The sequence below is a fragment of the Melanotaenia boesemani genome, chromosome 22 (genome assembly GCF_017639745.1).
Source record: "Melanotaenia boesemani isolate fMelBoe1 chromosome 22, fMelBoe1.pri, whole genome shotgun sequence".
In the NCBI taxonomy this organism is placed as follows: Eukaryota; Metazoa; Chordata; class Actinopteri; order Atheriniformes; family Melanotaeniidae; genus Melanotaenia; species Melanotaenia boesemani.
In genome coordinates, this window is record NC_055703.1 from 12,479,500 (window position 1) to 12,551,195 (window position 71,696).

Below are 71,696 nucleotides of genomic sequence, written 5' to 3' on the forward strand. Positions count from 1 at the left end.
TCAACTAGATATCAAAAGATGATGTAGCAGTGAACAATAGAAAACCATGGAGTTTTTGTGGAAACTAATGAGTAACACAGAGCCGGTGCTGCTAATAAGCTAACTCAATCCTGGGGTACAGGGTAGGTTGAAAGCAGCACTACCAAAGAAGAAGAGAATAAACAAAGGAAATAAAAGTAAATTTCAAGCCATGACACAAAAATCAAACATGAATTAAACCAAACATAAAAAACATTAAATTTCAAAATTGAAATGAACACCACTACGACCCAAAACATTGTAATAACCTGCAGACATGGCAAATATTCATTCATTTGGAAATCCATCATTTGGAAATGTTTTTACTGCACTCCTCCAAAGCAGGAGCTCTGTTTTGTTACCTGGGAAACACTAGATGTGAAGTAAGCGCTGCTATCACAGTCTGCTTTTTAGTTACTGTGGAGCAAGCGTGAGTGTTTGGGGTAGTTGCCAGCTTACTGTGAGAATCATACAGCCCAAAAATGAAAAAAGCTGTAAAGTTTGGAGCACACAGTCAAATATATTAAAACATTTTTGAAATACGTCATCTGAATTTCCTCATGCTTTTTTTTACAGTGAACCTGGCATGATCATTTTCACTTATCTAATTCTTAATATTGGGTATCTCTAGATTAGCTTTGCACCCTTCATAACTGAGTTGAAATTATTTCAGAACAAGGGAGAGCTTTTTCATTGGAGAAGTGTCATTTTAAAAACAAAATATTTGGGAAAAAAGTGTCTGCTGACCGCTTACATATGCTAATTTGCTAAAGGTTTTTCTTTTATACATCATCTAGGAAGAACACTTGGTTTTGGTAAATGCAAATTTTGGTGTCTTATGTGAGTAACTCCATTCTTCTGACTGGCCGTAGAAATAACAAATTAATACTTTTGGTCATGCAGTTTACAAATATATCAATACAAAATACAAGTAGTTCCAGTTAGCTGCTTTTATATTGCCTAAATCAACACTCACCGAGAATTGAGAGGCTAGTGTAGGCTATGGCTTCCCTCACCTCACAAGAACCAGTTAGAGTAGTTTAAAACAAATGCTTGTAATAGTCAGGAGTCATACCTTGCAGTGCCAAAAATTCACCTTTTAAACTCTCTTGTGTGTTTGGATGTGTTGTGTGTATTTGTCCTGCACGTTATTAATTTGCTTGTTATTTGTCTATTTGCATGTAATTCCTCAAAATGATTGCCTTGAGCTCTCTAGTCATTATACATGTTCAACAAAAATATCTTTTTATAAGGTAAACAAGAGTTTATAGTGCTGAGAGAAAATTAACCAATGCAGCTTCAAAGGTTAAATTAGAAAAAAGAAGAAAAAAGATTAGTGTAAATATTCAATGTCTTCATCAGCATGTGGCTGGGAAACCAACATCATAACAGGCTTTGCCACTGAGTTTCATTAAGGTGGAGATTGGTGAGATTGAGAAAACAGTACGAGACATAACAATTCCAACAGTGGATGACACATGCGAGGTGGACCAGAGGGAGCGAGATAAAAGGACAGAAAGAAAAACAGCACAGTGATTCTGAACAAGCTGAGATGAATGACAGCAGCAAACTTGCTTAAAGGTTGAGGATGGGGAAAAAAATAGACAAAGGAAAGAGTTTGTTGTGGAAGAGAAAAAGCATGCTCAGCAATATGGATCCATAGCCCTGGGTTAGGCAGAGAACTCTTCATCAGCACTTCAATTGCTGCCAATATCACTGACTCATCATCACCCTGATACACAACTACAGGATTAAAGAAAAAGCCTCTACCACCATCACCTTCACCATCACACATCAGCCTTGTCATTATCACTATACGTGTCCTGTCACCCTGTGAGCACTCTGATAGGAGAGACAACAAAAAAAAAAAAAAAAAAAAAAGAAAAAGGTAGTTTTTAATTCACTTTTTTGATGGAGCAAACTTATTGGTAGATTTCTTCCCTTTAACTATTCTTCCCTAAGACCATAGTGGGAAAAGCCTGGAGCTGTTGGGCATCTGTCCCAGTGCTAGTCTCACACCTGCTCCTGGCAAAAACAGAATAACTATGCAAAACTCTCTTTCATTCTCACAGACTCCTTCTTCTTCCTTGTTCTCTCTCTGGCTTTTTAATTAAACAGAAGCAGAGGGCTGCAAAAACCTGCCACTAATTACACAGTCGCTGCCTCCCCCTCTCTTCTTTTCCCTTTTGCTTCTGTTTGCTCTCCTCTCCTCTCCTCTCCTCTCCTCTCCTCTCCTCTCCTCTCCTCTCCTCTCCTCTTCCTTTTCTATCCTGCGAGCTGAGCTGGAGGTCTGCCAACAGCCTGTGGAATCGCTTACCAGTCACCACGACAGGGGAGAGAAGGTACTGTCAGCATATGTGCACAAAAAGTGCAAAAAATCACACTGTCCACATGCCAGAACAGAAAAAAAAAACATTTCACAACTGAAAATGTGTAAAACAGCAGCTTGCAAACACACACTAGTTGCTGATGTGCTCCTGTTGAGTAGCCTGTTGACCACTACAGCTGTGTATGTGTGTGAGGGGGAGGCGCGAGAATGATCGGCTTCCTAATGAGAGGGAACACTAATCATATTTCACACCGACACAAACACAATCACAACATCTGTAACTACTGTTGCCTGCCCTGTCATACCCTCCACCCCCTTTTTCTCATGCACTTCCGTTGAGCTTCCCTCCCCCTGCCTAAATTCTTCCACTTTCATTTTCTTTTCTACCATCCTTTCTGCTGTCTTTCCTTTTTATTTCTATAGTGATCAAACACAGATCTTGATACTGGCACCCCCTCAACTATTTACTTCTTTCTCATTGTCTTTTTTTTCTCTTTTCTGTCTGTCTGCAAAGCTTTCTACAGCTTTGGGGGGGCTGAAGGGAGGCAGTGACACTGTAATTTAACAGTGGGTTGTCTAATACATCACACGCATAATGTACACACACTGCTATGTCACATCACAATGAGGTAGGTGTGTGTGTGTTTGTGACAGTAGTGTGTTTGAGCAAGAAAGGCCAAATTAAATTAAACAGAGGCAGAGATAGCATAGACACATGTGAAGTCACATCCACACAAGAAACTTGCAATAATGGCTGCAAGCCATGTTGGACAGAGGAGGAGTGATTAAACAGCAGAGATACTGTAGCTTGATGATAAGAGGAAAGGGGAGCTGATAGAGATTCAGCTTTAGCTAAAGTAGCTGGACAGCAGGAGTGGGCGGGACGCAGAAGCCCCCTCTGCTGCAATCAAGCCTCTGTCACCATCTGGACGCCATTTTAAAACCATCAGCTCCGGCTCCCCGTGTAAACAAGGGCGTGACCCCAAACATGCTCCCCTCACTAAATGGGCTTGTTCTGGCATCTGCAGATCCCAAAAATGGCTGACTTTGTGGGGGTGAAAACTGGGCCAGGGAAAGGGTGTTTTGCTGCTCATTACTGCAGTATTTCTGAGGGTGAGCAAAATATGTCAAGTTTTAATTCATCCAAAACTATTAGCAATGCTGTTCTTGGTGCGCCAGCATTCACAGTAATGATATTTTTCTTGGTGGCTTTGAGATGATCTTTACATTTTCATTGGTTCGTAGCGGACTTGATACAAAAACGATATTATGGATCATCAGACATTTTCACCTGTTGGAGCTTTTATGAAGAAGAGTATATCAAAGCATTTAACTATAAGAATAAGTTAGCTCATATTTGTAATTGTAAATGTAAAAACATTGAAAACGTACATCAAAAAGTGTGCTAATATTAAACATAATAATATTTATAAGTCTATAAAGGAACTCTATAAAGATTATTTAAATAAATAAAGAAATAGCAAGTTGGAATTTATATGTTTCAGTTTGGAAAATTAATAGATGCTTTCATGTGTATGGTATAAAAGGGGGAAAAAGAGGGTGGGGGGACTGTCCTACAGAGGAGCTGCTGATAAGATCAATATGAACAGCACACATGACAGTGAATAACATTACAACTGTGGATTTATCTAATTTTCCCTGATCAGTCTCAGATCATGAGTTGATCTTAGTCTTTTTCTGTCCTTAAATTACAAAATAGCCTGAAGAGAAAATAAAGTCCTTATTTGGATACAGTAGGGGATGAAAGTGGACTAAAAGCAGGGATTGGTCAAGTTCAACTCTGGTTAACAGCCTAGTCAGAAAAACATGCCCAGTTGCCTTAAAGCATATTCACTTATTGCTTACTACAAGTCCTGCACCCCATTTAAACAGTGCAAATTGGTGGCAAAGCAAGACAGAAGCTTCCTGCATCCCTTTAGCAGTCATGCCAAATGTAAAAAAAAAAAAAAAAGATTTTACTCATTGAATGAGAAAAAAATGCACATAGACCAATATTTATCACGAGACAGGGCTGGGAAATTTTAGATGTATGCAAAAAGTATAACTTACATTGATTTGAATTTGCCTAGAAGAACTTTGAAAGTGATGTCCTGTCAAAACCTTTCAAAAGAGCAAAGGTCAATGGGGAAAACTCCATCCTTTGTTGGTTTCTTTTTTCACTAAACTAGTAATTACTTTAAAAGTCTTATGAGTGCCAACAGAATGATATTACTAAACTGGTAAATGTCCAGGCATTTAGATTAACACAAACACATACACACAGAAGGATTATGAAGAACATGGTTTTAAGAATTATGATGTGCTTACATGGATAGAGAGATTGAGAGGTAGAGCCTGTGACAGTGAAATACAGAATGAGGCTTTCAGGGAGATGTGTGTATTCCTATGGGAGGTTGTGTTAAAGATCTGATGCAAAGTTCAGACTCATGCACACACACAAACACACTCAGACACACCCACACATCCACACAGAGGTATTAGGCAGCAGAATGATAATGACATGGAAATGATATGGTAATGATATGGTAATCTGGCAACATTATTCTGCCCACCAGAGACTGAGAGGGAGAAGAACCTGCAACAAACTGTACACATTCACACAGGATAGGGAGAAATCCAGGGACCGATGAGGCTAAGAGTTAGAGACTAAGAGTTAGACCAGTGTGGGGAAAGGTTTTTCTGCTGAAAAGAAGTGTTGTAAGTTTACTGCTACTATTATTACTTTAATGTCTTTAGCAATAAACTGTTTGTACCTTACTGTAAAATGCATCCTTTTCTCAGACTTACTATTGACAATCTGTTTTGTGCTGCTTAAGAAAACTTTTTCATATTAGTTTGACCATAAATTAATAAATAAATCTTGACTAAAGTCCCACCTGCCATATTTCACTCAGGCTTTTTATGTTAATTTTTAACTGGAAAAAATAACAAGCAGCTGACAAAGTGCATAAGTTTACTTTTTTTGAGTTTTCAAGACTCAAATGTGAAAGTAAACCATCATGTGTATGTGTAGTCAAAGAATAATGGTTAGGTGCTGTAGGGTAAGCACTGAATTAAAGAGAAGACATAAACAAATGAAGCATTAATTGATTTCTTGTCTACGGAGAATAGAACTTTCCACAATGTAGACAACACTGCCACCCTCTGACAAAACGTCTATACTACAATTCTCACCGTATAAAAAGAAAGAAAGAAAGAAAGAAAGAAAGAAAGAAAGAAAGAAAGAAAGAAAGAAAGAAAGAAAGAAAGAAAGAAAGGATTGTCATTACCAGGACAAACTAAAGAGAGATCCTGCCTAAATTATGTTACTTAAAATCATATCTATTGTAATTATACTTAACTACTCTTATGTAGATGGCTGCTAATTTATTTTACAGGTGTATTTTTCAGGTCCATTTAACTTAATTTTAAAAAAATTGGCTTACTATTATTTAATTATTCCTTTTTCTGCCTAAAAATGTTTTGAATAAAACCTTGCAGTGCATCTTCACCATCTGTGGAAATAGTTTGTAAAAGAATCTTAAATGTGGATATGTTTCATGCTGAAAAAGAAAGAAAAGAATTAAGCCACTACCAGTATTTCTACAATGTTCTTTACCAACACCACTGTTCCTTCTTTTTTATTTCCCTCTCTGTTGTCGCTGTTTCCCGAGCTGCTCTTTTTTAAGTGGCTGTGATTGACAGCTGGGCTATATCCATGCAATATCACCCAGCGCACGTTCCTATTCCCTCCTGGAGCCTTCATCCGCCGGTCAAATTAACCTTCCGTGCCAACGGGAGGGGGCCCTGCGTGGGCCAATCAGCAGGTGATTAGGGCAGGGGCGGGAGGGGTGAGGGGTCACTGCGATGGGGCCATCGCAGGCCTGATTGGTTTCAATCAGCAGCCAGCCGCAAGGACAGCTGGGAGCTGAGCGGTAGTGAGCGCTAATCAACGCGTCCCACAGTGAGGCATGAACAGCCACCACACACACACACAAACAGCAGCAGCAGCAGGCTGATGTTTGTGTATATACACTGACAACCCCTACTTCTCTGTATGTACACACTCACTCAGAAACAAGAAACAGACACACAGAAAGACTTGGGAAGCAGAAATGAACAGCAAACAGCACAACAGATGAACAGAAAATCCCTTAATGGAAAACTAGGGGAAAGAGTGAGAGAGAGAAAGAAATACTCAGAGGAACCCCAAAATCTAACTGCAAATTTACTGGCTAATTGCATTGGATTTATTATTTTGACGACTGTCACATCTGGTAGTGGCCCATGACATTGGTTTTAAACGCTGTGTCCTGCAAACCACGTCAACGCAGCTCATGTGATGTCTGAAATGTGGAACAATCCAGATTTGCTCTGCTATGTCTGATGTTATGCAAATTACTGTTCAGATACCAGCAAAGCACAGCACTGACCAGTCTCTGACCAAATCAAACTCAACAAGTCACAAAGATCTTATTATAGGTCTCCTTTGGTATGTGTTGCTGGGTTGCATGACTGAGAGGAATGTCTGCAGAGCTACAGGAGAAGAATTTACACTAACTGTTCATTTATTTGTCTGAACTCCTAATCTCCTGTTGCTATTATGAAAAAAACAACAGTTTCCTACTTTATTTCCTTCCTGATCTTCACACACACACACATACATTCACAAACACACAAGCACAAAAGCAACAAGACAGGTTAGGTAAGACAGGTGACTCATCATTATATTATACTTTTTAAAAATATGACTACAGTAGCTAACACATAATCGGTCAAACCTTTCCATCAGACCTTTAGATCATCATAAGATAATTACAGTATCTGATGTTTAATGAGCCTGCTAATCATTTTCCACTCTGTATGTGTAGAAAGTTGGCTTGTTCACCCTCAAATACATTCACAAAAAACGAACAGAACTACCACCACAGGTATTGTGCATAAGGATATTATCACAATGTTTCTGATCACAAACAATACATGTGAATGATACAACCCTCAAAACATGTTTTTATCATTACAATTATAATTATTTGTCAGTGATTGGCCATTACGCTCATTTGTACTTCTCATATGACAAACAGCTTCATCAAATCATTTAATTATTTTGTTGTGAGCAGTTTCTCCTTTTTTTACATTTAATACTCTGACATTTCAAGTTAAACCAATAAGTCAATAAAGTGATCAGTCAACAAATGGAAAAATAATCGGCATTCATTCTTATAATGACCATGACAATTTCAAGCAATGTGCTCAGTCACTCAAATGTAACTAACATGTAACTTAGTGACATACGATGAGTCAAGGGATCAGGTGATACTGTGTTTGACGATGACTCTGTGGTACTGAATCCAAGGGAAGCTGAGAGCGGCCGGACTCGCTTGTTGTTTTAAAACTGTTTTCATGACATAACGAGATAAATTATCATGTTACCACAAGAACAGTCTTCGTAACGACATAGGATCCCATGCAAGCTCTAATGTGCATATTTTCCCAAGGAATAATCCCTAAACAGCTAACCTATATATATATATATATATATATATATATATATATATATATATATAGAGAGAGAGAGAGAGAGAGAGAGAGAGAGAGAGAGAGAGAGAGAGAGAGAGAGAGAGAGAGAGAGAGAATGTTGAGATTACATTTGGATTACCTCACAAATATGCAGAAAAAAATAGCAAAATATTATCTGCAGACTTTGAAGAATGCTGTTTTCAATCAGTTTTTATTTGAACTGTTCAATCCCAATTAGATTTCATTGGGGTTGAACAGTCTCTCCGCACTGTGTGTGAATTCATGAAAAATTACAGCTTTTGGATTTTTGATCAGATTTTGACATACAAACATGTTTTTGATATTTTATAGAGTAATTAAAATAATTTGTTGAGAGCAGTCAATAAAACAATCAGTCAATAATGAAAATGTTACAACTGTTGAAAGGCAGTAGATCTTAAATAATTTAAAGCTGAAGTAGTTTGTCAATCTATCAATAAACAGAAAATTAATCAGTAACAATAACAGTAACAGTAACAAAAAATGAGGAAATATCAGGCAGTGCGGTCTTAGTTATTTTGTGCTTCAATTAACATTTTAAACTATCGTGAATAATGTGCTGCTGATTCTGGTAAACTTAAATATCTATGCAATTGTTTCCTCTTGCGATCCAGCCTGAGGTTGGCCTGAGGCATGGTGGGTGAAGGATTTAATACCGGAGAAGAAGGGTATGGTGTCACAGGAGGATTATTGAATGACCTCTGATCAGTCAGTGGATCAGATGGCACTAGGTTTGGAAGTGACTCCATGGATAATACAGGGTTTTGTATCACAATAGAGTTCTCCTCTGTGTCTTTACCCAAGGAATAGTTCCTTATATCTTGACGAAATGCAGTCACTGTGTTTGCTTCCTGCTTGAAAAGAATAATGTAGCATTTTGTGAGGAACTGACAAAACAAGATGCTGTAGGCTGAGAGGAGGATGACGACCATCTCAACTGCTGGAAGGTACTTTCCTGTGACAGTAACATAAACAGGGCCAAAGATGATCCAGGCAATGGAGAATATCAGCATTGCAAAGGTGATGAACTTAGCATCATTATAACTTTGAGGCAGCTTTCTTCCCTTGTATGCCACACCCAAGCAAATGAGAGCTAAAAAGCCAATATAGCCTAGCATGGCACCAAATAAAGATGTTGAATTCTCATGACAGTACATCAAAAGCTGATTGTCTGGTGCTTTGTTATCCCACATAGGCATTGGAGACTTGAGTGCAAGCCAAATGGCACAGATCAGCACTTGACCTGCCATGCATGTGGCAATAATCACATAAGGCTTGTAGAGTGTCTTCAGGAAACTTTTTGTTTTGGGATTAAATTCAAAGACCAAGACGATTTTGAATGACTTGACCAAGATGCAGGAGATGCACATCGTGAAACTCAAACCAAACAGCACTTGTCGTGCCTTGCACTGCCATTCGTTGGGTCTTCCACCAAATAATAGTACACTAACAAATGTGGTAAAAAGAGATGTAAGGAGGAGGATGGAGATGGGGCCCACAGATGAGCGCACCACAGGCGTTTTCCAGCATGAGATGAAGATGATCCCAACAACAAGGGAAAGCAAAGCTCCGAGAGCTGTAAATGCTAGCACTACAATATGATACTTATCATTCCACTTCAGGTAGACAACTTCTTTTTCAGTACAATTTGAGCTACCCTCTTTGGAGTATTGGGTGGAAGTATCACACTGATGACACGCAGGGGAATCTGTAAAAGGAGGGTAAATACACAATAAAATATTTTCAAGTTGGAGTTGACAATAAGCCACCCAAAAAACTGCTTTGTATTATAATTGTTTGACTTTTTTATTGTATTTAACCAGTCTGACTGTTCTCTGTTGTAATACACACCAGTTGTGTTGGAAAAATGGTCCTTTGGACATTTTTCACACTGATAGCAGCAAACTGGTTGGCCTTCAGCTGACATCTTCCTTTCACCTGGTTCACAGCTGACTGAGCACCTGGAAATCACTTCCTGTGAAGAAAAATCATCCTTATCATGCAAGTAAAGTCAGTTACCGTTAAAAGTCACAGTATTAAATAATTAGCTCATTTCCTCAAGTTGGTTCACCTTTTTTACAAGCTGTTACACCTCTGGCTTCAGACCATAAATTTATATAAATAAAAACTAAAACTAGTATGTTCACAGTAATATGCAAAAGAAGGGTCATGAATGTCATGCCATGCCAACAATTTCCAATTAGCACAAAGTACAGCAACACATGATGGAAATTAGTGATGTAATTCGTTTGCAGCAGACATATAAGAGCCGAGTGTCAGTGCAGTTTAGGGGTCAGATTTTTCTTTGCAGTGTTTTGTCTTTTTTGAAGAATTCCCCTTCAAAACAGAGTAGATAAATTGATAAAGAGATTTTTCTCTATATTATTAGATTTATTCATTGACTTTGAACATATCTGAACATAATCTAAACCCGAAAACAACTCAACCAACAAAGTTTGGAGTAGCTCATATAATTTGTGGCTCATAAAATGTACACAGGTTAACTTCAAGATAGGAGGAAAACAATTCAGTAGTAGAGACAAATACTTACAGTGAGATGGTACAAGTCTTGTTTTTTATCTGAGTTGAAGGTCAGGCTTTGGTTTTTGATGTCATAAAAACCTACAATGTTGTTTGTATTCAGAAAAGATGGTGAGGGCTCCTTCCAAAGGATGACATCATAACCTGAGTCTATGTCACCTCTTTCATCGAATGAATAGTTTTTCCCATCCATGAAGAACATTGTGTTCCGTAAGGCAACTCGGAACTGAAATTGCAGAATGTTCAAAGTTGTGATTAAACCTGGAATGACTAAAAATTGCTAGTTTACACATCAATAATAACTCTATATGAGTATCTCTACTTTATAAATCTCAGTCTCAAAAGATAAAGTACTTAATTAATACCCCTAATTGCTCCTGATGTGTCGTGGTAGAGCACCTTGCATGGTAGCTTCCGCCATCAGTGTGTGAGTGTGTGTCTGAATGGGTGAATGTGACGTATGTAAAGCACTTTGGGTAAAAGTGCTATATAAGCACGGACCATTTACCATTTAATTGTACCTGTAGGGCACAAAAGATCATCAGTGGGATGGTAATCTCAAAAGTATTGCTGTTATATTGTGGGGGCTTTGCTTTTTCTTTTCTTTTATATTATTTATTTATTTACTTGCTCTCTACTAACATTATCTGTCTCTTCTGCAACTAAAGGATTCAGTCTGGTTCAGCTGCTTCTCTTTAATTTGGTGTAGCTACACCAGAATTGTCAGCTAGACAATTGGGGACTCGGTTCAGTTGGGGGTTACAACATTCTTCCGGTACTACTCAAACAAACCGGATTTGCACTCCCGTCCTTGTGAGAGGCAGCGTTGCATCAAGAATCACATAACAAAGAATAAAACTGCCTCATCTCTTGGTTAATAAAGGGCCATTTTTTTTCTACCGTTTCAAATTTAGGGGAGTGGTAGTCTAGTGGTTACAAAGGTGGGCTTGGGTCTGGACAATCTGGATTCAAGTGCCTGGGGCTAGCAACTAAAGTAAAACCACTGTGAGCCCCTGAGCAAGGTCCTCACCCCCCAACTGCTCCTCGGTCTGGAAGAGGTGCCCGTGAAGCCTCTGAAGTGAAGCTGTAACCAACCATACGCAGACTATAAATCCAGCTTTAGCCTGTTTGTAGCTTGTGGTGGACAGTATGGCCTTGAGAGTTTTTTGTTTGTTTTTTTTTTTGCTTTTTCTCTCTTCTATCTGTTTTACTATAAGCAGTTGCCTAAATCAAAGCAAACGACACAAAATAAGTCGTAAGATAATACACAGTCTGATTATTAGCCACAGCAAAACCAAATGATGTAACCAGATGCTTAATGTAAAATAATATAAAGCTGTGAATGTTGTGTCAGCTGCTAATTTTCTGTGTTCATGATAACTATTTCTTTAACTTCAATACATAGTATTGGAGTGCATGTGTGTGAGTGTGTGTTTCTGTGTATACTTACTTTCAAGGTTTCCAATGTGGATACATTACACTTTCTGTTGATGCAGAGGTCTGTAACAGCCTGAGCAATTGCTTTAACTGCCAAATCAATACTGAACACGGCATATGGACTTGTCTTGTTAATCAGTTGAGCAATGGCTGTTCCATTGGAACTGTCAGTCTTTTCCCCCTTTAAAAAATCACTCAAAAATGAGTTGTTCTTGGAATGAGCTGGATTTACATCAAGATTGCGGAGAAACTGTATAAACTTGGATGAGTTTCCAGATTTAAAATTGGTCCCAAAGACTGTTCCAACATCTTCCAATTTCCAGGTTGTTGTATTGAGTGCATTAGTTGATTGTGACCAGCTATCACTAGCCACCCAAACTTTCCCTCTGCCTTGGGGATTCTTGAGAAGCTTATCAAAAATGTACATCATATGGTTGGACTTTGCAAAAGACACAATGACTTGAACATTTTTACTTTCAGTAATGCTTTTCACTGCAAAGTCAATGCTGTCATTAAGCATTTTATCTCCAAGAAAATCTGGCAGAACTGAGGTGAAGGCAATGCAGATGTTGTTCTTGTTTGCATGGTGGTTGAGGCGTTCAACTGCATAGCGACCATATTCACCATCAGTTGTTACAACACCAACCCAAGTCCAGTTATGATACTTCAGAATCTCGATGATGGCACGCGCTTGGTGATCGTCTTCTGGTACTGTTCTCATAAAGCTTGGGAAACGGTTTTTATCACTCAGGAGACCAGAAGTTGAACCATAGCTTATCTGTGCAAATAATAGAAAACAACTATCAGACAAGAGATATGTTCAACAGCAAAATGAGAAATTCTTACTACACATAAACTTGTCTTTTGAACAAAAAATAGAAATAATGTTGCTGAGAACTAGCTGAGATAGAACTGTATCATTTTTAATATCTGTACAGTAAATATGAGGATATAGCCTGCAGATGGGTAGGCTGGCTTATCATAAAGGAAATATCTAGTCTTCCTCTATCTGTTTATAATGCTTGTTTATTCATTATTTGTTCAAATTACTTTAAATGCTTTTCGAAAATGCAGAGAATTATTTTAAGCTCTTTCATACCTGAGGAATGTTCTCCAGGTTAAGCTGCCGTGTAACTGCTATGGATATCTCAGAGTAAGAATCACCAATAACAGCTAGCACAGGTGGAGGAGACTGCTGTGTACGATCTGTGTTTGTATTCCAGGAAAAGAAACAAACAAACAAATTAAGAAATACAGTTGCCTTCGTTTAAAGTTCTTTTAAATACAATTTGATGTTTCTACACCGTCTGTCTTGCAGCAACTAACCAATTAACTGAACAAAAAAATTAAATAAATAAAGAAAGAAAGAAAAAAAGAAAAACTAATGTAGAAGCAGTGTGTAAAAAACTAAGCCCACTTTTAATGCTTTTATAATAATAAAGAAGGATCAAAGAATCAAAAAGAGCATTTCAGCACAATATCAACTGTTAAGCACGGCAGTGGGGGGCTGATGATTTGGGGTTGTTTTGTTCAGTCAGCAGACCTTGTAGTCATTGAGTTGACCACAGATTCTTCTGTATACCAAGGTATTCTGGAGTTAACCCTTTAGGCACCAAAGTCGTAAAATTACAACAAGCACCAAGCCAGAGAACTTGAACCTGTAACCATTTCCCACCGCTAGATGGTAAACATGTGATGCGGCTGTCAGCTATTGGCCACCTTTACCGTCGGCAGTAAGCCGGACTCGTTGGCAGTCACCAAATACCTAATTTAATTTTTTTTTAAGTTACTAGTTACTGTTAGGAAGCTTTGAAACTTTGGTAGATTGTAATCACATGGGGAATCCCAGGTGTTGTTCAGTGCAATAAGTTAGATATGACTGAAACCTGTTGGACATGAAATGATGACAATCAGTTATTGTTGTCTCTGTTTTAGTTGATGTCTAATGTTTTTTTGTGGTCACTTTCTTTAAGACAGAATCATACAAGTTATTCTTTATAATTACATCCTCATATGTAGAATATTGCAAGTTAAGTAGGCTTTTTCTTTCCTGTATGCAGTTTGTCTTTTTACCTAAAGTTGATAATCTTTTCTGTGAACTTATTCTTTATCTCTCATTAAGTTTAAAATGTTTATACGTATAAATGTTTAATGTAGTTTGCTGCATTGTAGTGAGTTTACGGTAACTAACGATACATGATCTGGAGTTAACTTACATCTATTTTAATTTACATTCTGCCCATAATTAATTAGGACATTGTTTTTAAAAGGTGGAGAGAGAGAGAGGGTGAAAGCACAATATAAAATGAAATTTAATTCAATTAATAAAAAGCACTTCAATATTCCCAAAAGGAAACTGCAAACATGAAAACCATCTGGTATCTAGTTTCACTGAGATTCTATAAATTTATTGCCACTGAGAACTCAGATGCTCCTACTGTTTGACTTGTTTTGATGAGTTGTAAAGTTTTAATCATACTTTATTATATGAAAAGATTATGGCTAACATGTCTGAAGATGTTCTAAAATGTATTTAGAAATTATTAATGTGGTGCACAGCTGCCACCTTTGTAGCTATTTTACCTCCCATAATGGATGGGTATAGATCCCAAAAACATTTTAAACACAATTACAAATAAATGGCCATCAAGGTAGAGTTCTAAATTCATAATGAGGTCTAGTCGCAACAGTACTCACCATTTCCTCTCATGAAAGACTGGGTGTTTCTTAAAGCAGTGGTAACATCACCGCAAGAGTCCACTATGTGATATCCCAGTTTGAGGTTCCCCAACTCACGCCTTTCATTTATCTCCTCCACCGCATGCACCATCATCAAGGACTGCGCCAGCCGAGCGGTGCTTACCCTGTATGATTCACTCATATGTTATAAATATAACCCTACTTAGATGCTGACATTTATACAACTTATGTTAGGATAAAAATAGAAAATTACCTGCTACAGGTCCACTCTTCTTTGCCACTGGCATAACTAACTTCAGCACTTTCATGTATTGGGAACAGTCCTCCAATAATGATGTCACCTGGGGCTCTGGCTTCTTGTCGACTTTCACCATAGAAAAAGTGGCACGATAAACTTGATAAAAAGATGCAGAAACTTAGTAAATATTTCATTTTCTTCTCCTTCTTTAACTCGTATGCTTAAGTCTTCCTCAAATACAAGCACCTCTAAAATGCTACTTGTGTGAGTCTCTCCGGGGTTTTTTAATAGACAAAGCTGTCAAACTTCCTGAACTTGAAATACGACTTTCCAGTTTTCATCCTCTTCATTATTTCATGGTGTCAGTTTGCGTGGTACATGTGGAATGTGTTAAAAAAAAATACAGACACTTCCTGGTGTTTAAATTTGACTCATCTAATTTCTATAGAACAGCAATAATGGATCAAGAAAACACTTACATCAGCTGTTATGTGTTGTTTTCCATGTCTTATTTTATATGTTGTTTGTACCGCAAAATGACACATGTATCTCAATCCTAACACTTTTTATTTATTTTATTTATTTTTTTTTAATAAAAAATTTATGAGGAAAATTGAGTTTGAAAGACACCCTTCTGAGCGGATGTAACCTACTGAGGTCATTGTCAGTGAAACAGAACAGATTGGGGAGGAACCACGTACAAAACACTTTTTCATTGTTGATGAAGTACTTTCTCTGCTATTTATTCTCATTCAATGTTCAAACAAGATGAATAAATTTGCTCCCATCATAAGCTCAGGTTCATATTAAACATTTTCTTCTTTACTGTATGCTGTTTAACCACTGTCAAGCTACAGCCTTTTGAATACTTGATTTGAAAATTAAACATTTACTTTGAAAAATCAAGCACCTAAGTGGTTAGAATGTGTGATCCCTATTCTTAAATAATAATAATTTAAAAATAATAAAAACAAAAACAAAAAAATGGTAAGTGATTTTTTTCACCTGTTATAACCAGACAAAAACAAACTGTGGTGAGTTTAAAGATGATTTCCCTGTGGGGCTAATGGAAGAAAGAAGCATCTGATTTCTTTTTCAGCTGGTTTATCTTTCATGCATATCTGTAGGCTATTCAAACCAGGTAAATATGACTTGCTAGAAAGATGGCCAGTGAATGTATTTAACTGTATGATGGCTCAAATTTCCATCTTTCTTGTTGTAGCTAAACACAAGTGTTCAATTACAGAATGTTATTGGAATATCTCAAATTACTGTCAAACTGTTAATCTCTTACAGCTCCAACCAAATTAAAAGTTTTAATATCATGAAGTTTGTTAAACAGAGTACTGTGAGGTTTATGTTTGTTAACTCCATTTGTAAAGAATAATATTCTGTTAACTACAAAATGTTGGCAGCTGTAATAAACCTGTTATTTTTAACATGTATAATTCAGTATATTTAGTTTTTAAATATCCTAAAATTATTCTAAAGTATAGATTTGAAGAATTACTAATCCAGTAATATAAGCTAACAATCCTTTTTAGGTAAATAACTGGCCATCTGTTATAACAATTGTTTGCCTTTCAGTCTATTACCTTTATTTACCAATAGATCACTTTACCTCCTACTGTTTTTATACTTTTACTTATATTTTTTTAATATTGAGAAAATGCATTAAGAACATGTCTCCAGCTTTTTGTTACACAGCAGTATTCTTGTAACACATTTATTCAAGTGCTGTATTTTTATTTGGAGGTACTCATATTTTATGTGTTTATTTCCATGCTGTCATATTTACTGCAGCTCCACAGCATTTCTGTGTAAGAGAAGTGTTTACATTAGTCATTCAAAGCCAAGTTAATTACAATACATTAGTTAATGCTTAAAAGTATTAAGTAGAATACTATTTCTCATCCAAACTCACTTTAATGGAGCAACTAAATTGCACAATTTCCTGTTTTGCTGTGATATCTAAGTACCTCCACCCAGCATGTCATAATGAAGACTGATGAGGCATGAATACATGTAAGAGAGAATCTGAAAGCCTTCTTTCAGCAGCATATTGTCATTATCCCACAGTTGTTTTTCTTTCTTTTTTTAAAATCTAATATTAGAAATCACAAGAATTTGCAGTTTTCATCCTAGAAGCATGATAACAATCTGAAGAGCTTAAAGCCACGATCAATATGCACCAAAGGTAGCCTGATAAGAACTTTCTGCCACTCCAACTGAATTACCTTGTTAGGTTGTTGATGTCTTTCAGACAGTTTACTTTTTCTCTGGTAACGGCTGGCCCACAGTAGGCCCATTCATATCAGCCATTAAAAAAAAGTTACTTTCAGTTTTTGTACGAGCAGTCTGGTATGAAGACTGCTTCCTACCTCTGTTTTTTACTGGAATAATTTTTTTCCCGTCTTTGTGTTCAACTGCGGGAATTCAAGCTCGAGGACTGAAGCACGCGACACGTAAATTGCAGCTTCTGCGCATACGCGGAACAGAGAAAGGGAAGGGAAAGAGTTGCGCTCACTTAATATAAAGTCGGGGGAAGTTTTCTTCGCGATTAAAAAAAAGAAGAAAGGAAAAGAAAAAAGGACAGTGGTCTTGTCTTTCATACCACAGCTGCATTCATAACCTGACAGACAGAGTCAGGCTGTTTTTCAGACAAGTAAATCAAGATATAGCCTATCACCGGATGTCAACTTAACTTTGTGACTTGGGGCAGTTTGTGGAGGTAAGCATACTTTTGTTTACCTCATTAGCACAAGCAAAGTTTTTGAACAGCTTCATTGACTGTTCTTTTATAATTAGTTTTTCCGGAGCACAGTATTTCGCGTTATAGTATGAAGGACTTTCTGCTTGTGGGTGTCTACAACAGCCGCTTGTCACGGTGTGTTCTGTCACCTTCTGACTGGGAAGGCGGCCAACAGCTGTTTGTGTTGGTATTTGGCAACAGGATGTTTAATTAATACGAATGACACTGTCCCTCTGCTATGTCGCAACTTTTGTGACTCATAAGGTAGACTACCTGTCTTAACAGACAGCTTATACGTCGTACTATATAACTTTTATCGTATTCCGCGTGACTCAGTGCGTGCTTCTTCTATTTCTGGAAAGGTTGGGACGGTTCGTGACCAAATGGAATTAACATGGATTTTAGAACAAAAACCACAGTCTCCTATCTTCACCGTCGTCAAAAGTGCCTAAGTCCAGACGTGGTAAATAGAAAAAATACTGAAAACCCACAAAGCTAATGATGGTGTTACGCATTATATCTGTCAGAATAAACCACATTAGGCCTCTGAACTAAACATTGGTGGGAGTATAACATAAGTTAGGGTTTTTAGATTCTCTCTGCAAGTACTGGTGGACTTTAATACAAATTAACTGGTAATTTTAAGTGGAAACATCAGAAAGCAGTGCGCATGCTGATTTATCACCTATAAAACTGTTACATGTCATATCCTCTTTTCACAAGTTGACTGTGAGGACTTCATGAAATGTCCATAAGGTTTGAATATCTCAGTGAAACAGTAAAACACATCCTTTTAAAATGATGTAGGTTATAGTTTTTATCACAACTGGTTTTAGGGTATGGATTGAGCACCTTGAGTCAAGTGTCTAGCTTCCAACTATCATACATGCCTAAATGTGGAAATAAATTCTCTTAAAGCCTGTCTATACTAGGCTATATGAGAAAGCATTAAGTTAGGTAAAGCATAAAGTCCAAGATGTACTATTTTGTTTTGTTTGTTTATATACATAGACACATACACATATGTATGTATATATATATATATATATATATATATATATATATATATATAGTTTACGGCATCTGGTCCATTTTTACTCAGCTGATAATACTAGTGTATCTGTGTAGAACTGATAGGTGAAGTGGCAGAAAACTATATCAGCTGTTCACAAGTAATTACTGAAATGGCAGATATTATTATTTATTTAATTATTATTATTTTTTAATTTACAGTTTATACCTATAATAGGCTACTATAGTATCATCTTGGCACTGCACACACACTGAAATCAAATATCAAGTGAGAATGGCCAAAACTGCAGATTGTCTTGTCATGTCCCAAACAGTGATGTTGTTAAGAGAATTAATGAAATGCAGTGGCAAACATTTTTATTTTATGAGAATATATATATATATATTCTCATAAAATAAAAATGTTTGGCATATATATATATAGGATCCCACCCATATATATATATATATATATGGGTGTGTGTTTGTGGGGAATGAAAGAATAAATTTTAAATTGATTTTATTGTTGAGTTTGAACAGTTTGGTGGCCCCCAGATCAAATGAAATGTCTGTGATTTAGCCAGCCAATTATTTTAGTGGAAAGAATCTTATAAGTTGAATATTTGTTGTCTTCAGCCACTGAAGTTTATTGATTTTTCTGTCTCATTTTACCCTTTCAGGCTCAATATTGTAATGTTCTGTGAATATGTTTGGAATATATTAGCTTGTTTAAACATAAAGCTTCTGCCTTTGGATATTTTATCAACTAAGCAATGAACTGAAAACAGGAAAACTCTTTAATTAAAAAAAAAATCACTATTAAGGTAACTTCCTTATTTTTTTGCATACCACTAAGGGGTATTTTTTGAAAATATATCACTGTCATTCTTTGCAGACAAAGTGCTGGTCCCACTCCAGTGATGTCTTCACCGTGGTGGGAGACCCTGCTGATCTCAAATGGCAACTCTACCTTTGGCTTCCTGGATAATAGCAGCTGCTTCAACTCCAACCAGAGCACCGTCCTCGCAGGCCTTAACTTTGGAGGAGTGCCGCTTGTCTTGCTTCTTGACTTCTGTGTCTTTATTGTATGTTTCTTCTGTTTGCCTCATATAATTGAAATCAAGTGAGAGACTGCTGAATATCTTGTGACCTGAGTTATCAGAGGTTCTTCCTGTCTTGTTATGATTGGCAGAATTTATACAGTAAATATTTGCTCTTCAGCAATGAATAAGTTAACATCTCTTTAATGTAATAAGAGCCCAAATTAAGTTTGTTTTGATTTGCAGAAATATGCTATAACAGTACTACATAGTCTCTCCTCTTGCCACTCACAGGTGTTGCTGATCCTCTTCTCAATCATCAGGGAGAAGTTCTGGGATTATGGTCGTCTAGCTCTGGTTGCAGATAGTGAAGGGTGAGTAAACAGTTTATTTCTGGGATGGGGGGTAGAGGTTTGGTAGGATCTTTTGGTTGATCTTTCTGTGTTAATGTAATAAAATCTTTAACAAGGAACTTATTCTTATCAGGTTCAATGAGTCAACACATCGGCGCTATGGACGTATGCCATCCATTATGTGCAATCCAGAGGACCCTGAATATGAATCGGTATGGTAAAGAAAAAATCTCATTGTCAGTTCCACCACCAAATTAAGTGAAACTGAAGTGGATTATTGTGTCACTAATATTAAATAGTACCATTAAAAGGTGTTTTAGTCATTAGGGAAACCACATAGAGCTTTAGTAAATGTTAGTGTAAAATATGATTTCCATTTCTGCTCAGGGGTTCTGCTCTTGGCTTCCTTACATCGTCAGAATGGAGTGAGTGTTATTGTTGCTAGAAACCTTTTGTTTCACCTTTTTTGTTTTATTAAATGCTGTATATGAGTCACAGTGCCTGAGTCTTGCTAATGAGAATGGTATGAATCTGTCTTTCAGTGATGAAAAGATAAAGGAGAGATGTGGCATGGATGCTGTTCACTACCTTTCTTTCCAGCGTCATCTGATTATCCTGTTAGTGGTCATCACTCTCACCTCCCTCGCGATCATACTGCCTGTCAATATGACTGGAGACCTGCTGAGTGGGTTTAACATCAGACTCTACACTCCATTTCTAAAGAGAAAACACAGCAAAAGTTGGCATTTGCTAGTGATTACACTCAACTCACACAAGTTTTTAATAATAATACACATTTTTCCTTAAAAGACCAATTATAGTCCATGAAATACAGAGCACAAGAAAACAAAACAAAGAAAAACACAGGATACCAAAACAGAAAACATATGTCAAACAACACAACAGTGTTTCAGATACAAAACAACACAGAAGTCTAAGAAATGTGTTTCTTTCAGGAAATGATCCTCAGAGTTTTGGAAGGACGACTATTGGGAATCTTAAAACTGAGTAACTACAGAAACAAAAACACATGACACATTAAAAATGTCTGTTTATTAAAGCATAAGTTCATATTGCAGAACTGTTTTTTGGTCATTACAAAATACAATACTTCACTGTGTTTGCCAATTTTCCTGCTAGGAACAATCTGTTATGGCTGCACACAGTGTTTGCGGTTCTCTACCTGATTTTCACAGTTGTCCTGCTGCGACGTCATACTTCACAAATGAAAGGCATGCGCAAAGAAACGGTAAATCTTTATTTGAACCGACTAGAAAATTGGATGTTACATGATGTAAACTAAGGATTATCGAATCTGGTTGTGGAGGTTAGTTCCCTGACTCCAGTCTTCAAGCCCATATGTTGTTTTCCAGTTCCCAAAATGTTCAACCTAAATGGCAGTTTGTTCCAAATGCATCCATTATCAAGCTGTTAGCATTTTTTTTGTGTTAAGATGGGCACAAGAATAAAGTTATTTAATTTATGTAACTACCTGTTGAATATTACTTAGCTGAACTGGTGCCTGAACATGATGTAACATTGTCTTTATTTGTGCAGGCCAGAAACACCTTGTTTGTGTGTTCAGTCCCTAAAACAGCAACAGAGGAAGATGTAACAACCCACTTCACGTGAGTAAATAAAATGCACCAGTCTGATCAGAATTTATCCAAATAGACTTTCTGCAAGGCCCCCTTTTAAAACAACAATAATGTCAAGCCCAAATCCCACTACCTTGCACCCTGATGCTTAAAAGGAATCATAAGAAATGTACCACAAAATAATCTTTATTGGCTGCTACTTCGTTAACTATAGTTAATACCATGTCTGTGCAGAAGGAATTATCCATGTATCTGCTATAATGTAGGGGGTTTTAAATCAGGAAACTGCAAAATACTTCAGGTAATTTGAGCTTTCAATGACACGGATGTCGCTTTAGTAAAACATCTCTGCAATCTATGACAGTCGAGTATTTTTTCTAAAGTGATGAACAGGCATTTTCTTTGTGTTCAGGATGAAAAGTCCCCAAGTAGTGTTCTAACTTGTTTGACTTCATACTGTCTTTTAGATTTTTTTTGGCCCTAGTGGCCTTTATTTAAAAGTACCTGGACTAGAAAGGAGTCAGAGAGAGCAGGAATGACCTGCAGCAAAGAGCACCAGGCCAGGGCTTGAACCTGGACCAGCTGCACCGAGGAGCTGTAGCCTCTGTATATGATGATGCTGTGATCTTTCCTCATTACCCCCATGACCATTATTTGACCATTACCTGGTCAAACCCAGAACAACATATGCCTCATTATATTTTCTTGTCTTTTTTTAGTTAGTTGAAATCTGTTGTTGATTCAGTATCATTTGCTCATTGGTACTTTAACAAATTTGGTCATGTTTTGCTAGCAGTGCAAAAACTATATTTTATTTAGCCTTGCTGCCCCTCCTGTCATAAGGAGCCTGACCCCCACTTTGGGAATCACTGGCTTAAATACAATAGTCACAACCTGCTCCATGCCTCACTAGCAGTTCCTGTTGTCCACAGTGAGGCATATCCTTCCTGCCAAGTGTGTGCTGTGACGTTGTGCTATGATGTGGCCAAACTCATGCACCTTGATAAAGAAAGGTGAGTACTCAGAGGAAACAGTTTGAATGGGTTTACTCTGTGTCAGCAAACACATATTAGCATACGCTACTAAGTGGGGCCACAAGTTATATTAACCAGTCCTTGGCTGCTAAAGCCACCATTTCTGCACACTTTGTTGTTGCCAGTGGCTACTAATAAATGTTCAAGTGTCATGAAAAACAAATGAAAGAAACATACACCAACTAACTAAAGCTACTGTACTGAGATTTTTGCCCTGATTAAGCTTTTTTTCTTAGCTATATGGCCCATGACTTGACTGTGAGCTACATTTTCATTTTTATGCTACAAGATTTATCGTCTTATAGATTTTTTGCACTTAATTTTAAATAATTTGAAATTTCACCACGTGACCCCCATCCCATTGTATCTATTTCTTTATTAAATCATAGGGTGCGAGCTGGAAAAAACCTGTTCTACTATGAGCGCGTACTAGAAAAAAGAGGAAAACGGGAGCTGTTCAACCCTCGTTTTTGTGGCCACATCTGTTGTTGCCCCAGCTGTGAGAAGGTGAGATTGATCAGATGATTTGGCAGTTAGTTTCTAGCTTTAGAGCAATATTTAGAGCTAAAGCTGCAAAGCTATAAATATTGCTCTAAAATTAAAAAATTTAATCAGTGAGTCACTTGTTTCTGTTTATTCTCTGTTGGTTCTTTTGCAGGTTGATGCTATAGAATATTACAGTGCGAAAGAAAAATACCTGCTGGAAGAAGTGAGACAGCAGACAGAAGAAGTGCCACAGCACCCTCTGGGGATTGCTTTTGTCACCTTACAGACAGGGGCCATGGCCAAGTAGTGAGTAGCTTCACAATATCTTTTTTGATCAGTGTTTTTTCTACAATGTGTACAGCCTTAACAAAAAATTAGCCAGGACTGTTTTAAAATTACATTGATCCAGTTAATTTTCCATTAAGTTTTTATTATTGGTGCACCAATTTGCCATACTGTATGAGTGTGTTTTCTACAAGCAAAAGTGTAATGTGGAGAGACTATCTATGTCCTCTGGCCTGATCAGGACATGTATTTCTCTCATTTTTTTGTCATAACATGACTTTTTATAGAGAAAAGGCCTTTGTCTGACTGTTTGTGTCCACCCTTTGTTAATGTATATCACTATCTACTGCTGTTCACTCGCTGCAGCATTCTGAAAGACTTCAATGCACTCAAGTGTGGTGGGACAAGCTGTGGTTGTGGGAGGGAGCCCCAACCCTCATCCAAGAGTAAAATTCTGAAAGTGAATAAGTGGCGGGTCAGCTTTGCACCGCATCCCAAAAGTGTTTATTGGTAAGGTCTAATAAAGGCAAACTTTTATGTAGTCAATTTGTTCCTTGCACATCATATGATTTTCAATAATTCCAGGATGGGCAATAATTTAATATTATTATTAAGTTATTTTTAGTGGAATCATATGGCCTTGCTGTTTGATAGAATATTTTTGTAAAAGTAAATGATTCCAATTAAAGTGCATTTAAAGAAAATGACCTCAACGTAATATGTAACATTGGGACATACCTAATTGTGCAGAATATAATAGACTGTGATGTTTCATAAGTTTCATAAGTTTTCCTTTCAGTAGCTATATTAGTATAATAAAATAATTCTGGATATTGCTATCACCCTTTTCAGTCAAAGAACTTGACACAGAAACATTGTGTGACCCCCTTTCTTGTGATTAGATTAATTACAGAAGTTTCTACAAGCAAATACTTTAAAAAAGAGTATGACAAAACACTGCCTTTGCAACATGTCTTTGTGTGACTTCCCTCTTTTCCTTATCCAATAGGGAAAACCTGTCCGTGCGAGGTTTTTACTGGGTTTTTCGCTATGTGATGATAAACTTCCTCCTTTTCTTTCTGCTCACCTTCCTGACTACTCCAACCATCATTATTAACACCATAGACAAGTTCAACGTGACTAAGCCTATCTACTATCTTAATGTGAGTCTGATACATAAATAAGGTTTGTTGTAAAATGTTTGTAATCTTAAAGTTGTTTAATTTCTTTTTCTTTCTTATCCCTAGAGCCCCATCATCAGTCAGTTCTTCCCAACTCTCCTGCTGTGGTCCTTCTCTGCCTTGCTGCCTACAATAGTGTACTACTCTACATTGGGAGAAGCACACTGGAGCAGGTATGATGCACACATCATTAGTCCACTGAATGGTTTCTGTCGTTGGAGTTGCTGGTAAATATTTTTTTATTCTACTGCCATCCATGTGTCAGGTCCAGTGAGCAGCTGAGCATGATGCACAAGTTGTACTTCTTCCTTCTCTTCATGGTACTCATTCTTCCCTCGCTCGGACTCACCAGGTAATTTCCTTGACTTTCACTTTGAAGTAGCAACAGCTTACCCAGCCTGAAGCAGGAATTAATTAACTTTACATGAACGCTTTAATAAGTATGTAAGTTGTTTGTCACATGAAGTTTTCAATAGAAATCATTTTCAACTTGGTGACAAACTACCTAGTTCTCTTCACCTCAAGTCAAGTATGCCTTTTTTCTGTCTTTTAGTATCCAGTTATTCACCACAGAATACTAAATGTGTCATTCAAATGAGAAGTTATTCTCCTAAGAGATGAACTTGATATTTCTATATTCAACAGAAACCTTTAGTAACTTTTTAACTTTTTTTTGTTTTTTTTTTTCCGCTTCAGCCTTGCATTGTTTTTTCGTTGGCTGTTCGATAAGGAGTTTCTCAGTGATGGGAAACTAAGATTTGAGTAAGTAATTTCTGTTCTGTTTTTTTTTTTTTTTTTTTTTTTTTTTTTTATGCATGCATTCAATACATGGCCTTTTAATTAGTAAGAAAACCAAATTACAAATTTATTTGAATAAATGAAGATTCTTAATTCAGATATTGTACATTATTAAAACATTTCCAGGCCTATTTAATTTGTTATTGTCTAACTTTGCAGGTTTTACACAAAACCTTTGTTTTATTTTATTTTATTTTATTTTATTTTATTTTATTTTATTTTATTTTATTTATTTATTTATTTATTTGGTTGTTCGGTTGGTTATGTTCTGGTGTCTAATGTTTAACCCAAGTTCTTTTAGAATATAGAACTGTCCTTGTCTTCTGAGGTGTTATTTAATTTACAGCAGTTTTATTAAAATAAAAAGTGGTCCTTTACATGTAGTAGTTACATCAGACGTTTTTTTCTTTCCTTGTATTAGGTGTGTGTTTTTGCCTGATCAAGGGGCATTTTTTGTCAACTATGTGATCGCAGCTGGCCTGGTGGGCTCTGGGATGGAGTTGTTGCGGTTGCCAGGGTTACTTCTTTACACCATACGTTTGTTGCTTGCTCGCTCCGCTGCTGAAAGAAAATATGTCAAACAGGTTAGTAATGGCATTGTCTGTTTTACTCACTCCTGATTGTAGTAAATAATTCAAATGTTAGTTTTTGGGTTTTTTTGTTTTGTTTTTTTTTTTTATCAGAAATGGCCTTTTTAAAAGTCTCCATGAATAGATTCAGAGATTTGATGCTTAAGATTAAAGGTTAAGTCAGAGAAGATGTGTAAACACTTGTTTTAAACAGTGTTTGTTAAAAATATATGTGAAATGCCCCAAACAAAACTGATTTATACTCTGTCACTTCCTTTAAACATATATTAAGAGAAGCCGAAAAATACTTTAGTTGTATTTTGTTTCATTAGCCTCACCTTTACATGACAACCCAGCTAAGTTGATTTCTGTCCACAGAACCAAGCATATGAGTGTGAATATGGAGCGATGTATGGCTGGACTCTCTGTGTGTTTACTGTCATTATGGCATACAGCATCATTTGCCCTATAATTGTGCCTTTTGGTGAGTAGTTATGTGCACATTCAACAACTTAACTTGTTTTGTTGTATCCTTGCCCCATTTTCTGATACTTATGTCTGTGGTACAATCAATCACTTCCACAGCAATATTAGTAACTGCTTTGTGTTTTTTTTCTCCATCAGGTCTCCTTTATATGTTGCTCAAGCACCTGGTAGACAGACACAATCTCTACTTTGCTTACCTGCCTACTCGCCTTGACCACAAGGTCCACCAGGGAGCTGTCAATCAAGCTCTGGCTGCACCAATCATCTGCTTGATATGGCTTTACTTCTTCTCTGTTCTCAGAGCAGGTTAGAAATAGATGTATTGCAGCTGGAAAAAGTGAAGTTTATGTTGGTACATTTTGAGTTGTTGTTTTTTTTTTTAACATGAACATGGCTTTAAAATGGCTGGGTATAACTTAATGGGAATCTGTGAATATACTTATCAGACCTCAACCACATCTCTACCCAAAATTAAATGAAAAACAAGCTATGTGTGGAAGTTAGAGGAGTTCTAGCCACTCCTCCTTCAACTGAGACAGGAGGTGATAGAGGCTAGCATCTGCTTGCTCAGCCCAAGGCCATGTCCCAACGGCTTGCTACCTCTTTTTCTACTCCACTTGGCCCAGTCCCAGCAGACAGTGGCTAGTGGGCACTTGCTCTAAGCCCAGTAGCAACAGCCAATGCCTGCTCACTCAGCCTGGGGAGGGAGGGAGTGAGTATGTATGTATGTGTGTATGTATGTGTGTGTATATGTGTGTGTGTATGTGCATGTGTATGTGTGTGTGTGTGTACACTATGCTGGCTACTTGGTTATAGCGTTTTGTGTATTCTTAGTCCGCCGGTATCCTGCACCCTCCTGTGAAGTGCTAAATTGTTTCAGGGGCCTCTTGGCACAGCCTGCACCTGGGGTCCTGCCTGGTGTGGTAGATCTGGGCCTCGAATGCCTGGTACTCAAGGTTTGCTCCCATGATTAGTAGCGCTGCAACGATTAGTCGACGTTGTCGGCAATAAAATTAGTCGACAACGAATTTAGCCGTCAACTATTGTCGGCAAAAAAAAGTACAGAGTGAGTATAGTGAGAATAGTCATTAGTTGCAGCCCTAAAGATTAGTGCCTCTGTTCTGTCCTTCAATCCAGCCCTCTCTAGCCATTGGTAGGACTTGTTCATATCTGCAACTTCAGCTATGTGTTGAAGGTACATCCCATGCAGTGGCTTATCCTCCCATGATGGTTTCTTCATTTCATTCTCCTCTAGGTTCCATTGCCTAATGCACTCCCTCAGTGCTTCATCCCTTGGGGTCATCTTCCTGATGTATTCATAGAGCTTCTGTGTTTCATCTTGGATAGTGGCCATGATGCTCACTAGTCTTTGGCCTCCCTCTTTGCACTAAGTGTATAGCCTCTGGACACTGCATTTGGGATGGAACCCTTCATGCATGACCAACAGCTTCCGTGTTTCAACATCTGTGGTCTGAACTTCCTCCTTTGGCCAGCTTATTATCTCAGCAGGGTATCTGGTCACTGGCAGGGCATAACTGCTAACTGCCCGGATCTTGTTTTTGCCACTGAGCTGACTTCTCAGAACTTGCCTTACTCGTTGCAGATATTTGGCTGTGGTAACTTTCCTTGTGGCTTCGTTGTGGTTGCTGTTTGCTTGTGGTATTCCAAGGTACTCGTAGCTCTCCTCAACATCTGCTACTCGGCCCTTTGGGAGTGCATTGTCCTCCGTATGATGTACCTTCCCTGTCTTTGTTACCATTCAGCCATATTTCTCTAGTCCAAGTGACATTCCGATTTTCCTGCTGTAGATCCTGGTGGTGTGGATCAGTGAGTCGATGTGTTGCTTACTCTTAGCATACACCTTGATGTCATCCATGTAGAGGAGGTGTCTGATGGTGGTTCCATCCCTGAGTCAGTACCCATAGCCAGGGGTTCAGGCCTATACAGAACAGTAACAGGGACAGGGCATCTCCTTTGTATATCCAACATTTGATGGAGACTTGGCTCAAAGTTGACTTCAAGGGTGGTTTCCCACTGCCTCAGTGAGTTTGCAGTGAAGGCTCTTAGAGTGTTGTTGATCTTGTTCAGCTTCAGGCACTCCAGGATCCATGTATGTGACATTGAGTCATTGGCTTTCTAGCAATGAATCCAGCCAGTGCACAGGTTGGTCTGTAGGGTTTTGCAGTCTCGGGTGACAGTTCTGTCAACCGACAGTTGGTGTTTGGCCCCTCTGGTACCTTTACCAATGCCTTTCTGTGTCTCTGTCATGTATTGATCCATGTGCCCACTTATCTTAGCTGCTATGATGCCCGACAGGAGCTTCTATGTTGTGGAGAGACAAGTTAATGGCTGATAGTTGGATGGGACTGTACCCTTCTGGGGATCTTTTAGTATCAGGACTGTCCTTCCCTTGGCCAGCCCTTCAGGGTGGGTCCCATCCCTCAGCAGTTGGTTCATTTGTGCTGCTAGGCACTCATGGAGTGAAGTTAGTGTCTTTGACCAGTATGCAGGGATCATGTGTGAGACAGGTGCTGACCATTTCTTCATATCTGAGATTCTTTGCTGGATATCTGCCACTGTGATGGTAACTGGGTCTTGTTCAGGGAGAGAGCTATGGTCCACACTTAGTTCTTTTCACCACTGGGCTTCACTGTTATGTGATGCCTCCTTCTCCCATATGTTTTTCCAGTATTGTTCAGTCTTCAGCCTTGTTGGGTTAGTGTGTGTGGTATTACCCTGCCACTGGGAGTACACTTTAGCTGGGTTAGTGTACTTTTTATTTTCCTGGCCTCTATTTCTCATGTGTATCTCCTCAGTCGTGCAGCCAATGGTCTGGTGTTATGACAGTTGACTAACTTCCCTCCAAGTTGCCTTGATTTTGGCTTCCAACCTCCTCCTCAATGGTGCCTCCTTCCAGCCCTTCATATGGTTGTTATGTTGGCCAAGCATCTCCAAGATCACTGTTGCTGTACTGTATATCAACTCAGTGGTTTCAGTGATGGTCGCATTAGGGATGGTTCTTATTGTTGCATTCACATCAGCTAGAAGACTTTCTCGTGGTACTTCACTCAGTCTTGCTAGTCGGGGTTGAAAGACATCTTAGCCATGATCTTATCCCTCAGATCAGTTACTCTGTCATTCATCTCATTCATTATTTTGGCTTGGTACCCAATCTCTGAGGGGAGTTCATGTTAACTCCCCCTTCTGACCTATTGTTCTGGCTCCCCTTTGCCGTAGCATTAGTGTGTTGTATCTCCTAAATCTCTAACTGTGATAGCAGTTGCCATTTCCTCAGTTGGAACACTGAGCTATGAGCTGTTTCGATGTCAGTGTAGAATGTGGGTATTGGAGTATTTATACACTACCGTTCAAAAGTTTGGGGTCACTTCCCTATTGAATCCCATGGCAAAGTGACCCCAAACTTTTGAACTGTAGTGTATATCCAGCCATACTAATTCAATTCCCCTTTCAAATCAATGGGCTATTAGCAGACTTGTGCAGAGCTTTACGTCAAGCTCTGCACAAGTCTGAGTCTGAATCAGGTATGGTGCAGCAGGGAAACTCCCAAAACCTGCAGGACACTGGCCCTTGAGGACCAGGATTGAGGATCCCTGTTATAAACCCTACTGTAGCAGAGGGGTGTTCAAAGTCGATCCTCGAGGGCCACTGTCCTGCTGGTTTCGATGTGTCTCTGCTCCAACACACCTGACTTAAATTAAATTGGAGTCAGGTGTTTTCAGTCAATGGGATAACAATCATGAAATGGGAAGATGGTCCTTCTTTTAAAATCCTAAATAATTAAACAAAAAGGTTAATCTCGTTTATTTTTATTATTATTAAAATAACTTATTAACTTAAGTTTGTTTTTTTCTTTTTTTTTTTTTTTTTTTTTTTACTTTTCATTTATGCCTTATGATAATTATATGTTAAGGGCCTTATAGACCAAGCCAACAATTGGATGTCAGGAAGGTCAGTAAATATTTCCATCTCTTGTGCATAGTCAGACCCTGTTGACATTATTTTTGGTCTGTTCTGCATGTTGAATCTTCTTCAGGCGTATCTAGTCAGAGATCCTGACTTTTAGTGAAATCCTTCTGATTTGTACCCAATCAAACCTCAATCCTTCTAATTTCACTGCAATTCGTAATTTATCTTCTTAGTTGTCTTCTCTGCTTCTTTCCATTTCCATCCATAACTAATGCCACTCCAACAGTTTTCATTAACCATATCTTTGAACCACACACAAACGTGTATTGTGAGTGAATGAAAATAATAAGAAAACAATTCTTTATTTAACATGTTTTTTGTCTGTTGTCTCCTGGTTTCCCTTTTTTAATGCTGCCCCTGGTGAAGCTGGCGATGCGAAGAGACCCAGCGGGGGGGTCCTTTTGCTTCAATTGGTTATTGACGTCAGTTTGGTGTATAAGAGCTCTAAGTCCACATCTTTTCCTCAATTAGTATAGGGAAATCTATACATATGCAAATGAGTCCTATTGCTGCTTGCCTGTAGCTGGCCCTCAGTCTCCCCCCTCATGTTTGAACAATCCCAGTCATTGTCATTCATCCGTTCTCCTGCTAGACATAGCGCCAAGTCACAGTTTTGATTTTTTTCTTTTTTTTTTTTGCAAGATAAAGTGAGAACACGAGCTTTAAATTTTATAAGAGCAGGACCTGGTCACTGCAGGAACAGTTAATGAAAAATGTCCCAACAGCTGTTGGGGAGCTTAGGATTTAACTTGCTGTCAACTGTTGTATTATTTATTTCTATGATTTAACTTTAAACAAATATTTGTGTGACATCTCCCCTGTTTGAGGTGAAGAAAAGCACAGACAGGGATTTACCATTTATTTCTGCACAATGTGTCTTTGTCAGGAATAATTTATATTTATGAATGATTAATGATTTACTGCTGGATTCCCACCTGTGTAAATGCATGCAGCTATTTTGCTTTGGGGAACTCAAAAGATTTCTGCTGCTATAAGTAAAGCTGTAGGGGTTTAAAAAAAAAGGTGAGACTCCCTCAAGCAGCTCTAAGCAACAAATAAAACTTTAGAGCCTGAAATCTAGAATATACATTGATTATGAGTCTGTACAATGTGATGGTCCAAGTATTTCACCCACCCTGACATTTTGTGCCCTTGGTTGTTTTGCTGGTTATGCATGACATGCACAGATGTGAAAATGTTTGTTACATCTTATATCTTTGCAGAAAATGGAAAATTCTAACTGGTTAATAAATACTCAGTGGAATGTCAAAGTTTATTGCAGATGCATTGTCTAAAAAAAAAAAAACTAAAAAAAAACACACAATTCCACTGTTTGAAATGTATGTATGTGTGGTTTCAGGGTTTTGGATTTCCACTTCTCTATTCACCTTGGTGGTCCTGTGTATCACAGTTTTCATCTGTATCAGCTGCACCTGCTTTGGCCACTTTAAGTACCTCAGTCCACATAACTATGCGGTGAGCATTTGTGCATGAATATGCTCTTGTTTCCATGTTTTTTTCACACTGAACTATCATATTGTTTGTTTTATTTTTCAGGTCAAAGAGGAGGACACGGATACAGTAGAGGGAGTGGAAGAAAACACTAGGGTACTGTACTTGTGGCTGGTCTTTAACAAAGTCCACAGCATCAAGAAAAATCAAACATGTTTCAAACATGCATGAAGCCTGACCTAAAGTTTACCTCTGTATGTTTATTGGCCCAGTTGGCCATACTTCTGATGTTAGTCATTAACAAAAAACTACTTCCATCATTGCTGGTTGTTCCTGCTTGATTTTCACATAAATGGCAGCTATATTAAAATGACACAACAAATTAGGAGATTACAAAACAGAGCATCAAAATAGAAAAGTATAACAAAGCCCTTGTTGGTATCATTAAGCTGTTTAGTTTTGGGAGCTAGGTCAGTAAAAAGGCATATTGGAAACTTGCACAGTAGTGTCTGTATTTTCAGTGCTCATATCTCTTCTCTTTGCTGTGTTTTTACAGGTTTACCTGCCCAGAGTGCTTAATTCCAAATCTCCTGCCAGTACCCCACAGGGATCTAAATATCAGCGCTTTTATGGCTCTACTGAGGATAGCCCAGTGTGCAGCTTTAGCCCAGTGGAGAACAGCACATCAGATGCTTGACGTAATGTATTTCAATGCTTGGAAGTCAAGGTGGCTTTGACCTTTGATTGTAAATCTGCTTCCTTCTCAAGTAAGAACATGGAGTGTCCCAGCGAATCCTAGTGGATAAAGGTTGATATGAGATAAGAATTAAAGGTTATGATGAAAACAGTGCTAATTTAAAAAATGAGTTCTTATTTTGAGTTTTGTTTTCTATTTGAATAACTACTTTGCACCTGTGCAGTATAGAAAGCAAAATTGTTTTGTGACCTCTCTGATAAGGACCAATTCACCATGGGACATTTTACCAAAACCTGCCATTCCAATCAAGCCATTATGTTGATAAATTATTCATTTCTTGCTCATGCTGGATAATTAAACCTGTACCACAGATACCAAAGAGATGGACAATCACAGACTGGTGTTTGTTCATTGTTTAGGTGGGTTTAGACTTCTCCACAGGGTTTTTTTTAATACCATAACATCTGTCAAAGAAGTAGTTTATTATGTACTTTTATATCTTTCTTGTTTTATAAGGCTGAACAATAATGCTGTACTATTAATGAATGTGTGTTTTAAACAGGTCAACAGTTTTTTTTGCATTAAAATGTAATTGTGTTTTGCAGCTTTTTAAATGTCCATTTTATTGGAAATAATCTAGAAAGAAAATTTGCTTATTATAAAAGTTTTAATTGTTGCTTATTTTAGGAGGAGCTTAACCTTTTGTAGATTGTGAAAAAGTGTGCTATTATTTTCAACATGCTGTTTTAAAAGCAAACATGGGGAACAACTTGACTCCTATGAGCTTGTCTTGACATCGGGGGGCACTGTTGCACTGCAGTGAGGTCATGTAACTTCTGAAATATTCATAAAGCAGTAACAAAAAGGTCAAATGCACAATGTTGCATTGAGGATTTCTAACTTGTTCTGACATTGGCATGAACCAGTTTACTGGGTGACAATTCCAGCAGCTCCACCTCCTCACCTGATCCTTCGCTATTGTCTCCTTTTCTGCTCCCTTTCCTTTTTCTTGCTCTCGTTCTCCTGCCCTTTTCCCCTTTCTCACCACGGTACCTGCCTCAGCTGGGAAACACCACTGTTGTCAAATAAAAGGCTTTTAGGGTGCTACAGAGATTAGCACAGTTGTTAAATTTGGGTAATGAAGTGCTACGCTATCACATTGAGGTTTGTAACTGCGGTGAAAGGAGAAGTTTGGACAAGGCTCAGTGTTACTCTAATGGAAGCTCCGAGAAGCTCTTGAAACACAAAAACCAGTTCAGGAACAGTAACTGATGAAGAGGTCTGTCATTCCTTTAAGACATACTAGCTCAAGAATGTGATTCACTTTGCAGCATTAATGCTCCCACAATTGCATGGAGTCCTTCCATCCAGACTTCAGTACCTGTATACCGACAAGTGATATACAAGAATAAATAAGATTTAAAACCAACATTCATCCTTCATTAAAGTGCATGTTTAATTTGTAGTCACATAAAAATAAAGACCTATTTTAATCTGTGTTCATAGTGTGACATGATCTGTAGTGCGCCGGAAGTGAAAATGCACCTCATAACATAGCCTATTTTTGATGAAAATGTAATAATCAGACAAACACAGCATGATTGCTAAGCAAAGAAATCTGGAACTGGATCTGAACAGGCATAGCTCAGGAAAGCCACGTGAGAAAGCTGTCCAGGGTCAAGATGCAGGATTGCTAATAACTTGCAGATATTCTCATGTGGCTTCAAAGATGAGAGTTTAATGTCAGACACCTGATATACTGTCTCTGCTTTGTACATATAATGCATGGTCCCTGCAGGAGAAACTTCCTCTGTGGAGCAAAAGTAATATAGATGTTAAAGCTGCAAGATCATGGGAAGCAGCTGTGTTCAGCAGTTAGAGCTACACTCTACATCTTTCCAAAACCACACTTAAAACTCTGACCCAACGTTAAACAACACTAATTCACTGGCTTAGCTTCAGCCCACATGGTCCCTGACTCCTGCTTATGGGTGTGTGAAAGTTTGATCCAATGACATGCAAACTGGGAGTGGTTTTGTGGCATCTCATGTACAAATAATTCTCCAAATGTTCAGACGTACATATGTGGTGGATTTTTACACAAAAGTGCACCACACATTCCCTTAAAACTGTTTTAAATTATTAGAACTTCTAATTAGAAATACTTGGCAGAAACAAAGGTCTTTTTCCCCAGGAGGTTTCTTTAAAAAGAATCATAAAATATGACATAAATTATAAGGGAAAATAAAAAGTACTTTTTGGAAAAAAAAAAACACAAAAAACTAATTTACCCAGAAAAAGTATTCATTTAACTATTCAAGTATTCAACAATAAAACACTGAATTGAATTGTAAATGATAATGATATGTAAAGCTTTGCAAATATATATATATATATATATATATATATATATATATATATATATATATATATATATATATATATATATATATATATTCTCCCATTAAAGAAGGAAAGAACTGCTGTCATTGAAATATGTTGAAATTGACTAAAGAAATAAGTAAAAAATAATTTTGAATTGCGGTTCAATAGAAATATTAAAAAAAAAGTTCATGTCACCCACAATCCTTTAAGGGAATTACTCTAATAAACTGTTTTCTGTGTTTCATTGAGACTTCTGCACCTGTTGACAGGTATTTTGGCCCACTGCTCATCAGCAAAGTGCTCTAATTTGTGTGGAACAGTTTGTTTTTAATTATTCTTTTCAACTCAGTTCAATTTAATAGAAATGTCTTATATCACTAAATTATAGTTCAGTAAATTTTTGTGACTTTTTCCACTATATATATATACATATATATATATATATATGGGTGTGTGTTTGTGGGGAATGAAAGAATAAATTTTAAATTGATTTTATTGTTGAGTTTGAACAGTTTGGTGGCCCCCGGGTCAAATGAAATGGCAGTGATTTAGCCAGAAAGGTCTTAGTAGCATACACAATACACCTTTCTTTAGAGAGAAACATCTCTGTGTAGGTGTGACAACCACTGAACTCTGTCCTCTAAATGCATTCTTAGTATTGTTTAGTCTGTGCTTTTGTATGGCACAGACACTATTATTTAGTCACCTCACTCTTTCTCTCTCTGTATTCACTTAATGCTGCACTCCCAGGCCAGTGAACTTAAAAAGGAACCACTATTTGTGTGTGTGTGTGTGTGTATCAAATAAGGATTAAACCCATTTAGGGTTCTGGGGTTTTGGGGTCAGATTTCCTTCTTGTCACCACTAAGATCGATGGATGTGACCTCTGACCAATCTCCTCCAATTTGTATATAAACATGGCAGTGACCAATCACGGCATCGCGTGGGATCGTGCCAACCAATGAGCAGCCTTCCGGTAGTATCATGCTCCATGGCACTCCTATCTTTTGTCCGTCAGGATTACTGCCATGGCAACGCTGGCCGCCTGGGAGGTGAGTTTCCCAGAACAGCAGGACAAGGACAGAAACAGACCGCCTCAGTCCAAGTCTAACTTCCTTCCAGGGCCAATGGGGTGAGCAGAAGTGGAGTGGTGTGTATTTGTGTGTGTCAGTCTGGAAGTCCAAAACCTCCACCTATACTGCCAACTCTAATGAGGTGCCATCCTGAGCCACGAGCTCTGAGTGTATTTGTCTGTGTGGGTGAGTAGGTAGGTTGGTAAGGGGCTGTCCTTGTGTGTTCTCTTCTGTGTGGGGTACTCTGTAGAAAAGTCACCCCACTCTCCCGCCCTTTTCTTTTGGTGGACTACATTAGCCAGAAGGGCAGAGGGCCAGGCAGCTGAAATCACCACTGCTGATTAAGCATGTGACTCTGGACCGAGGCCCCTTTGTTTGGACAATTACAGCCAACACACAGAGCCCTGGAAATGTCGCGTGACATAGGAAAAGAAAAGCATGGGGATGAATAGACATCAGGACTAATTCAAAGCTGAATGTGTGTTTTGTGACAGCTTTTTTTCTGCATAAGGGTCTTGAAGTTACAGACTTTTAACTCATCTTTCATACCATATCTGATTTAATATGTTGCCAATGTATTTGCATTTTGTAATTTCTTCTACATAAACAAATGATTAATAGGTAATTCTGGTACATAATCCACGTTTCTGTCTACAGCTGTTTGACATTCATTTGCTTCAACGTAGGAGATGTTGGACCTGTAATTTTATACAACTCTACTTTGGCTTTTGATGAATTAATTGTAAACTGGAAACAGTATCAAAATGCAAACCTCCGCACTTGATCACAAGTGCAACTGGTTGCTTTGAAACTTAATTTCAAGTCATATTCCTCTTTCCACCCAAACAGTTGAGGAGTAAAAGATCAGCACAGTGATATAAACACAGCCACACCACAACAGAGACTGGTGATGAAAAAAGAAAAAAAAGAAATAAATAACATACATAGAAAGTAAAGACAGCAGGTTGAGGAAAGATGCTGAGTGGATCATGGGAGATCCCCAAGCAGACTAGGCCTAAAGCTATAGTGCTAAAGGAATGATTCTGTGTGACTTGGGCCAGATGCAGCTATAAACTATATCAAATATGAAGGTTTTAAGCCCAGTTTTAAATGTAGAGGGAGTGACTGCCTCTAAATCCCAAACTGGGATCTGGTTCAATGAAAAGGCTCCTGATGGCAGAAGACTGCTTCTATTCTACTTTTAGAAACTCTATGAACCACAAGTAAACCCGCAGTGTGAGAGCAGAGTGCTCCGTTGGGAAAATACCTTACAGGATTTTTTTTTAAGATACAGTGGAGTTTGTTCATTAAGAATTGTATATTTGAGAAGAATTTTTTATTTGATCATGGATTTAGCTTTTAACCAATCAAGAGATGTTAAATTGGATTTTCCCTGGGAAAAATCTTTGAGCACTGACTTTGTATTTTGGAAAATTTTAATGTTTTAGTTGCACGCCTGCTCAGCGAATTTAAGATATTTTCAAAAGGATTAAGGTTTGGACTTCTAGCCAAGGAAGAAACTTGAGATCATTTGTTGTAGGTTAATGCCATCTGATCCAAGCCCTAGTGGCTGGTCATTCTCAAACTAGAACCATACACTTTAAACAGAATATAGAAAGTCATAGCGACAGCCACTAAATTGTAACTTTAAAGCTTTGAGTTCAGCATTTGACAGTGATCAACTTGTGTTTTTTTAAAGCAGAAAGTGACCATATTTTAACAAGACACTTGAGCTGGATAGTAATATTTCAAATCTGGATGGACAAATAAAAATGTTCTTTTTGGCAAATATCTGTTGAATCATGCAATATTTTTTCAGAAGGACCACCAACACACTGACCACAAAGAGTGAATTTAGCTAACGATGCCATAATGACTTGTGGAAAATGTTTTCTGACTTTTAGTATTTCATTAGGGAAGTAATGCATCTTGAATGGGATGCAGACTGGAGCCAAAAATGTTTTCTGAACAAGTGCCTATTGGCCCCATCCTGCACTTTAAGATATTTCACAAGGTGTGATGTGCTGGATGAAGGGTTGAACAAATAGCTCTATTTCCCTATAGCAGCTCTGATTTGCCATGCTTTAACTGAAAACCAGAGTCCAACAGCAATACCGGCCCACACCATCCATCTAATTACTCTGACGTCCTCATTTGAGGATCTGACCTCAACAGTAGTGAAGAACTCTGTGAGGAATCTGACAAAAAGAGTGTTGCTTTACTGCATGTAGTTCAATCTATGGTGAGATGTGAGCACAGGGCCATTGCATGGATTGTGTGGTTGAATCCCATAACCATGCAAACGGTTCCTCACTGTTCTTCCAGGCGTGCCATGCTGCAAAAGCAGCAGCAGTTTGTGGCGGTTGCTAAAATCTCTTACACAGGTGGACAAGATGAATTCAGTTCTCGTAATGAGTAGAAATCCCAAGAATTTGACTGATTTGAAACAATCCCAGTTGTGATTGTAGCAAACTGTTATTGTAGGCGTGCAACAGTGGAAGGGCATTGATTTGCCTGGCTATAATTCATCTACTCAGACATCAAGCAGACCGTTGGCTGTGCTAGACTGCGGTCAAATAGTTCAAAATGTTTTTACAAAATAACTGAGAAGCTCCTATATGCTTCTTTTTTTCTTAAAAGTAAATGGCAAAAAATGGCCATTTCTTGAAAATTTTAAAGGCTTTAAGGGTGAAAAGGCAAAAAATAAAACAAGGGTGATAAATGAAAACACCCTTTTTATTGTTTCTGTTTTGTTTTCTTGGGTGATGTTGATGTCCCTCAACTCAGAAACCCTCACATACTTGGATTTCATGGGCGTAGAAGTCATATGGCACAAATTAAAAGAGTGGAAGGCTCCACTGTCAGGCAAGGTATAATAGGATCATCATGCACAAGATCAGCCCAATACAAGCAGACTGTCCAAAATCATTTGTTGGACAGTGGCCAATCATGTTTTTCTGAGTGTAACTCAAGCCATCCTCATGCTGCTTCTTCTGGCTGAGGCTATTGGACCTGAGCCAGGATAAACCCAAAAGCTGATGCTCGTTCAGTGTCTCCTAAACAGGATTTGCTCCATAAACTGCTCAGAAAAGCAAATAATTTTATAATGTGGGTCCGGCTGTATAGTTGCTATAGCTTGTTGCATGCCTTGAAGTAAAGGATTTGAATCCTTGTGTTGCTTTAATTAACAGATACAGGGCAATTAAGCTTTTTGAGGGAGTATGAATGGTTGTCTGGTCTAACAGTAAAATTAGCCCACAAAGGAAAGATCATATTAATGCACAGCTGACCAATGAGAAATGATTTAATGCTGTGATGAAATAAGTGTGCGTCAGCTCATTATAAAGAAAATAAATTTACAATATATTGGAAATTTCTTAAAATGATCGCCAGTGCAAAAGAGGGAACAAATTTCCCTTTTCAAACTCTGGAAAATGCATTATAGGGTAACAAAGTGGCCCTCTGATGCATTTTCCACAATGTGGAAATTTCCAAAGTTTGATAATACTTGTCACTGACGTCTGACCTCAAAAATCCCAGTTTTAGACCAAAGTTAATGAAACATTAACAAATCACACTTAATCAGAAGTTCAAACTGAGGAATTTCAGTATCACAATTATCTTCCTGTGTCACTTTTCAGAAGCAAATTCAACTAAACTACAATGATCGCAAATATTTAATACTATATTACACTATAATATTTATTGTAAAAATAAAATGGCACACACTGATACATAACACCTCTTTCTCTCTAATGAGGATTTAGGTGCCATCTCAACACCAAAACAGATACTGTGTTCATGAAGTCATAAATAGGCTATATTTTACAAGTGAACACTCCAATACACAGATGTGCATCCGTTATTACAGACGAAATGCCACTAAGTTGATTTCCTAGCACTGTTCATTTGTATTCCCATGTGTCATGCAGCCATGTCAGAGGGATCTACATGTGCATCCTGCCAGATGTTTCTTGGGCTTACCCGATTAAATCTTCCCGTCACTTGGTTGAAACTGCCAGACACAAAACTGCCCTTGGCCCTTCCTTTCCTCTGTAAGCTATCCTTTCTATAAACTTCATGGGTAAAACAGAGGGGGTGTCTGAGGCTATAATTCACCCTACAATCAGTTTTCTTTCCAACAGGTAAAATACCTGTTTCAACTTTAAAAATAAATAAATTAAAAAAGAGAATTGCAAATGTATTCCATAAACTATATCAGATTTTTTCAAACTCTTAAAGGATTATCTGGATAAAACTCATCTTTGTCCTGCTTTCAGACACATTACACCTATATAATGCAAATCTTCTTTAGAGAGCCCCATTTAGGAAAGTTCTCAATTCAATAAAAGCCCAATAAAAGCTAAAAACTAAGAGAGGAAAAAATAGATATAGATATAGATTTCTGAACTGATAAACCACATTTAAACCACCTGCCTGATATTGTATAGTACTCCTTAGCTTCATCAACACAGCTCTGACCTGTCTGGGAATGGATACTGGACCAAAAAGGGGCTTCCTGTCATGTCTGGAACTTGTAAAGTTTTCAGTCCATTCTTTGGGCCTTGTGAATCGAAGCGTGGGGCCTCCACGGATCAGTTTTTTTTCCAGCTCCACAGATGCTCAATCAGATTGGGATCTGTGGAGTTTGGGTTCTTTGTCACGTTCCTTGAGCTGCTGCTATTCAGTTTTTGCTGTGTGGCCAGGTGCATTGTCCTGCTGCCGGAGATCTTTGCCGTCAGGGAGTGACGTACATTGCCTTGAAGGGGGGCTCTGCTTGATCTGTAACAATGTTTTGGGGGGGTTGGTAGGTACATGTCAATGTAACACATGAATGTCAGAATCTAAAGTTTTCCAAGAGAACATTGCACTGTAAAACAGTTATTGTCACTCATGTCACCTGCTGCATTTAAGTTGTTCGATGTCTTTAAATCCTGCACACTGCTCTATTTCATGCTTTTTATTGAGCTTTTTCAATGCAAATGTATAGGCTATATTATCATGCATTAATAGCAAGGATTAAACATCAGACAACAGGTGGTTGGATTCCATTTCCCTACTTTTATAATATGGATACTCTGTCACTGTTGTGCACTATTATCCCTTTTGGAGAAGCACAACTGTCACTAATGACATAAACAGCAGCTCTGCTTCATTTTGTTTTATCTTCAAGCCTTCATGCCACCATGTAACAAGAGACACTGACATTGAGTTTGACACTGTGGTTTTTATAGAATATCCTTACTATATAAATATTAAAAAACATATTCATATCTTTATAGAACAGATCAAAATAAATTAAATATATAAAAAGTCAAATATGACTGAAAAAAAGCATCACTGTCTGTAGAAATAAAATATTTTATGTGTATTTTCTTTTAAATACATTAATGTATGAATGGGTTAAATGGGGGGAAAAAACGTCATTCATGTCAGTCGCCGCGTTACTGATCACGTCAGTAATTTTCCTAAAGAAAATGTTGAAATGTTTAGAAATGAGAAATTTTCCTTGGGTGGATAGTTGCAAGGTTGAAGAGCAGCAAGTAAATGAAACTCTGAGAACAACCCTAAGCAACATGAAGACCATTTTAAAAATCATAGCTGCTCTTTAGCCACCTCGTTAATTTTTTAATTTGACTTTATTGATTTGACAGGGATATACACAGCAAGACATTTACCTAAAAAGGAAAAACGTTTGGTGCCAGGCTGCTAAATTGTGAAAGGATTCTAGTTGAGTCATATTTTTAACATAAGCACAGTCATCGGATTTCCTCTGCTGGACTAATGTAACTGCATGCAATTATGGTGATACGGTGCACTCTCAACGTCTGTCATTGCGTCTGGCACGCACAGACTGACGCGGGTGGAAAATGACGTCAGCCGCTCATGTCTGGATAAAAATGGGTCATTATTTATTTTATATTTACTTATTATTATATTTAGTGATAACGCAGTGAACCAAAATGTTACGCTGAAATAATAATAAAAATAATGATAAATAAAAATAATAATAAAAAATAAAAAAGGACAAACCCTGGCAGCCCCACGTGGCAACAAAGTTTGTTGTCATAGCAACCCAAGAAGAAGCGCTCGAGCCTGAAGGTTTGGTTAGCCGTTATGCTAGTTAACGAGTAGTTTAAAAACACTTGATAACGATAAACACAGATAATAGGTACTTACTTTAGGTCGTTACTCGTAATACAATGGACTCAATTTCACTCTCATCTTCTATCGAACTGGTTGCCGGTAGCGGATTCGTTTTAAATGTTGAACAGAGAGCCGCCCTGCAGACTTCTCTGGCAATTCTGAAGAAAAACTACAAGTTCCAACGAATTATGTTTTGGGGAAAAATACTAGGAATAAAACAGGACTACTTTATTGCTCAGGGGAGAGGAGAAGATGAGGTGCAAGATAAGAAGTATCTGTACAGGTAAAACAGCCACTCGTATGATTCCATATTATTTTGACCTGCGATATATTTGTCCTTATACCGATGTCATGTGGTGCATCATCCCCAGCTTCAACTGCATGGACTGGTTCCTGCTCTCTTCTGTCACTGACTCTATGATCGACGAAGTGTCCAAAGCCGAACAAAGTCGCTTCATAGGAGACCCCTCATTTATGTACAAACATAAGATGAGCAGTCAGAGAAAAATGAGTGGGGCAGAAGATGAAGCAGTGGTAAGTGTGATCAATTAATAAAGACTTTTTATTTATTTTTCGTTTTACCGTGTTTGTGGTGCAGTGTCAGAGAAAGCAGGAGGCTTATAAAATATATATGCCCTGCTGCAAGAGTAAATAAAGTCATATCTCAGGCCATCTATCTGCAACCATGTTTTATTTGTTAAGAATTTAAAATAATCCCAGTTAGGTTTTCCATGATCATTTTCTGTCGGAAAAAAGCATTTAACTGTGCAGTCATGAATTCCATCTCATGGATAAATTGTTCTTGCTTACAGTCTAAAGTAAATGAGGAAATGAGGCTGGCCGTGACAATCCACCACATTGAAGAAGATGTGTCTATTGCACCTCGTGGCGCCTACATCAAGAGTCCATTTGGCCTTGTCCAGATAAACCGTAGCTTTGGGGGTAAATTTCTTATAGTGAGGTGCACCTTCCTGTGTCTCATGGTGGAGTGTTGAGATTTGCCTTTGCATGAGGCAAAGGCATTATATGAGCCACCTCTGAGTCAGTTTTATCTTAAGTGGATGAATATGAGGCATGTTTCTAAGCATATTTAATAATCATCCTTGTTTAACATATGCACACATACTTAGTGAAATATACAATTTCAGTTCAGCATTGATTTTATGATCTTTGTTTTAGGTCTCAATGACATGGAAGCAAGGAAACTTGAAAATTTCATGCACTTCAGGAAACCCAAGAATGTAAAGAAATCCATCCAGGAAATGGGCCAATGGAGCCCAGATATTGACTTCCTGGATGTCCTGAGTGATGACATCCCTAAAGGTGAAGCTACAGAGCTAACATCAGCTGTTGTTGCATTGTGTTTACCTAAAACTATCACATTTTATAACATATTCTTCAAGTATTTTACCCTCTGACATCAGTTCATTAAACCAGCTCTAAAAATGTTACTTTTATCAGATAGCACTAACACATTAAGTTCTTTCGATTTAATGCATTATAACTGCCACAATACAGTAAAACAGAAGGATGTTCGGTTTTAGGGCAATTTTGCTGTGGCGATTCAGCTGACTGAATGTCGAAGCATTTAATCCAAATGGAAACAAATTACACATGCTGGCTGAACTAAACCTTCAAAATGCCTGATGTGAATCTTGAATGGGGGATAAGAAAGGTTTTATGGGAAAATGTTGGAAGAATTTCCCTTTGACATATTGGTCTAACAACCAGACAATTTCTGTTGGATTTAGGATATCTGAGCTCTTAGTCCTGAACTCTAGGGGAGTAGGATTTGTGAGCCTAGAGACTTAATTTCTTGAAATGGGTCATTCTCCACTGTGATACAATATTTCCTTAAACAGTTAATATATTAATACAGTTGTATCACTGTATGAAGTTCAAAAGCTGGTGGCAAACTCAGACGCTGACAGCGTTATTTGTAATGGAAAAATCAAACCCAGCAATCAAACATTAAGCCATGAGTACTGTGAAGCCAGCCATGTGAATTTAGTTATGCAGAGTCATGTCTACAAGTCTGTGAGGTTAGTAGCTGGATGTAGTCCAGGCCAGAATGAACAGGCAGTGAGGTCTTGGGCGTAAAAGTATGTGCGTGTTAGAAGTAGAAAAAAAAAAAATGTTTAGCACCCGCATGCAAACATGCAGCAGATGTGTGATTTAGGCTGTGTATAGATGTTGGTGTGTGTTCTTTGAGTTGGTGCAGATGTCAGCAGTGTCGTCACTATGGCAGACAGGACACAGCTGTTCCAGTGCCACACTCACTGTAGCCTTCACTGACGCAAATTGCATGCTCTCCTAGAGAACGATAAAAGTTTAAGATGAGACTCTGGGGACAAGGCAAATGCATCTCCATCAAAACAGGTGTCGTTCCATGAGACCCAAAACTGAGCACCTCCTCGGTTCCATAACCCTGCTGTTTCCAGCTTCTGATTTACATCCGTTTGTCCTCTTGCAACAGACTTTACATCTTACATAACAAATGTCATATGGTAGATTTACTTTTAGTTGCATCATATTCTGAGACAAGACCAAAAACAGTGTTGGAACAGCTGTCTTATCTATTGGAATCGTCTCCCTTTTGTGTAATCAAATGTTTTCATAGTAGTCAATCCAGTTCTTGTTTAATTCCCATGGTCCTGGAGTTTATGGTCACACCCAAACATGTTGAGAAACAAGTTCGATGGTAGACATCAATAGCCCAAATGGGTGATTTATTAGTGTATCCCTTAGCAGTTTCTAGCATGTGAACAGCAACACTTCCAAAGATCATTTCAGCCTCTACTCCAGTACAGAGAACAGGATGTAGCAGCTTCCTGCATTTAACATCAACTGTTTAGAAGTAATCTGTGTTTGTGTTTAGGCTCGTGGAGTCTTCAGTTTGAATCTGCAGGCAAAGTGTGCGTGCTGCGCAGCCTCCTGTGGATGGGACTGACTTTCTATCATGTGCCAATGACTCAGCAACATGGATACGTCTACATCGGTGATGGGATGAAGAATTTAAACTTGGTTTTCATGGTGTGAAAGATATTTACATCCTTGAAGCTGCATATTCCTCAGGATTCTAATTTATTCTTTTTAATCTTGATACTAAAATATTATAGGAAATAGTATGTCTACAAGCCGTTTCTTCCTTTAAGTTCTTTCACAAAGGCTATTCTTACACAGTAAACACATGTTAGGAGGTAGAATAAACAAACATTTTATTTGAACATCTGCGTTGCCTTAAGTTTACACAGCCAACATACCACCTACTTTGAAAACATAACACTCACCCAGTTGTTGCTAACATTAAGTTGTCAGTGTTTTCACTTTAAAGGCCTTTTTAATAACCACAGTCAGAATAGATGGTCCTGGGTGTGGATTCATTAAAAGTCTGCTGCAGCTCAATAAACAAAAGTTAGAATAAATACAGATGGTTTAGGTCTCAAGTCCAAGTAAACTCCAGATACATGGAGCTTTCTACAGCAACCTTGATGCCTGATGGCCCACCTTCTTTGTTCAGCCAATGTTGTGATTTGTCAGGCTTCCTGTCGTTCAGTGTTTCATGTTCAGGGGCTTCATTGTATAACGCACATTGTTCTTAAGTGCTGGGTGGCCAACATCCATTTTCTTCTTACACCACTTCAGTCCTCTTTTATAGATGGGTTTCACAGAGTCAATGGACCAGCGAGTCAGGTACCTGTACAATAAGATGTAAAATAATAAGCAACTTTTAAGTACACTGGACATGGCTGAAGATACTGGTAAGAAATTGGGAAACAGCTGTATGCATCACCTGTTAAGTTTTGGCTTTGGTTTCTTTGGGACATGACCTTCTGGGAGTTTGGGTTTGTGGTCAGGGAGCAGACCTTGAGCACAGAAGATGTAATCAACTTAAAATGTCTATAATAAACAGTCAACAGTAAGCACTAGCAAGGTGTCTATTGTGGTCCTTGTATGCGTTTTCATATATCAGACACTGTGTTTCAATAAAACTACCAGCTCCAAAGAGTAATTCTGAATAATGCAGTTAAGATATGAACATCCCAAGTCTTGCAGTTTTTCAGCGGGACCTGGTCTAATGTGCTCTGCATGTTTAAAAAAATAAAACTACCCCTTATTTGCATTTTCACAAATAGAATAAAATGTTTCACATTTATAAACTGAACTGTGTGTTAATGAATCTTCATGCTCTGTAGAATAATTCAGTTCAGATTTGAACATCCGAAGTAGCAGTTTGTCAGCAGGACCTGGTCTAATCTGGTCTGGGTCCCCAAAAAGCAGTGGATTTGCCCTTTTTGTATGTCACAGATCAGAAGCTAACTTTATCAACATCAGGCTGCATCTCTGAACATTTTTTCCATCCACGCTCATAGACAGAGTTGAAAAACTAAACAGCCTGATGTTGATGGCATGTCATTTCAGACTGTACATGGTCGCATGCTCATATTGTGGGATTGTGCACACTTCCACCACACAGACAGAAAGCATGTGTCCGAAAATATGTGGCATAGGTAATAACCAGTCTTCATCCTCCATCCCAGCAACAAAACTAAGGTACTGACGTTTACAGCTACAGCATTCACCAACGTCTGTGCTCTAATGTTCCTAAGGGGCCGATAGCGTAGATCAAAACTGCAGCTGGATGTAAACTACACCTAAGGACCTGCTCAAATTCTGACTGGTTAGTAATGTATTTAAGAGCGAAGCAGTGTTCCTCTCATACCATTGGTAATGAACTCAACGTCACAAAAGTCCACATTAGTGCACACATCAAGGTATTGTCTTTTTTTCACGCCACAAAAACACTGAATGCTGAAGATCCGGCACAGTGCCAGAATACTTTAAGCCCTGTAGATACAAGGTAATAAGGACTTGCCACCACAGTAATGGCAGCACTGCAAGATGGCGCAACATACAAAACGGCCACCAGATTATTCTATACAAAACATTCATAGATGGAGGTGGCATTTATAGGCTAATTAAAAACCTTTGCTATTTTTAGCTACAACATCTGTGAACTCTTTGCATCAACCAATGTTTTAAATCAACACTAACCTGCTCTGTGAGCCATCTGCACACAGATGGCAATTTTGCGATGCTCTTCTGAACAAAGACCAGTGACTCTCCTAGGCATCATCCCTCCATCCGATCTGATGAACTGACTGAGCAACAAGACATCCTGGATGGGGAAAAACATAAAAGAAGAATCAAACACTTTAGATAGCAGACACAAAAAATATATTTGATAATCTGGACAATATAGGGCTGTGACACAAATTAACCCTGCAATTGTATTAATGTTACAGGGTCAAAGGGGTGAGTTGCATTTACCGTGTAGTTGTATTTGTGTTGAAGATTCCATCTGTAGATAGGACACTTGGCTGAGGGATTTGGAGGCTGCGGTCCAGCAGGAACTTCTAGGATTTGCCCTTCAATCTACCCGAGGGTACATGTTAGTACATTTAGTATTAAGGGTGTCTCAATTACAGATTTTCTTTGTACAATTATTGTCAAAGAAACAATCACAATTTTACAATTATCAGTTATTAGACATTAATTTTCCCGACACTATGAATGTGTAATATCACATGAAAACTTGGGCTGTCAGAATTAACATGTCAATGCAAAGAGATAAATATGTGGAATAAACACAAACACTTTTAATGCATTAACAACAAGCTATTACTAATGCCATTTTCAAAATCCAATTTAGCATTATCTATGCGAGAAGCTAACTTTGGGCATGTAGGTGCCTTGTCATAGCTGTGAACAGAATCCATAAAAACAAAAAATAAAAATAAAAAACACTGTAAACTCCTTATGCATGACGTTTCTCACAGTTTTTCCCATGACATTATGGTTTAGGCACAATCTTTTTTGGAAAGTGGGGATATTGTGGAATCGTTATGATTAATTGTGGTGTTTAATACCACAAAAAAAATAGGTTATGTGCTTGTAAGAACAAATATGGATTATAATCCACACAACAACATCTGTTTTAATAAAATAGAGATTTCTTACTTTCTTTCTTTCTTCAAAACAAATCAACTGCAGATGAATGGCAAAGAAGCCATACATCTGCTTACTAAACAACCAAGACAAAAACGAATGAAAACATAATCAGAAGTTTTTTAGGTCCTGTTTTACTTACAGTTGTTGTCTTGCCATCTTGCTTCTCCACCACTGTGAATCAGATATCGAACAGGCTTTTAATTAGAGGAAACAAACAAATAACAGAATGGGATAAGCTTGTCTAGCGATCCACACATATAATATACCACTAATGTAAGTTTTAGTTCGCCGTCCTTTCATATTATGATTATGATTTTCTGTAGAAACGTCTCTTATTTTGACGTTTCATTTCATCATCGGCAGGATGATGGATCATTCATCCATCTCCTATACCGCTTATCCAAATGAGGGTCGCTGAGAACCTAGAGCCTAGACCTAGCAATTTGCACGCAAGAGACAGCAGATATGAAGCGAAAACATGACAAACGTGACAAGCCCTTATTTCATTTTGTGCTAAAATGTTAGCTTCACGCTAACAGGGTTGTCTGGCTAAAATCAAAACGTCTATGGGGAAGTCTCACCTTGACGAAGCCCTCGGCTTTGGACAATTAAAGCAGACAGCTGGGGAACATTTTGCCTTCGAAGTGGGCTCACGCTTAAGTCTGTGGGACCTAGTCTTAAACCTGCAAATGAGGTCCACAAGGACCTCATTACACTGCGCGCTGCCATGTTTAATTCTCGACCTTCCCCTCTGTCACTTCCTACTTTGTAATCTCGCGAGAGTACACGGTGTGCGATACACACTGTTGCAGCTACGGCCATACGTAAATGATAACGTAAGGCTGTGGTTGCTGAACAGTACTTTTCCTTTCAACATGGTGCCATTAATGTGTCATTATTCAGCACTTAAATGACGTTTTTAAATTCAGTCAACACCCAGACAGAAACTTGAAAACTTGGTAAAGTGAACAGTTTTGATTACATTTAATGTCTGTAATGAATTTTCCCCTTAAACTGGCTCTTTGGTTTCCTTAACCAAGATATTGATGATGACAATGAGTTGCCTGCAATAAATCTTATGGAAACTTAAGGAAATTGTTTTGTGGCCAAGAGAGAGTCATCTTGAAGTCCAATTAAATTAATTCACAGATTTATGAGCCTTATGAGCCAAAAATCTGCCCTCATAATAAAATATGAGCTAAGATCTAAATCCAGTGAATACAATAGGGCAATAAAGTACAAACTCACATCATGAGTAACAGTAACATTCATCACACATTCAGAGATATATTTCTATAACTCCAAGGGAAAATCAGGATTGGACAGAATGTATTTGTCTGCCAGGAAGTTTTACATGTAACATACTGCAAGGGAAAATACATCCTGCAGCCTGCACAATAACCTGCATCATGCATCTTTGTATCTTTGGATGCCTTCATCCTTATGTTGCTTTTCTTTGATGCTCAGAGATAGGCAATGTTTTGTGTGCTTCTCTTCATAATGCTCTGCAGATGAAAGGATGAGAGGCACCTACAGGACCATTATTGGAACATGCCAATCCAGCATAGAGTTCAAGATACAGGTAGACTCTTCATGCACAGATAAAGAAGGAGATGAAGTGTCTGATGTTTGATAGCGTTATCATGAGAACACTATGCCGTTGTCCAGTTGTAATGTTTTGTTTGCCGTACTTTAGCACTTATCTCACACCTTTATCTACAGTATGTGCATACAAGAAGGCTTTTAGGAATTCTAAGGTGGCCTGCAACAGCAGATCCACTTGCAGAAGTCCTTCCTTATAGAAAATCTAAGCTGCATGTTAAATTGGAGTGCATGAATCTTTACTACACGAATAGGACGAAAACAGAGTTCTGTTATTATTTTTGTTAAAATGGATCTTTAGAGTCATTCTTAGTTTCTCCAAGCAAAAAAATAATAGTTTTAATGTGAAACAACAAGATGTGCTTGAGCCTCAATGTGTTAGCATCACCTTCTCTTTGCTCATGATTTTAGAGCATTGACTGAGTAATGATGTCATTTTGATAACAAGTAGTGATGTGGAGCAACATTTTGCATTAATTTGTGTATTTGTGCCATTCCAGACACTTGCAAAATGTTTTCTTAATTTGAACCAAATCTATAACAATACGTAGGCTTCATGAAGTTACTGCATAATTTGTAAAACAGGGGCTTAGTCACTGAAAGTGCAAAGAAATGTGCCTGAATCTCCATGACATTTTAAAATGATCCTCAACTATTAATGCCAAAACATTAATGGCTGAGGACCAGACTCTAACTTAGGTCCTTAATTTGCCATTCATGGGTGTAGCTCCACCCCCAACCCCTCCAACCTCCAAATACAATGTGGCCTCCTGAATATGATGCAACAGTTGTTTAGTGACTATTTCACAAAATGCAACAACAATGTGTTTCTCTATGTGTTTTGTAAATGTGTTTCTCTTAATTTTACTAAACAGTGAAAATTGCATCTGTGGACACATATCAGTGGATTAAGTTTTCATGACTATTCCACGTTCTGCTGTGACACCGGATTGGAAGGGAGTAAAGCTGGATTTATTCTCGTGCAGTGTCTGCGTAAGGTTGGTACTGTATCACCGCTGTATTCTCAGCGTAGGTGAAGATTTAAATCCAGCTTTAAGCTTAAAGGCCCTCTTCTTCAAAGGCATCAACATACATCTTGGTTTATTTACAAATAAATAGCTCTGTATACAGCTGTGAATACACACCCAGGGCACATTGAGGGTGCTTTGAGATCAGATCGCTGCTAAAAGAATGTGTCTGCATATGGCTAGATTATTTGAGCAGAGTAAATGCAAATGTGTCCTGCACCACAGTAACTGATCACCAGCTCAACTGGCTCAACTGAGCCATTAATTGCAAGCAAACCAGAGAAACAGAATGTCCCTTCTAATTGTATGTAGAGTGGAGATGTTAAATCTAACCACAAGTGATCACCCGGGAGATGCATTCTTTTGCCAGGTGTAAAATGAAGCACTTAAAATTGTCCACTTGTTATGTGATCACACATGATCCATAATGCCAGTTGTAAATAAGACCTTGATGAGAACGTAACTGTACTTTATATGTTTTGGACCTATGGATAATCATAATGACTAAGTCACAATTAAAACTCTTTTTACTAGCAGAAGCAGGTTTTATTCAAATTTGCCACATGTTGTCCAGAACTGAATGGATTAGAATAAAATAGAAAATAGAAATACTTTATTAATCCCTTTGGAGAGTCCTCAGGGAATTTTAGGAGCAAAACAAGTTTAATAAATAAATGGTATGCTGCAAACAACATAAAATACATCATGTTCTTAAAGACTGACAGAAAGCATTTGCACTGCTTTTTTATTGATGACCCATCCCTAATTAGAATGGTTAAACTCAAAATTGGTGGGCCTCAGGTTTCTTGTTAGCACCAGGGTTTCAGAAATCTTGACTGGGACAGGGTCAATAACAAGAGCTACAGATGCAAAAGGCAAAATTTCATTTGCCTAAAAAGTTGTTATATGTATTTCAAAGAAGAAGAGGACTTCAGAAAATGTACAGACTTGTGGTGTTTACCATTTTTGAGGTTTCTTTAATATTTTTGTGGAATTTTTAAAAATGACTTGATGACTGGAGAGCGGAGCTTTAATTAGACTACATTTCAGAAATACTGTGTGGTAATATTTAACTAACTTGAATCCAGCAGTTTCTCTAGCATCTAGATAACTAATCGTGCAGTATGTATCAAGTAAATGCTTCTTCCAGGAACAAAACAGCTAGGGCTCTTCATTTATATTTCTGAGGAATGTGAAGAACTGAACTGATGAGCCAAACCAAAGATGTTAAAGTGCTACTAAGGTACTAATTTTGGAGCTACTAAAGCAACAGGGAGATTGATTTTGTGTTAACAGCTATTGATGGTGAGCCAAGGTTCATAACTAAGACAAAAATACTGAAATCATTACTGACTTGGCATGACTTCAACAGCCCTCAATCTCCCAAAACTCTCTCAAGGCAAAAAATAAAACAGTCATGTAATTTGGGGGTTAAATTGAGCCTCACCTTGGCTCATACCTGGCACCAAGTCTTTGTTATCACAGGACATTTAACTTCCTCACAACAATATGCTGGGCTAAACACTTTTCCAAAAATAATGGCACACTTTTTATCTCCCTTAGTCTCACAGCTTTGTTTTCTACAATCATGGTGCAAATAGCCTCCTCCTGTTCAGGTTTGAAAAGGGGCCCTCTGCCACCTCTGTTAAGTTGTCTTTCAGTCTGATGTAAAAAAAAAATAGTAATGCAAACTATACTTACTTTATATTGTAAAATGTAAGCAGAATAATGTGATATTGCTTGAAGCATTACAGAAAGTATCAAGTCTTTCAGTACAGTGCCTGTTGTTAGATTACATACCTGTTCTGTTGACGAAAAGTCTGAATGATTGAGGAGTTGTTCTCCTAACATTTAGCTTCACTCTTCAACCATCCTTGGCCATTGTAAGCCCATGATTGAGAATGTGGTCTACAAGTCTGGTTCTTTTCTCATCATGTCTCCTCAGCCTCTTCTGCCTCTTCGTCTATTTTGCCTCTTAACTCCTCTCTCACGCAGGCTCACTCCTCTTCCTCTTCTTTTCTCTGGCTGTTGACCCCATCCAATTCCTTGTCCTTCCATTGTCAGACAATTGTAGTATTGTGTTGTGCTGCGGCTATGGATATACTAGCCAAGCGATGGTTCATGAGGTGCACCTTTGAGCTATTTCAGAAACCTGATCTTTCACTGGAGAAAGTCAAGATTCATCAGGTTCATCTGGAGAGATTTAGAAAGAAAGACTAATGGAAATGTATAGAAATATGCTTGACATATTATGACAACTTGTATGTAATGACTTATCCAACGAACTAATGCTTAAATGTTGTAAGGGGTTGAAACAGAAACCCATTATAATACATTTTGATCAACATGACATAAGCAAATAATGCCAGAAACAGCAGATATTTGTACAAAATCATTTGTCTGGATACCAAAGATTTTGCAATTATTCAAAGCAATGAGAAACTGATTTTTTGATGTGCACAAGTGACGCAATGATGTGAAGATTGAACAAGAATTTCACTTCAGATCTTAGAATTGTACCAAATAAAATGAGAAAAACTATAAGATGGCAGAGAACTCCTGCCTTAACTGTAATTTTGTGGGATCTTGGGAAGTCATAGAAAGGTATGGAAATTGATACAAAATATGGCCTGCATTAAAAATGGCCCTGTAATAATGTCTTGAAAATATCCTTTTCCAAACACAAAAAAATGTGCTTTTAATGTGAGCATATGTGACACAAAACAAGTCAAGCTGTTCTCTTAGCCAGTTAAAAATGATGCTCCTTCTTACTAAAAAGACTAAAAGCTTGAGGGTATTTTTTTTTATTGTACTGTTAAGACCATTTTAATTCAGGATAAACAAACACACAAATATCTGGGTTTTGATTTCAGCAGGGGGAAAGGAAACAATTGGAATTTATTTCCATAAGGCTTCTATTGTTAGACCTTGTAAATGATTTCCAGTGAAATACTTCTGGCTGTTCATCAGCTCCAGCTTTGATTGGCAGTGATGGGAACAAGACATCTGGCTCTACATTCAGATTTTTGCATCTTTTCAGGGAGAGAGCTATAAGTCAATGAAGGCTCATTACTATCAAATTTTTCCTTGGGTCTCAAAGCTGTTTTCTAACTCTGAGCATTACAAATCAGTAAGCAAACCAGAAAGTCAATCTATTCTGTTGGAAGCAGGATCAGTCACATGTTTTGAAAGACTGCACATACTCACTAATATTAATGTCAAACAATTCAGAGGGAGAGGATCGGTATGTGCTTCTATATGACAGAAATATAAGAAACAGCAATGGTTCTCATCATGAATTGTAAGCCTTTAACTGGGCTCAGTGCCATTCAAAATACAGAGGCAACGTTTTCACTTGGCCTATATTTTAGGGAATGATATTTGGGCCAGTAAATGTTCAGAGGTTAGCTTTTAAATGGTTTCCTTTTCCTTTAATACATTGTCAGCAGGTGCAGTTGTCTAAGGTTGTGGCAAATAACACAGAAGAGCACTAACAAAACATAAAAAAGAAATCAATCTTTCAAATGTTTTGTGAGAGAACAAATCCATTCAGGGTGTTTTATTTTTACTGTAAGACTTCAAGGAGAGACTTAGTGATTTTGTCATCTGTTATTTTACCGGCTTTCTAGTGTTTCCTGAAAAGAAGAGGTAAGTTTGAAGACAAGTAGTCAGAAGCATGTTCACCATCACAGCTCCTTGGTTACACAGGCAAAAATGTGAGCAATTTTTCAAGTGGTATTTAAGTTGTGAAGCTCAAAATTTCCAATCCTTGAATGCAAATGGACATCTGTGTTCATTTCTTCTATTAAGCAGAGAGTAGGTAAATAGAGATTATGGTCACCCCGCCACCACAAAGGGTGCTTTGTAGCAGTGACCAGATCCCTCCTTCTTAGACACTTGAGCAGTCACATTCCTTGAGAGAAGCCCAAAAAATGTCATTTAAAGTGTCTGGCCACCTCCTCACAGGCTTTGATATTCAAATGAAACATGGCCTTGTACAAACAGGCGCCTCTGCTGAGGAAGAGGGGGTAGAGTAAATCAGATAGGATTTCCCTCAGATGAAAAGAGCATGTCTGACATTTTCACAGCGAGCACTGAGGGACCCTGAAGCAATGTTGGTTCGATGTCATGGTGGGAAGTTATTGCTGTGTGGAAAAGGTTAGCGTCTTCACCCCTACTTTCCTGGATAAACTGCTACAACCCAGCATGGAACGAGCAGATGAGATGAGAGTAGAGTAAAGATGAGTGGGCATGGTCACATCACACAAAAACATATCCAAACCACCCCGCGGCATTCCCCTTTTATTGTCACACTGGTCCGTTTGTTTTGCTTTTAATGTTTTGGTGAGTGCGGGAGGGCCCCTGGCGATAGCTTCTGCTAAAGAGTTTAAACAAAGGAGGACCAGAAAGAGGGTTAGAATAGCAATACCGTGGGATCTGAACAGTAGCAGCTCTTTTAATCAAAATCCTTGAATTACTAAATATGACTCTTTGTTGAATGGCTTTCTAATGTTTCAAACAGCTCTCTGTATCCCCAGGTTTCTGTCAGTGAGAACCAAAAACCAGGAATACTTTATTCCCATGCAGATGGAATCTGTGGATTTGCTGCATTCAAATTGATGGGCACAGTCTGGTATGCAATTAAGGCATAGCTGTCACTAAGAGGCTTTCCTGGGTGATTAACTTGTAAGGCCTGTTGCATTCAAGGAAGTCAACTGAACACAATTAGCCTATTTCGAGGGAATGAATGTAGTTAAAGGCCCCAGTTGCTGTAAAATGAGATGAGAATAATGAAAGCTGTCAAAGCAGACAAGTGGAAACAGAAATCCAGGGACCGAGAAGTGGGGATCAAGGTCCGGATGGACACTCCTCTCTAATGTTGGGCAAAGCTTTCGTGCAAGTGACATGAATCTTTATCCATCTAAGTGTCAACAAGCCCTCCCTACTTCTTCTGTTTCTCAGCCCTCTCACACTCTACCTTCCCCTTCTTATTTGGGTGTACATGCTAAAGAGCGCCAGCCTTTTTAACAAATTCACTGCTCTTTGAAGAGGCTCTTATCCCTGGTTTTCCTCCTCCTGGCACGTTGAGTCTGCTGGCTTCTATCCCGTCTCTCACACACATATTCTGCCTGGCTCAAAGTGCACACAGTTATACACACACACCTGCACATGATGTCTTACATCAGTCTTTCTTATACGCAGGCAGTCTTGTCATGCAGTCTTTTCAGTGGTCATGCAGGTTGCACTGTCTATCTTACAACAGCTCTTTGGCTCTTGAGTGATACTCTTGACTTATTTGCACATTTTCCACTCTCCCTTTGCATTTTTGGTTTAGTTTGGAACTGGTGCTGCCTCCACTGGGGGAGTTGTATTTGTTCGACCTTTTGATAGGGTCACCCTCAATGGCCAGTGACATGAAGGTCAGTAAAAGCGGGCGGGGAAAAAGGAGACTGATGAGACAGCCAACTGGTTTTTCGTGAATATCAGTACCTTAGAAAGTAAAAAAAAGGAAAGAAAAGAAGCAAGAATGATGTTATACCAAGAATCATGTAGGAACAAGAAAGCACACACACACACACAGCGTAAACTGGTGATTCACACCAGCTCTGAAGGATGTTTTAATGGAATACAGGGCTATTTCATGCTGTGTCGATTTGTGCAACAGAGCACAGATCAGTTTCCCACCATGCCTTTAAACTTCCTCCTTGTACATGTTTCCATGACACCTGTGATGGCATTCTCACAGAGACCAAATGGTTTCCAGTCAACTGCTGTTTGTTAACAAGACGGCTGAAGCTGCCAAATGACCTAGAGGGTAACTGGTAACCACCGTTATTAGAGCGTCACTTATTTGTTTATATTTTTCTTTCTTTTCTGGAATTGCTAACTTTCTGTCCTGTTGCATATTTTTCTGACAATATACATGAATGTATTTTTAACAATTTAGTGTCAGCTTGCTCTGAATAATTTCTGGTTGTAAATAGTACCACAATTAAATGAATCAACATAGCCTTATATATATAAAAAATTATCAGTAATTATTATAGCAAAGTCACTACACATCAAACAGACATGGAGCAAGATTACCATCCTCTGAGTTTGTGATTATGTTCACCTGATAATTGTTGGTCACTCTCCCTCCACTGTTTAAACTCCACTAACTTGAAAAAGCTTTATTCTTTGTTCTGTATATTTACTATTAAACAATTTGACATACGAATGTTTGATGCACATTCTCTCCTTTAGGAAAATATTTCAATATGCAGAGTTAACCAGAACATATTTTCAACAAGAAAGAACCACCTGAATGAAAAGTTAAGCCAATGTGAAACCTTTAAGATACTACTATTCTTTGAATGATCCATTGTGACTTGCTCAAAAAGCAAACTCATCGCCAGAGACATTTGTGTGAATGTGTTGAACTTCACAGTAGAAATTTAAATGTTTACCACCCACTGAAAAACTGTATTTAGTCTATTATCTAAATAATGGAAACTTAATTTCTTAAAGTGTTAAATAAAGGTGTCAAGACTGGCCAAGGCAAATGGGAATCCAATTTAAACTTTAAAGATGTCATTACGAAGGTTTACAGACCACTGGCTTGGTGGATTCAACACTTTAAGTTGAGCCAAGCTTTTATTGCAGATTAGTTCTATTACTATGCAGGTGCACTAAGGTGGGATGCACCAAGTTAGTAGAGTCTATACAACATTTAAATAACATGATCCACCAGCCTACCCACGGGATTCCCTGGTAAGATCTAGCTATGCATACACTCAAGGCAGCTGCTTGCGGGTCCAACACATCACTAATTTTAACTCAGAGCAAGTCAGACTTCGAGTTGGTGAGACACTTTGAGAATGTGGTGGTTTTTATTGAAGAACAGTGAAAGAATTTTTGCATGTCCAGAACATTGTTTCATTTGACTGAGTTGCTTCACCTGTACGCTGAAAGGCTGGAAACTGTTATGACCTGTTTAAACAGTACTGTATAAAAGTGATTTATGCAGGGAAATGAGTATGGTGAACCCATTTTTTAAGAATACCTGTACTTGTGTGAACTTAGCCTTATGAAGGAGAGATACACACTGCTAGTATTAAGGCTTACACTTGCATATAAAATTAAAGATATGGCTGCTTTGATGGACAGGTAAGTGCTGCCATTGGTAACAGGTATATATGCACAATATGCTTGCATTTGGAGTCTTCACATGTTTGCTATCTCTGACTCAAGCAGTCAAATAATAACCTCAAGGCTTCAAACAAGAGTCTATTTACCAGTGGGGAGGTCACACAGACTACAACCATCTTTGACATATGATCTGACTTTGGAGCAAACCCCAGTTTTTTCTTTAGCTTAACAAAGTTTTTTTGTGTGCCTAAACTAAACAAAAACCAAACAAAACTGAAAAAAAGGGTGATCTTACTGGGTATGAACCCAAGATAACACACTGTGCTGTGTTGTGTGGACCTGTGGTATCACAAATTAATGCACACAGCACTCTTTGATAGGCTGCATTGTGGTTGGTGCAGACACCAAACAATACAAAGATCCTGGCTTGAATCTCAGAGTGGAGCTTGTATGTTTTCTCTAGATATTCTGGCTTGAGTGTGAGCATGCATGGTTGATTATCTGTTTTGGCCCTGTGATAGACTGGCAACCTGTCTAGGGTGTACCCCACCTCTCACCAGATGGCAGCTGAGATAGGCCCCAGCCCCCCGCCCACCCATGATCCTGAATGAACTGGTATGAAAAATAATAGGATGAATTGGTACAGAAAATGGATGGATAAAGAAAATGAATGGATAGTAAATAGACACTAGGCTGTGTAGTGTCATCAGTACATGGCAGTATCAGCAACATTACATATGGTTGTAAACAGTTGCTAAGCAAGAACTTCAAGTGTTTTCTTAGCCATATAGAAGGAAAACCTAGAGATCAAGATTAGCATTCTGCTTTCCACATTGTGATAATTCTTTCACATCTGTGAGTATCGGCCATGTTTGTTCTCTAGAAGCAAAAACAGCTGATTGTTCATGTAAACAGCCACATGAGTTGGTTGTTTGTTACATTATAACATATTTTGTAGCTGGTGTTTCCTGTTCCCCTTCTTTGTTTAAAAATCTCTAAAAAGAAAAAAAAAAAGAAAAACAGCAAATGTTGAACTTTTTTCTCATGCACAACTTCAAACTGGACAGATAATGGATTGCCAGGGAGGAAATCTTGTGCCAATTACTGTCCACCATCCTCCCTGCCTTTCACCATTTGATTAAAACACTCAGCAGCTCATATTATTAAATGTAAAGCAAGATAGCACCAATGCCTTATGTCAATAATGCATGTCTTTTTGATGTGACATTGTTGTTAAGTTCTACTCCCATTGATGTCTCTGAATTGTCTCTTGCTGATTTTGACCTTTTCTGCATCTGACTACATACTTTTCTCACAAATCTATGTGTACATTGTTGACAATTCATTGTCAGACTTTGTAGATCGCTGCTCTGCAAAGTCTGGTCTGAAGAATCTGACTTATTGCACCACTGCATATTTCGTCACACTCACTTATCTCAGCTTCACTCAGCTCAGCATGTGCCAATCTTTTGCTTTTTGTATGGGTGAGAAATTCAGGTCAAACGCCATTGTGAAATCAGCCAGTTTTAATGTAATGTCATCTTGCTTATCAGTACACAAAGCTGCACCTGCACTGCAACCAAACATTGCAGTGTGTTTCAACAAAAAGTGGACTGGATTACCCACCCATGCAAACCACAACACACAAGAGGATTGGTAGCATTTTTAAAAGCTGATATTTTATTATAATAAAGCCGGTTTTACCTCTTCTTTACGCGAGCCACGACTGACTTGTAAAGCAGGTCACTATGACACAGGGTCACTGCAACCTTTTCTTCACCATCATTAGTCTGTTTTTATCTGTCTGAGCAAGCACATAGAAGAAAACAAATAGAAGGGTGGATTATAGACAGGTGGAGCCCAGCAGAGGGCACTGGTGATTGTCAGGTGAAGGCTTGCTCTGCTGACACTGCTTGTCAACTTCCCCACCTTCGCTTTGCGGTTTCCCTGCAGCTAGCAGTCAGTCAGCAAGACCTTGAAGATTAAACAATAAAACAAGTGCTGCTATCATGAGTGCATGAACCCCTTTTCACAAACTCTCGACCAAATAGGCTCCATTTTTTATTATATCTCCTGTAGTTGAAGTACATGTCAGATATGTAAGATGAGAGAACGTACTGTATATACTTTCTGTTATAAATGATGCACTTATTAGTTTTCTCTTAAGCCTTAGAAGCCTATCTTAAACCTCTGAGTCTGAGACATGTTATGTGGGTTCCCTGATGGAGGACATGACCTGTCTCCCCTGCTCTCTTTATTTCCCAGTTGGGGGTCATTCATGAAAACAACTTGAGACTGACTTTTCTTTTTTAAATACTAACTCCTTTGTTGTGTTTTTAACACCATGTCCGATACATCTTATCCACTGAATGAGATTGTAAAAACCTTACTTTCTTTGTGTGCATGTATGTGTGTGTTCAGTTCATCTTGCCCTAGTGAGAAAAAGTCATAGAGTGAACTGCAATCAGTCAAGAGTTTTTCCAGTCCTTATGCATCAGGTTTAATGAGGAGACATTCAGTCAAACAAAAAGGCATGATGCAACAAAAGACTGGATGCTGAAAAGAAACAAATCTGAAGTCTTTCCATTTCCCATTCACTCGTATGTATAAGGACTGGGCAGTCAAACACAAGGCAAACTCTCCAGTAAAATTCCAGCCCTGGCAAACAGAGGAGCAAGAACAGCCAGGGAGGAAGAGCTGCTTTTTTCCAAGTGCTGTTTTGTCATCAAGTGGAAGGACACTCATATGCTTAATTCATTCCATTCATGATAAATAATCATATTTAAAAGAGAACTGTATGTGTATTTTTACTTCAGTTGTAATATGATAAATGGTCACATTTTATGACTTAGCAAGAGACATGCTTCAGTTTTTACTAAATTCTCAGTAATCAGATTACCTGCAACACTGACTATGAAACCTCTGCAGTTCCAGCAGCAATAAGTGGGACTGCACACTGAATTTCAACTCATTACCTCAAATTCTTATTTATAGATATCTGGCATTAAGACATGACACCACTATGCAAACTTTCTGAACCACATCACAGACCTTGAAGAAGCTCCTGCAATTCACACTTCCAGATTTTTGGCACTTCGCAGTCTGACTTTTGAACACATGATAGTTTCCCTTGAAATGTGATAATACTGGAGACTGCATGATTATTTCTTGGCAACACTAGTTGAGAGTCGTGTTGATGAAACAAGATGATAACTATCGCCTGTAGGGGCATAATGTCTGACTTGTTGTTTAAGTCTTGTGATAAAGATTAATGTATTTATCAGTCTAGTGCCAAAGTGTAAAGAAATAATATCACACAAAGAAAGGAGTCATTGAAGCTCACTTTTATCAGATATGTAGCTTTAGTTTAACAGCATTAACTAACATTAGCCATAATAAGTAGGTGTCACTGTACTAGCAAAACCCTTGACACCGTTTAAATAATCGGTGTTTGTGTGTTTAATTTGTCTCATTTCACTCTTATTTAAACTCTCTTCTGACGGTAACACATAAAAGGGGTTCCTCTGAATGATATACTACTAATGAGAAGCGGGTTATGCTAGAGTTGCTGGAGGTGTAGCTGATTTGAAGTACATACAGTTTTATGCACCTATGAATGATGAGAATATTATTGGGAGAGAAAGAAAAAAAAAGGGCTTTTGTTGCTCAAATCTGTTTTTAGTTTTTTGGTTTTTCCATATTTTTTTTATTTATTAATTTTGGGTTTTCTGTGACAAATTAAATCATTTGAACATTCACTGACATGAAACATGATTTGGTTAGAGCAGATATCACAATATGGTCCAACTGCTGACACTAAAATTCAAAGGGGTTTATATTAATATAGCACCTTACAAAAACTAGTCTCAGTGGACTTTGCCTGCGTTTTTCTGTATATATGAACTGTAAGATAAATGTAGTGGGACAGAACGAGCTGTGCAGTCAAAGTATAACGTAGGATTAAATGCAAATACTCAAGAAAAGAACAAATTGTTAGATATTTTAGGCCAACTGACCCCAGGTCGTCTTGAGATGTTTTGGTTATTTGAATGGGAAACTGGATGTTTTTTTGAGTATGCATCCAACAGAAAGGAGACCTTTTTGACCTGGGAGCACTTCCAGATCCTTGAAGCACTATGGAGTGTTGTAAGGGATACAGATCTTTCTCCTTGAAGAGACTTCAGATAAGTGAAATATAAATGGGATAAATTAGTGTATTACATTACCCTTTCAAATTTGTAGGAAAAACTATGGTAGCCAAGAATAATACAGAGATATTTGTTTTATGTCTTTTAGGCCACTGTGCTAACATGACATTGAAAAAGTGTTGAGGTAAACAATCTGGCTCTATTTTGTTTCTATTCTGCAGTACAATTAAAATACAAGCAATTTCCAACACTATATGCAAAATGAACTTTTCAGACACTGAAAGCAGCCCATTATAATGGATTTCCAGCACTCATGAGATTCCTGTTGAGGGGGGAACAGGGATCCACAGCATATTTGGATATAAATTTCAAGTTCTACTATAATGAAGAGAATAATTCTATTTTTATGCAACTCTAAACAAATGAGACTATAGTTTTGATTATCATTTTATAGTAAATCTCTGCCAGATCACGTCAAATATTACACTGGAACTTTGAACTTTCTACCTCTGCATGGAGTAAACCCATTTTACGCAATATTTGGCTATAAACTGGAAGCAAAACTTGTTTACCTTGGACTGTTTCTTAGTGATGATCACTGGGGAATTGTTTGTTGCTATGTCCAGCTTAACACACTCTTATTTTCAACCATAACACTCAAGTGTTGTAGATGAGTTTTGGATCCAGAAGTGAAGGTTTTATAAACTGCCCTCCAGATGGTTTAGATTATGAAAAAAGATCTGGTGATTAAAACATATGTTATGTATTATTATGTATTTATTATTAGTGTTGTATTGTTCTGTGGTTAATGGTCCTAAAGACAAAGTCAACCTTGTCAGCTCTTCAAACAGCCACTCTGGTTCTTCGATTACATTCTTGATTAAATGAGAATCTTTCAGAGACATAAAAAGGTGTCAAATCTGGTTCTGCTACTGGCTTGAATGTTTCACAACAGTTATCATCTGTTATCTCATGATAGAAATAAAAAGGTCAAAGGCAATGCAAAGAAATGAAGAGATTCTGTTTTCAGCATTTCCTACTGAATAATTTGGGCTCAGTCTCAAACATCTGTCAGACTTAGAATAAACATATTGATTCTCATAACAGAAAGTCAGACAATGGATTACTGTCCAAAAGAAGAACTAAGAAAAAGACATGATATGAAAAATCCTCCCCTAACTCAAGTATCACAAGATAACAACAAGGCTCTAATTCTGATCTAAAATAAAATAGATAAAGAGCATTAACATCAGAGAGCTCAATGAAACTGTAGAGTTTAAAATATGACAATGAAATTAAATTCTAGTGGATGGCACATTTCATCATATTCTGCTGCCTCTGAGATTAAAGGAGCTGACTTCCTTTCCCCTACTGAAACGCTTGTTTGAGAAAACCTGTCCAACTGGCAGGAGCCCATTTACAAATGTGGGATGTTTTCCTCTTTGTTGTAGTAAGCTCAATGATCCAAAGCACAGGGAGCTCACAAGGGACCGTCATGGGCTCTGATGGTAGAGAGAAGAAAATGATTAAAGATGAGAGTGAACAGCAAGAGAACAATGAAACACAGTAAAGCACCAAAAGGGAAAACACAAAGTCCTCTCAGCTGATCTGAGTTTCTTTATTTTCGATAAACACCCTGTCGTCAGAGGCTCCCCATATGCTCATAGAAAATGGAAAAAACCACAAAAGCATCAAAGACGTTGGACCCTCATGTTCCCTAACCATGTGTTTCATGTGTCTTTTATGGTTTTGACCCCACAGCTGTCGGAGAGATGGGAGACAGTCTTCCCAGATTTTCAGGTTTCCAGTTTTACTCTCCTTTAATAAATTATTTCATGTGTAAGAGCATAAAAAATTAAAAGAAAAAAATAGTAAAGTCTATTCTAAAGAAAACAGGAGTGAAGAAGTACTGGAAAATAAAGTGAATGTACATCAATTTTTTTTTTTTAAAGTAAATGTTGTCAAAACAGGCAACAAAGCGAACTTCATTCAAACTAAATAAACTGGTAGAAATAATAACTTCATTCATAAAGTGCTTTTAATCAAAGTGCTGTACATGGCAATTAAAAAGGCATTAAACAAAAGTCAAGAGTTAAATCTCAAACTATATTCTGTCGCTGAAATGGCAGAATATACATATATATAGTAAAGAGGACATACATATAGTAAAATAAATTTTGAGACTTGACTACTTAATGCAGCATTAACTTACATTTAAGTCAAATATGCTGACGAGCAAAACGAATAACATGTTCTGCTGGTAAAAGAATGTTAAAACACCAGGAAACGAGAAGTGTTTTAGTAAGTGCCATTGCATCACTCACAGATTGTATGTTATCTTGATCTCTCATCTCACGAAGGCTTATGGCTGGCTCACACAAACTTTGGTGGATTTTTGCACTTTGGTGCCTTCTGAAGAAAGTTAACATCTGTTTTGCTTCCTGTCTCTTCTCTGAGCTCTCTTGAGCCAGTAAAAGCCAACCTGATGCTGAATCTTATCTTGTCTTTTCACTTTCTCTATTTTTTTTCCCTTCACTTCCTCCAGTAATGTCTTTTTGGGTTGAATGAATCAACTATGGTGCACATTTAGAACGGCTTGTATGTTGATCAGTTGCTGGTGTGTGACACAATGTTGTAAAGCACAACCCAGCTGTAACATGATGCTTCAGTCTGGAAAAAAGAGTTGTGAAGTACGGAACCTCAGCTTCTGGATGTTGGAGGCTAATAAAGGCTCCAGCATTATGCATATGAATGTTAGGTTGCCATCAAAACAGGTCAAAATGACAAAGTTTTAAGGTTGAAAACTTATATAGTTTTGCTCTAATGCATATGTTTAATGTCACATTTTTCATATTACACTCAAAACTGAGGTTTTATGTGTAGTTCAAACTTTCTGATTGATGAATTCTTTTACTTTTGAGCAGAATGAAATCTAGTCTTAAGCTAAGTTAGCCAAGCTAAACTAAGCTAACCAGCAAGCTTCAGCTACATATTTAGGTATCATTATCAATACATTTATTTCACAGAAACACAACCAAAATATATATTTCAAAAGGTGATCAAGTTGGGACAGTCACAGGTAGCAACAGAGTCCTCCATATTGTTGTTTGGATTTGTCCATTGCAGTATGACAGTATGATCCCAACCTGGATTTCATATCTCATAGAACCCCACAAAAAGCTCTTCCCTGCAGCAGAAATGTGGCTATGATTATTTGACTTAAATCCTGAATGGGTTGCAGGGTAACATGGGAAGGCTCAATATAATGTGAAACAGAGAATCTGTATCTTAATGTAGTGAGCCACACTTTCAAGGAAAATATTCAGTTGTCATAATCTGGGAAATGATGTTAAACACTCATGCTGCAGGCTGTGAACGCTGCAGTTCAAATCTAGATAGTAGACAGCGATCTCTGAGGACACAGACAGTATTATTTTCATTTATCTCCATGCTAAACCAGTTCTTTTTTTTCCTGAAGTAATATCTGCATAGCCTCAGGCATTGGATCATTCCCTAACAGGATGTATAGAGCTTGCATACCACCGGTAATAGGATAGTCCAGCATCATTAAACTCATGCATTGTCGAAATATTTGCAATTTCATTTTTACAAGTAAAGGAAGGCTCCATGGTATCTACAGTGGGTTTTGATATTTTTAACAGCAAATATTTAGGGAGTTTCCAACTAAACCTAATCCCACATAGAGGGAGGTTTTACTGTTTAAAAAATTCCCATGCGAGTTTGCAAGGCATATCACTTTCACTAATTCTTGTTTATGCACATCAGTATTTTTGTCATGCTGAGATTGTGCAATTTCATTCCCAAAAAACATTGGGATACTGTGTAAAAGATAAATAAAAACAGGATGCTATGATTTAAAAACTTTTCTTTTCAAATATTTGTTTATTTTTTAAGTTTAAACAGGGGCAATAGATTGCTGGGAGATTTGTTTAAAGCTTCAAAAACAGGTCAACAGGATAGCTGACTGGAAGAGTCTTTCAGGCAAAGATGATAAGCGCACTATGTAGAAGACTGTGCCAGCAAACTGATAAACCACAGAAGAATCTTGTTTCCCAGTTTAAAGATTTTACTTTACATAGTATTACAGGAAAGAGAGAATCAGAAAATATGAGTGTGTGGTTATGGAGAGGGAAACAAAGGTTCACAGATGATGGGAAGCCATGAGGAAATGAAGACACTAAAGTAAGTGCAAGGGGTTCAAAAACAGTGATCCATAAATGACAAACACACAAGACTGATAACAGTTAGAATATGGCAGTGAACAAAGAAAACCTTAAAAGCAATGATGACCAACACAAAACTGATGATTAGCAATCAACAGGTGTGAAGCAAGGACAAGAAAGAAAACTAAACAGAAATGTACATGTGAACTGGTGTCAAAGTGGTCAGGGATGTTGTGATGTGGTATGTGTGCATGGTGTTTACTTACATTCACTTTAACATACTGTAGTTTAGAACAGTATCTATTCTGAACTTTTGTTTGATCAGTTTAGATGTGATAAACAGTTCTTGGTAACAATTTCATGAAATGCCTTAACACTGCTTTTCTTCATGTGTTTTATTTTTCAGTTTCAGCAGCAGGAAAAAGTGCAGGAATTATTAGATGTTATTTTTATGCTTGTTTCATGTTTAGCTGTGAGAGAGACTAAGTGTCACACAGTGTGGTAAAAAAAAACAAAAAAAACTCAGGAACACCATTGTAAGTGAACACAGTTTGGCAGAATTTTGCTCTTCTTTTTAGAAATCAGAGATGTTGTGTTATTTGTCTAAAGAGAAGCAGGATCATCTGGTTTGTTTTCACAGGACAGCTCCAGAGATAGCATCCGACATGGTACGACGCCTTTTTTAGGGATGGACACATGGATTTGTTTCAGCGGCACTTATTACAACCGTGTGGCTCTGAAGTTGGCAAGTTCTCAGTTCAAACCTAACTCACATTAAAAACATTTGGTTCACTATGAAACTGGAAACCAAAGCTGGCCCTAAACTGTTGTGTTGCTCAATTCCTGTATCAAACAAGAATGGGAAAACATTGTTTTAAAAAACTGCAGCTGTTGGCCTCCAGTGTTGTTAAAAACTATTGTAACCACACCACTGTTCTTACTTCTTTAAAATTGTGCTTTTAACAAAGTTAAAATGAGCATGAATTCTTTAAAAAAAAAAAAAAACATCAAACTCTCTCAGCTTTAACAATTGGTTAGTTGTCTTTAATAAAATTCAAGCTTTGAATGATTTGCAAACCACTGTGTTGTTGTGTACATTTACCACAGCTGCCTACTGAAAATGTGCTTCATTGTAACAGCCTATAAGGAGCCTTTACATCCCGGAGGAACTCGGAAGAGAGTTTCTGCTTCTTTGTACTAAAGGAAGTGAATTGAGGTGGTTTGGGCCTACAAGCTGCCTTCTTTTGACCTGGGACAGACCCAGAATTCAACAAAGAGAGTGTTGAGTGATCTGGGAATGTCTCGGGATGGAGAATGTCAGAATAGGGGTGTCTGGGTTTTCCTCCTGGACCTGCTGCCTCTACAATCTGACCAGGTAAGTGGGAAAAAGTGTAAGGCTGAATGGGTGAAGTTAATATTACCTCACCATGGCTGTATTTATTATTTTAATATTATATTGAATTAGATAAAATTTTAACAAATAGAGTGGGGCTTGTTTATGTATTTGTTTAGTTTGGTTTTTTTTTGTTGATTTTGTTTGAGGAATTAGAGATATGATTGCTCTTTAATCTAGAGAGTCATCTGAGGCAGGCATATTGGTTTGCAAATTCAATTCAATAAAATAAACCCTTGAAATGACCTGAACTGTCCTCCTACTACAAGCAGTGTTGAGTCAAGATTGAAAACATCTGCCTTGGTTGCTGTTTGGTAACATTCAACCTCACTACACTATCTGACTAGCTGTATCCAGTGATTCAGAAAGCTGTCAGTCCAGGCACTAATTCTGTTGAAAACACAGATAACCTCTAACCTGATTATGTACAGTACATGAAATTGGTCTCTGAACATTTTCCTTGGACTTCTGCCAAGCTGCAATCACTGAATGCCAATCAAACCAAAGTCCCCAAGAGTTGTCCTTTGGGAGGACTGTTTATTACTCATGTTTGTGTTTCAAATAGATTTTCACAAGATCCTTGGAAACAGAAAGACTTTATCAATCTTAAGTTTTACATCATCTAAAGTCCTCGTAATATGTTTGTATAGCTTATACAATTTCTTGTTAGACACACTACTCTTTGGTCCCTCACAGAGGTCTAATTTTCTTACTTCATTCACAAGATATGGCTGAAATCCAGCAGTGTGCTAAAGAATAATGAAAATCACATACCTTCAGTATATCCCTATTGACTTATTAAGACATGCATGCAAGAATGTTTATGTTGTATGAAGTCTGTAATATTAAATCAGTTTGGGACATAGTAAAAGTTTAGAGGGACCTAAGGACACATGTCGGGGGCCCCAGACTTTACAATTAGCTTTTAAGGACGTCAACGAGCCTGCGTAGGTCTGTGATCTTTTTATCCAGATGAGGGATTCTGGAAAATCCACTCCATGCATAGTATGCCTCTGTGGACTGGGGCCCTGGTGGAAATTAAATTATCTCTTTTTTTTAGAGAGGCATGTTGGTCACATTTAAAAAAAATAACATAAATAATAAGAATTATATTACTTTTTAGATAGTTCAAGATAATCTTTGTTAGTAGACTAATGCTCTCTTTTGCCGTTACAGTGCTTTGTTAATCATCAGTTTGCACCACTTGCTTACTGAAACACACTGAGGGGATATTTTGTCAGTTTAGTACAGAATGGGAAATGTGTTTTTCACGGATGTTGCTTTAATTCAGTGCCTGTTGCATAGCCGTGACTGTTTGACCCCTTCAAACCACAGCATGCTGCCCTGAACACATGAATTGTATGATAAATGTGCAGTCATGCGTCAAGTTTGTTTTATATATCTTAAATTGCAATGTCAAAACGGATTTGAAAGGTTATGGCTCCTGGAAAACTAAAGAACTTCTATACTGCTGTGGCAGATCATTTCTTCATGGTAACTTTGTATGTTTTTAGTGGTAAAGTAGCAGGGTGTATGGTTCTGTTGGTGTGTCAGTATGTCCACCAGACAGAAATATATTAGATGAGCTGTCATGGAACTTGGTTCAGACATTTTTTTTTATGAAAAATCCCTTGAGTTTCCTTCACGACACTGACATTTTGAGCTCAGACGAAGTATTTTGACATTGATAGCAGAGAAGAACTTCTTGACTTTGCAGGTTGATCTTAACCATGAGACACCAGCAGCAGCTGTGATGACTTTAAAACAAATAAAATGTTTTTTTTTTCTTATTTTGTTTGATTGCTTTTTCAGCAGTTAAGTTCGAAAACAGAATTACAAACTTCTTAAATTGTGCAACATGGATAGATTTGAAGTAATGACACTTGCTACTCTCAGCAAACTTTTGTGTGTGTGTGTGTGACGGGGGGGGGGGGGGGGGGGGGGGGGGGTGTTACAAAGGGTATAAGTTGTGTCAGTAAGCATTTTTGTAGTTTTGCTGGCCTTTCACATTATGTTATACAAGAGCATGACACTGTATCTTGTGCCTTTAACCTTAACTTAGTCATTTGACATGTTACTTTAACTACATAAAAGGACTCACCGAATTGTTAAAATGCACATAAATGATGGCAAACTGGTTCAATGCCAGTCTCCTCTGTTTCTTATGACTATAGATTGCAATGAAGTTTATTATTTACTATGATTCACTAAAGAGGTCTGTTTGGGAAAATCAAATAACCCAGACAGAAACAATAAGTCTATTACTTGTCTTTGAAACTGTCTGTGAACTAAACACCAGACCATTTGAAATGCTGTAAAAACAAATAGGAAAAAAGGTCTGGGCAAAGATTTAGAGGTCTGGAACCAACTAGCATTTGGATAAACATGTAATTGTCTTCAATCAGAGCAACAGTCAAGTGATTTGGATTCAATATTTGCCAGAAATCAAACTGGCAGGAGTGAGACTTAGTAATAGATTGTAAAACAAAACAAATAAAGGAAACTTTTGCTAAATACTTTTTAATCTATCTCATCCAATAAACAACATGTCTGTATATGTGTGAGAATTACTAAAACTTTACCTTATAAAAGAATTCTGTTCAAGATCCATTTCTCTGACTTTTACACAACTAAGCTCTGCTGTTTGTGTTTAGTTGTCAGGGAGCATTACAAATTGTATGAGTGATACCTGGATTTTCTGGCCAAGGTGCATTAGCAAACTCATTTACTCTCATTACAGAAGAGCCATTTGGGAATGACACAACCATATCAAGGCAACATGTAGTCTGAAGCTACAAAGAGATTTCAGTTCTTACTTCCAGACAAATTGTGAACCCAACCAGATAATGGGGCAGTTGCCGTGTCTGAGGGGAATTTACCATTTATCTGTGTTTGCTGTTTTTTCTTTCCTTTCTGTTCTGAAACATTACAAGGGGAAATTGCAGGAAAGCAAGTCAGTGCTGTTTGCAAGAAGCTGCAAAGTGAAAAGGATGTTACATAAATCATCTCACTAGCAGACTAAGAGAATTGTTGTGAAATGGTACCTGGTGCCCAATAGTTGTCCTGCCTTGTTTGTTAATTAACAAATAAACAACATACCTAGATAAAATAAAATGGACCATAACCCTACACAGTGACATCCTGGGAATGATAGTTTAAACAGTGTTGTGCAAAAATCTTAAAATACTTCTCATTTATTTATATTTTGCTTAAGAATTCAGGCTTGTTATCATTTCATTAGCTGCATCAATTTGACTGACATGTAATAGTATTTTTCCATGAACAAGGTGATTTCCAAAGATAAGCACCGAACTTAGTATGTTCGTGTATGGTCATGGACGTGGAGGACTAAAGAGTAATGGCCTTAAAAATAAATAAATAAATAAAGAAATAAATAAAAATCAGTCAGTAAAGATGAAAAAAATCCAGCAAATATCTGACATGTATCTGGTCATTTAGATTATCCATCTGATCACAGAATCCTATCAGAAATGGTCATGAAAAAATGGCAAGAGGCCATTTAAGAACAAAAACAGAGAGAAAATGTTGATTTATGCCAAATTATACAAGAACTGGCCTGAAAATCTGATGGAGGAGGAATCCTCCCCAGTTCCCAGACCTCAACATTTTTGAAGCAGTGTGGAAAAATCTTGACAGAGAAGTCAATATGATAATATTTCTGAATGTTCGTACCTGGTATTTTGACATTGGTTCTGTTTTTGCTCTTTTCATTTGACAATATCAGCACCATGATGGTAATGTTAGTTTCACTGGGCTCAGAATAAAATAATGGTCATGACAAGTTGTGCTTTACAACCTCCCACATTTAACAGAAATGGCACTAACTGAACAAAGTATTTCAAACCACTGACTGTTAGGATTAATGTGAAGATCTTAAAATCTCTCAGCATATTTGATTTAATATTTCTTTATTGTCATTACTGAAAGTGCAGGGTAATTTCGAGCAGACTGTGATGGCAGATTTATTGCTGCAAATGGTGAGATCCAAGCTCCCAGACTAAGCTAACTGTCACATTTCTAA

The 71,696-nt window shown here is 37.8% G+C and overlaps 4 protein-coding genes across 5 annotated transcripts; 2 read left to right on the plus strand and 2 right to left on the minus strand.

Moving 5' to 3' along the window:
- Positions 1–5,042: 5,042 nt before the first annotated feature.
- Positions 5,043–34,048, plus strand: tmem63a (transmembrane protein 63A). 2 transcript variants are annotated; one of them, XM_041976057.1, is made up of 23 exons: positions 5,043–5,065; positions 19,481–19,670; positions 19,920–19,999; positions 20,112–20,190; positions 20,366–20,403; positions 20,521–20,663; positions 20,935–20,986; positions 21,119–21,227; positions 21,536–21,606; positions 22,509–22,589; positions 23,000–23,117; positions 23,269–23,402; positions 23,748–23,891; positions 24,391–24,544; positions 24,629–24,735; positions 24,828–24,914; positions 25,259–25,324; positions 25,782–25,944; positions 26,308–26,413; positions 26,554–26,721; positions 31,763–31,878; positions 31,960–32,010; positions 32,411–34,048. In XM_041976057.1, exons 2-23 carry the CDS (start codon positions 19,506–19,508, stop codon positions 32,549–32,551), a joined length of 2,373 nt encoding a protein of 790 aa, XP_041831991.1. In that variant the 5' UTR covers positions 5,043–5,065; positions 19,481–19,505; the 3' UTR covers positions 32,552–34,048. The 2 variants fall into 2 exon arrangements, with proteins under 2 accessions (XP_041831991.1, XP_041831990.1); XM_041976056.1 differs by lacking the exon at positions 5,043–5,065 and adding an exon at positions 17,116–17,553.
- Positions 7,356–15,188, minus strand: gprc6a (G protein-coupled receptor, class C, group 6, member A). The gene is made up of 7 exons (XM_041976054.1): positions 14,838–15,188; positions 14,582–14,748; positions 12,984–13,090; positions 11,898–12,662; positions 10,458–10,673; positions 9,758–9,881; positions 7,356–9,614 (listed from the first exon to the last, which is right to left on the minus strand). Exons 1-7 carry the CDS (start codon positions 15,014–15,016, stop codon positions 8,449–8,451), a joined length of 2,724 nt encoding a protein of 907 aa, XP_041831988.1. The 5' UTR covers positions 15,017–15,188; the 3' UTR covers positions 7,356–8,448.
- Positions 34,049–42,071: 8,023 nt separating the features above from the next.
- On the plus strand, positions 42,072–46,077 carry rsph9 (radial spoke head component 9). The gene is made up of 5 exons (XM_041976427.1): positions 42,072–42,439; positions 42,528–42,690; positions 42,969–43,098; positions 43,336–43,479; positions 45,035–46,077. Exons 1-5 carry the CDS (start codon positions 42,213–42,215, stop codon positions 45,193–45,195), a joined length of 825 nt encoding a protein of 274 aa, XP_041832361.1. The 5' UTR covers positions 42,072–42,212; the 3' UTR covers positions 45,196–46,077.
- On the minus strand, positions 45,254–48,923 carry mrps18a (mitochondrial ribosomal protein S18A). Its single transcript, XM_041976428.1, has 6 exons — positions 48,750–48,923; positions 48,308–48,339; positions 47,488–47,592; positions 47,212–47,335; positions 45,950–46,022; positions 45,254–45,853 (listed from the first exon to the last, which is right to left on the minus strand). The coding sequence occupies exons 1-6, from the start codon at positions 48,895–48,897 to the stop codon at positions 45,709–45,711; spliced, it is 627 nt and encodes a 208-aa protein (XP_041832362.1). The 5' UTR covers positions 48,898–48,923; the 3' UTR covers positions 45,254–45,708.
- Positions 48,924–71,696: the final 22,773 nt, after the last annotated feature.

Coding starts and splice junctions, on each gene's coding strand:
- tmem63a (XM_041976057.1), top strand. CDS start 19,506: ATGTCTTCACCGTGGTGGGAGACCCTGCTGATCTCAAATGGCAACTCT. Junction 21,607..22,508: donor GATGTAACAACCCACTTCAC/GTGAGTAAATAA, acceptor TGTTGTCCACAG/TGAGGCATATCCTTCCTGCC. Junction 32,011..32,410: donor GAGTGGAAGAAAACACTAGG/GTACTGTACTTG, acceptor GTGTTTTTACAG/GTTTACCTGCCCAGAGTGCT.
- gprc6a (XM_041976054.1), bottom strand. CDS start 15,016: ATGAAATATTTACTAAGTTTCTGCATCTTTTTATCAAGTTTATCGTGC. Junction 13,091..14,581: donor GTCTTTCATGAGAGGAAATG/GTGAGTACTGTT, acceptor ATACAAACACAG/ATCGTACACAGCAGTCTCCT. Junction 9,882..10,457: donor AAGACTTGTACCATCTCACT/GTAAGTATTTGT, acceptor TTTTCTTCACAG/GAAGTGATTTCCAGGTGCTC.
- rsph9 (XM_041976427.1), top strand. CDS start 42,213: ATGGACTCAATTTCACTCTCATCTTCTATCGAACTGGTTGCCGGTAGC. Junction 42,691..42,968: donor GGGCAGAAGATGAAGCAGTG/GTAAGTGTGATC, acceptor TCTTGCTTACAG/TCTAAAGTAAATGAGGAAAT. Junction 43,480..45,034: donor GAGTGATGACATCCCTAAAG/GTGAAGCTACAG, acceptor GTTTGTGTTTAG/GCTCGTGGAGTCTTCAGTTT.
- mrps18a (XM_041976428.1), bottom strand. CDS start 48,897: ATGGCAGCGCGCAGTGTAATGAGGTCCTTGTGGACCTCATTTGCAGGT. Junction 47,336..47,487: donor AACACAAATACAACTACACG/GTAAATGCAACT, acceptor TTCCCCATCCAG/GATGTCTTGTTGCTCAGTCA. Junction 45,854..45,949: donor CCAAAGCCAAAACTTAACAG/GTGATGCATACA, acceptor CTTATTGTACAG/GTACCTGACTCGCTGGTCCA.